The 70022-nt window shown below is 41.7% G+C and overlaps 6 protein-coding genes across 10 annotated transcripts in view; 3 read left to right on the top strand and 3 right to left on the bottom strand.

Moving 5' to 3' along the window:
• The first annotated feature begins 22814 nt into the window (after positions 1–22814).
• Positions 22815–25618, top strand: hmox2a (heme oxygenase 2a). Of its 3 annotated transcripts, none has more exons than XM_034687595.1 (7): positions 22815–22909; positions 23437–23554; positions 23693–23810; positions 23898–24065; positions 24154–24477; positions 24572–24704; positions 25378–25618. In XM_034687595.1, exons 2-7 carry the CDS (start codon positions 23463–23465, stop codon positions 25503–25505), a joined length of 963 nt encoding a protein of 320 aa, XP_034543486.1. In that variant the 5' UTR covers positions 22815–22909; positions 23437–23462; the 3' UTR covers positions 25506–25618. The 3 variants fall into 3 exon arrangements, with proteins under 3 accessions (XP_034543486.1, XP_034543487.1, XP_034543484.1); XM_034687596.1 differs by lacking the exon at positions 22815–22909 and adding an exon at positions 22998–23115; XM_034687593.1 differs by lacking the exon at positions 22815–22909 and adding an exon at positions 23127–23246.
• Positions 25619–26545: 927 nt separating this feature from the next.
• On the bottom strand, positions 26546–28206 carry tmem186 (transmembrane protein 186). 2 transcript variants are annotated; one of them, XM_034687598.1, is made up of 3 exons: positions 28031–28206; positions 27339–27511; positions 26546–27213 (listed from the first exon to the last, which is right to left on the bottom strand). In XM_034687598.1, exons 2-3 carry the CDS (start codon positions 27424–27426, stop codon positions 26843–26845), a joined length of 459 nt encoding a protein of 152 aa, XP_034543489.1. In that variant the 5' UTR covers positions 27427–27511; positions 28031–28206; the 3' UTR covers positions 26546–26842. The 2 variants fall into 2 exon arrangements, with proteins under 2 accessions (XP_034543489.1, XP_034543488.1); XM_034687597.1 differs by having other exon boundaries at positions 26546–27511; positions 28031–28201.
• Positions 28207–28212: 6 nt separating this feature from the next.
• gde1 (glycerophosphodiester phosphodiesterase 1) lies at positions 28213–35417 on the top strand. The gene is made up of 7 exons (XM_034687592.1): positions 28213–28440; positions 28603–28896; positions 29744–29919; positions 31697–31802; positions 32535–32627; positions 33222–33433; positions 34001–35417. Exons 1-7 carry the CDS (start codon positions 28432–28434, stop codon positions 34146–34148), a joined length of 1038 nt encoding a protein of 345 aa, XP_034543483.1. The 5' UTR covers positions 28213–28431; the 3' UTR covers positions 34149–35417.
• Positions 35418–37994: 2577 nt separating this feature from the next.
• mcrip2 (MAPK regulated corepressor interacting protein 2) lies at positions 37995–45558 on the top strand. Its single transcript, XM_034689000.1, has 5 exons — positions 37995–38603; positions 38781–38850; positions 40663–40796; positions 42197–42304; positions 45073–45558. Exons 1-5 carry the CDS (start codon positions 38549–38551, stop codon positions 45141–45143), a joined length of 438 nt encoding a protein of 145 aa, XP_034544891.1. The 5' UTR covers positions 37995–38548; the 3' UTR covers positions 45144–45558.
• A 79-nt stretch (positions 45559–45637) lies between these two features.
• Positions 45638–58003, bottom strand: slx4 (SLX4 structure-specific endonuclease subunit homolog (S. cerevisiae)). 2 transcript variants are annotated; one of them, XM_034688998.1, is made up of 14 exons: positions 57705–58003; positions 57046–57588; positions 56477–56684; positions 56011–56262; positions 55595–55818; positions 54955–55250; positions 54153–54405; positions 52840–53021; positions 52595–52741; positions 51885–52054; positions 49374–51721; positions 48240–48342; positions 47714–48010; positions 45638–46317 (listed from the first exon to the last, which is right to left on the bottom strand). In XM_034688998.1, the coding sequence occupies exons 2-14, from the start codon at positions 57488–57490 to the stop codon at positions 45945–45947; spliced, it is 5298 nt and encodes a 1765-aa protein (XP_034544889.1). In that variant the 5' UTR covers positions 57491–57588; positions 57705–58003; the 3' UTR covers positions 45638–45944. The 2 variants fall into 2 exon arrangements, with proteins under 2 accessions (XP_034544889.1, XP_034544890.1); XM_034688999.1 differs by having other exon boundaries at positions 48240–48339.
• Positions 58004–60144: 2141 nt separating this feature from the next.
• LOC117816141 (MORC family CW-type zinc finger protein 3-like) overlaps positions 60145–70022 on the bottom strand; it is a 12915-nt gene continuing 3037 nt past the window's right edge. The window contains exons 3-18 of the mRNA XM_034688286.1: positions 69010–69142; positions 68502–68725; positions 68216–68372; positions 67779–67926; positions 66376–66504; positions 66103–66222; positions 65912–66012; positions 65354–65461; positions 65139–65264; positions 64163–64237; positions 62510–62552; positions 62250–62315; positions 61990–62107; positions 61843–61898; positions 61235–61757; positions 60145–60802 (exon numbers count right to left, since the gene is read on the bottom strand). Of these exons, the coding sequence (XP_034544177.1) occupies positions 61752–61757; positions 61843–61898; positions 61990–62107; positions 62250–62315; positions 62510–62552; positions 64163–64237; positions 65139–65264; positions 65354–65461; positions 65912–66012; positions 66103–66222; positions 66376–66504; positions 67779–67926; positions 68216–68372; positions 68502–68725; positions 69010–69142 (1610 nt within the window). The 3' untranslated portion in view covers positions 60145–60802; positions 61235–61751. The remainder of the gene's footprint in view (positions 60803–61234; positions 61758–61842; positions 61899–61989; positions 62108–62249; positions 62316–62509; positions 62553–64162; positions 64238–65138; positions 65265–65353; positions 65462–65911; positions 66013–66102; positions 66223–66375; positions 66505–67778; positions 67927–68215; positions 68373–68501; positions 68726–69009; positions 69143–70022) is intronic.

Below are 70022 nucleotides of genomic sequence, written 5' to 3'. Positions count from 1 at the left end.
GTGCACATCAAAAAAGCAGTTTCTCATTTCTTTGATCAAGTTTCAGATGCTTTGGTACATCCATGTGAATGATTCTGTACAATTCTCTGCTGTTTCCTACATTACCAAGTGCTTATGTCATGTTGATCAAAATGTATTAGAATGGGTCTCTGTTGAATAGTCTCACTCTCCACAACATTTAGGCATTAGTTCATCGCATAAGTCTTCACATGAAGAATGGTTGAACATGTTTACAGAGCATGTCAGTCATATTTCTGTACATTTCCATCAGACTTGTTTTCTAAATCTACTTTTGTTTTTTTGCTTTTTTTTTGTGCTATGCACATTGTGTCTTTTTCTTTCTGTATTGCAATGACATGGTCTGTCAACAAATTAAAGTAAAAACAGTAAAAGCGTAAATGTGAATCTTGTCCAGTCTCTTGCAATCAATCTCCCACATACACTAAGGTGTAACTTACAGTTTACAATAAATGGAGCGACGCCTGCGAGCTAGTTCAGGCAGACAACTCGAGCTGCAATGCCATACACGTCACATGTCCCACTCTCATAACCATCATCCAATCCTGCCCTCTGCCTCTCAAATTGATGGTCTATTTAAACTGGGGAAAAATCTCCCATCTCTCCCTCTGCCTGTCAACGCATCTGCTGCTGCATGCCATTGCTGATATTTTCTTCTTCCCCGCCGCCTCCCCAGCTTCCACCTGCAGGCTCCAGGGGTGTTTAGTATGTTTTGCTCATCACTCCTCAAAGTCTGCATGAAAACTTATCTGCAGGGAGTGATGAGGCCGGAGCCTGGGCGCCAAACATGAATATGTATTTGCTGCTAAAATAAACAATTTAAACGTGAGTTGTCTGACTGAACTGTCATCAAAACCTTAGCCATAGTTTACATCAGAACGTCCCTCCAGAGTGCACTGTTATATTGACAACATGACTCAGCAGTTTGACTGTCTTATCCGTACACGATGACACAAGGACTTGTAATTCTGATGGCACTGACATGTTCATTGACACAGATATTTACTTTGGAGAGATGAACTAAGGATTTTGAGCAAGATACTGGCTTCTGCAGGTAATCCATGATGTTTTTTTTCTATTTGTACGCATTGTTTTGAGAAATGCACTTACTGTTTTGCAAATGTCGAGGATGATTCGAGAAATGTACCAAAGCCACTGAGAAAAACTGTAAAGGAAGTTTGTCCTTGCCACTGTAAGTTGGCAGACTGAGTCCTGTCTGTAAGAGGGGACTGGATCTGATCTTAAAAGCATCTTGAGATAACATTTGTTTTGATTTGGCAGTTAGCATCGGTAGATAGATAGATAGATAGATAGATAGATAGATAGATAGATAGATAGATAGATAGATAGATAGAGAGATAGAGAGATAGAGAGATAGATAGATAGATAGATAGATAGAGAGATAGTGGACTCAAATGTTTAGACCAATTTGCAAATGCATACTTGGTTGGTTTGAATACCTTGAAATCAGGCTCACACCCTGAGTTTGGGGCATTAAAACAGCAGAACTGTAGCAAAAGTCACATGTAAACAGACGAGATGAGAGGCCTGCCTCAGTTGTAAGCGATGACATTTGTGTATTTTTAGGGCTTGGAGCAAAAAGAAAAAAAGACTTTTAAGCCATTTCTAAGTAAGTATGCAGGAGTTAAGATGCAGAGCAAACAAATAAAGAAGCAGGGAACTCAGGAGAGGATGCAAAGCAGCAACCAAATGATGATCAAAGTTTTTCCAATGCTATACAATCTGTGAGTTATCACAATATGTTAATTGCTTGCATAAATTTGTGCTGTTAATGGAAAGCCACGTTATATTTTGGCTCCTTGCTTTTTGTAAAGAGCAGCGACTGCCTTTGGTGCAGCACCATCAGTCATTTTGGATTCTGGAAACAACAAAGCAGATTTATGAGACCTTTGAGAGTGGGATTTATTAACTCAGGAGCATGAATGTGCTCAGATGAAATGTAGAGTTTGAAAAGTGCTGCACACATGAATGTGTTTTTGTTTGTTTGTGATAGTTGCTCTAACCTGAGGTTTTATTGACAGCACTTAATGGTCTTTTCTTGTCTCTGAACTTTGTGCAGTGCTGCTTCCCAGGACAAGCAAATCCTGGTGTCTGATCCAAGATGAGTCTGCAGGCAGTGAGTCAGTGAAGTGAAGTGTGGGGGAGGTCGTGTGTGTGTCCATGTATTCAATAATGAGTGTGTTAAGCATATCACCACCAGCACAACGGGGCATTCAGCCATATGTCGGGTGTCTACTCAGGCTTTAGCGTCTCTGTCGACAGCTCTGTCAACAAAGCACGACCGTTCACGCCGCATTTTATCTGCAGGCTGAGTGAGGCAGTGATCCCATCTGAGGAGAAGCCCCGGTGTTAAAGAGTCATTAGTCTTGATTAGCTCACTCTGTAATTATTCATCTTTAAAAGGGGCAGGAACAAATCAAGCCATCTGGTCGAGTAACCGCTGACCACACAGGTTCAGAGAGAGTGAAATAAAGGCTGAGTTTAAATAGACAAATGTGTTGAGATTACAATGAGAGCCTTATTTTAAAAGGCGTGATCTCTGTCACTTCTAAATATTCAGATATAAGATTTATAAGTGTGTATTTATTTTATCGACCCACTAACTGACCCTTTTTTCTGACTTAATTTCTGTTGCCATGCCGCCTCGCTAGAATCATGACTTGTGTGTCTGCCGAAACTAATTACTCATGAAAACAAACGTTCAGCAGCACACAGATCAAACCCACGCAGACACCACAGTCTCCACAGAGAGGACCGAGGAAAATAAAGGACTAGTCTTCTTCTCCTTTTCATGATATCAAGATGAATTCATGATAGATAAAATAAATCATTTGACTACTAAACGGCTCCAGTCTTGTTTTTGTTGGTATAACCTCTAGCTTAGAGGACAGATAATTCTTTGCACACTGACACAAGAATATAGTATGAATCAATTACTATGCAGACTTAGAAACAGCATCACACAGTATCATGTTGTGATGAAGTTGAATTTTCAACTTGAACAGACGTATGGAAACAACGCACAAAGGTAAAGGTTCAAGGTGACAGGAGAGGACAGATTCTTCCCTCATTTCTCATATGTCCATTATCAATATGCAGCAAATTAACCACACTAAGAGATACCAAATAGCACTATCAGACCTCCATATTCAAAACATACACTACCATACACACCTTCTCATTCAAGGGTTTGTATTTATTGTAATGATTGTAAACACTGTAGATTAATACTGAAGACATCAAAACTATGAAAGAACATATATGGAATTATTGAATGAACAAAAAGTGTTAAACAAAGCAGAATCTGTTTTAGATTTTAGATTCTGTAAAGTAGCCCCCTTTTTCCTTCATGACAGCTTTGCATACTCTTGGTATTCTCTCAGTCTGCTTCATGAAGTGGTCTCCTGGAATGGTTTCTAATGAACATGAGCCTTGTCAAGAGTTCATTTGTAGAATGACTTGCCTTCTTCATGTGTTTGAGACCATCAGTTGTGTTGTTCAGAGGTAGGGTTAGTACACAATGGATAGTCCTATTTGACTACTGTTGTAATCCAGATTATGACAAAACCAGATTATTTCATAGTTTTGATGTCTTCAGTATTAATCTACAATGTTGAAAATAATTACAATAAATAAAAAACATTGACTGAGAAGGTGTGAACAAACTTTAGACTGGTAGTGCAGTTGCAGAAAATGTTGAAAGTGGAGATTCACTTGTAGCCTTTTAATCCAGAATCATATTGATCTCAAGATCAAATCATGCATGCAGAAGCTCTTCAACTCATGGTGAATATTTCTATCAACACGTCCCAACAACATGTAGAATTGTGAGATTGCACTTTTAAAATAAGCCTAAAGCCTTATTTAGACCAGAATGGATGCATTAAAAACAGAAAATGTTTTTTAAAAATGTGCTTTCATATGCCAATGATTTGAAAACGGTCTGCATGCACATGAAGTATGGACACCATGCCAGTAGTTGGCATTGAAGCTCTGTAATGACACACCGCATACCTGCACATAAAGGTTTTCTTCATCAGAGCTGTGAGTACAAACTGCTATACTGAGGACTTAATATGCATCTTCAAAGGAGGCTTTGAATTCACAGTTTTATCAGCATTGCGTGTTGCAAGCTAACACTGCAGCAGAAGGAGTGGTGTTTTCAAAAGTTTCCTCTGGAACCTGGTTCCAAAAGTTTTTCGTTTTCAACCGCCAGAAACTCTTTCCGTGCGAAGGAACGGCCAAACCGGACAATAGTTTATCGTTTTCTATTGAATATGTTTCCATGTAAACAGCCTCTAAAACATCCTGAGTAGCACTTACAGTTTTCTCTTGGTGATCAGGTTCACAAAAACAGTCTGCCTACACACCATCCTTTGTTTCTACGTCTCCCAGGAGTGCTGCACCCCGCTGTTAGTGCAAAACCACTTTATTCACACAAAGGCTGAAATCCGGAGACGGCTGATGCATCATGTTCAGGTCCCTGTCAGAGAATCCTCCACACTGAAGCAGAGAGCTCAGGAGCTCAGGACCGTGGAGGGTCAAGCTGTTACAAATTAAATTACAACACAATTTCCGAAGAACTCTTAAGAGGAAGCTGTGACCAGAGATGTATATTTGTCTTCATGTGTAATGAGCGGACACATAAGTGATCCATCATCCTACATTCCTGTCAGTTGTGTTTTTTCCTGATGTCAGGTCACCTGAGGCTCAGTGCTGGGGAAGGTGAGGCATGGAAGAAGTCCTGTTCACTGTCACCCTCAAAGAGACAGCCAAGTGCAAACTCTGGCCTTCCTTTAGCATCATTAGCGGGTTGGCACTCCACGTTTGGTTGAATTCCCATGACACACAGACATTCACATCCCCCTCAGTGTGTCTTACTTTCATGACCTCAGCCTCATCTGTTTTTGTGTTCAGTGTTAACTACAAAATGTTCACATTCTAACCTGCAAAACTAAATAATGACAATGTGCAGTGAGACACTGCAACTTTTTTCCAACAAAAACTTGTGTAAGCTACAACTATAGCTGTTGATGTTCCACCAGTTGGGATTCTCATAATCAGTGTGTGTTTGTCGAGACATTACGGCCCTGTCACACCTTGACGATTTAGCCAGCGTATGCCGGCGTGTAAAAAAAATTGGCGAGTAGGCTGGCGTACGTCTCATAAGTTAAAGTTAAGTTTTGTATAAGTTAAGGGCACGCTGAAGCACGCTGGTATACGTCGTAGTATGGCGAGCGTATGGATCGTACGCCTGCCATAAGTTGTAGGTGCGTTCTGCGATGGTTGACACACGTTGACACATGTATAGCTGTGTGTCTGCGTGTGTGTGAGAAGCCTTGGAGCCCTCACTCAGTGTCAAACAGCAGAGCCTCTGAAACAGAAGCTGAAGCCAGCATGTCAGAGTCTGCTGGTGTTCAATGATAAAGCTGCTGTTGTTGAATTCAATGAAGTTCAAGATGTGATGTTTTTGAAAGCACTGCAGTCAATAAGTGTTACTTCTTGTAAAGATCAGAGGCTGTGTTCCTGCTGGTTTTATACACTTCGTCTGTGTTATTACACTGCCACACACTTTTCACAAGTGGACTACAGTCATGGCCAAAAGTTTTGAGAATAACTATTAATTTTCACAAAGTCTGCTGCTTCAGTTTTTATAATGGTAATTTGCATATACTCCAGAATGTTATGAGGAGTGATCAGCTCAACTGCAATTAATTGCAAAGTCCCTCTTTGCCTTGAAAATGAACTTTATCACCAAAAACACATTTCCACTGCATTTCAGCCCTGCCACAAAAGGACCAGCTAACATCATTTCAATGACACACAGGTGTCACACACATTAACACAGGTGTGGGTGTTGATGAGGACAAGGCTGGCAATCAATCTGTCATGATTGAGTGACTGGACACTTTAAAAGGAAGATGGTGCATGACACCATTGTTCCTCATCTGTTAGCCATGGTTACCTGCAAGGAAACACGTGCAGCCATCATTGCATTGCACAAAAAGGGCCTAACAGGGAAGTTTATAGCAGCGAGTAAGATTGCACCTCAGTCAACCGTCTATCCAATTATCAAGAACTTCAAGGAGAGAGGTTCAATTGTTGCCAAACAGGCTCCAGGGCGCCCAAGAAAGTCCAGCAAGCGCCAGGACCGTCTCCTGAAGGTGTTACAGCTGCGGGATCGGGCCACCACCAGTGCAGAGCTTGCTCAGGAATGGCAGCAGGCAGGTGTGAGTGCATCTGCACGCACAGTGAGGCGAAGACTTTTGGAGGAAGGCCTGGTGTCAAGGAGGGCAGCAAAGAAGCCACTTCTCTCCAGTAAAAACATCAGGGACAGACTGATATTCTGCAGAAGGTACAGGGACTGGACTGCTGAGGACTGGGGTAAAGTCATTTTCTCTGATGAATCCCCTTTCCCATTGTTTGGGGCATCTGGAGGAAGGCTTGTTCGGAGAAGACGAGGTGAGCGCTACCATCAGTCCTGTCTCTTGCCAACAGTGAAGCATCCTGAGACCATTCATGTGTGGGGTTGCTTTTCGGTCAAGGGAGTGGGCTCTCTCACAATCTTGCCTAAAAACACAGCCATGAATAAAGAATGGTACCAGAACGTCCTCCGAGAGCAACTTCTCCCAACCATCCAAGGGCAGTTTGGTGATGAAGAATGCCTTTTCCAGCATGATGGAGCACCTTGCCATAAAGCAAAAGTCATAACAAAATGGCTCGGGGAACAAAACATTAAGATTTTGGGCCCTTGGCCAGGAAACTCCCCAGATCTTAATCCCATTGAGAACTTGTGGTCAATCCTCAAGAGGCGGGTGGACAATCAAAAACCCACAAATTCTGACAAACTCCAAGCATTGATTATGCAAGAATGGACTGCCATCAGTCAGGATTTGGTCCAGAAGTTGATTGACAGCATGCCAGGGAGAATTGCAGAGGTCTTGAAAAAGAAGGGTCAACACTGCAAATATTGACTTATTGCATGAATTCTGTGTAATTCTCAATAAAAGCTTTTGATACTTATGAAATGCTTCTAATTGTATTTCATTATACCATAGAAACATCTGACAAAAACACCTAAAAACCCTGAAGCAGCAGACTTTGGGAAAATGTAATATTTGTGTCATTCTCAAAACTTTTGGCCATGACTGTATAGTTGGACATAATTTATGAATACACCCAAATTGAAAAAAACATTGATAATTCAGCGTATGTCAGCGTTCAAGAGGCATTCTGATACATCGGGGAAAATGCTGGCTAAATCGTCAAGGTGTGACAGGGCCATTATACTGACCATAACATCCACCACATGCCCTCCAGAAAGATGACATATTGGTGTTCACGTCTGCTCTGAGATCAACAGGAGATTGCTAATGTCAGAGTGAAAACAAACGTCCTTATCGTCACTGGGATCTCTCACTAACACTTTGCCTCTGTTTGGACAAAGTCATACCCCATGAATGGTGGAATAACAGGCCTCTACATACAGCCCACGGAGTGTTTCCCTTCCTCATCAGGACCAGATGCTATCAGCCATTAGTTAAGAACTTGATCTCAGCAGGAAAATGGCGGATTTCACAGTCCGAGCCGAGGCCTTATGTGACTGAGCTACCTGCAGTTGATGACAATGCAACACAGATGCTTTTTAAAGCGTAGCAGTCGTCTCTTAAAGAAAGTGGAGAAAATCATGCCCTACAGTGTTTATCATAGAGTTATTAATCACTTTTGGAGTTTGGAGTGGTTTTCCTTGAAGCTTTCCATCTGACCTGTTTATTTAGACACGCTGACTGAAAACACTGCCATTAGCAGAGAGGGGAATACACCTAATGTGGGTTGAAGGTGTAAAAGAAAATATGAAAGGCACAAAGGTAGAGGTCTAACCCAGCCTCTTAGATGTAGATCAGCCCACCATGGGAAACCAGCAGGGACTTGTGAAGGTCTACGTAGCCCAGAGTGCAGATGTCTGCTGCCAGCTGAGCAAATATCACCACAGGAGGAAAGAAGAGCGTCACAGGACGAAGAGTGGAGGAGATGTGGAGGGAGATAAAGGACATTTATACCCGTGTTTGCATTAGAAAGGATGTAAAGGAGGGATGGAGCATGGGGGTGGGAAGAACTGCTGCAGGATAGCTAAATGCACAATGTTAGTTACATGGAAAGCAGAGCATTGCAACCACATGACTGTTAAACATCTCACACCTGAGGCCTCCAGCTTCAATTGTTCCAGGCAAAGATTTCTACCAGATTTTGGAGCCTGGCTGAACCTGACCCTGAATCTTAGCCACAAAAACATTTGTGAAGTTAACGCCTGTAAGGCGCTGATGTTGGGGATAAGGTCTGGCATGCTGTCTGGGTTCCAGCTCATCCCAAAGGTGTTCAGTTGGGCTTGGATGAAGGGTTTGTGCAAGCTAGTTCACACAATGACCGTAAAATTCCTTTCAGCCCACATATGCACGGCCCTCCAAACTTAATAAAGATGCACGTTCTTACGTGTCTTTCTGACATTGCAAATAGAGTGAGTAAAATAAAAGGATTCTGTACTGGGAGCATAACGTGATAAAGATTTCATATTAGAGTATTAAAACACTTACTTGCTTTGTTCTTACTGAACTTTGACCTGTTTGTGAACAAAGCGCTAATTAAAAGCGCAAACTTACAGCCTCTGCAATTGATTCATGCTGCGTTAATAAAACTTAAGAGAACACTGGCTGCATGATATAAACATTATCAATTCCACCTGCTGGGGTACAGTAACTTTATATCAAATATTTCCTGCTGCTTTCCACATCTACAAAAGAGTATTAGGGGCAGCGATGAGGAAAAAAACAGAGGTAGAAGATTATCTTTATGAAAAAGTTGAAATGTTGAGAATGATGTGGAATTGATCGCATTTTTCAAAATGCTGTAGTGCTTTTTTCATCACTTTATATTGTTTTTAACAGTACATAGTCTTGTAACTATGTTGTTAAAAACACTGGTGATGGGAAAGAGAAGAAGAGATGGCTGACGTTGCTCATTTCAGTTATATCTGAAAATGACAGAAAAATACACTTCTATAAAATCCCTGAAGTTAAAAAAATCTTCTTCTAATTATTTTTGTCTCATCTCTAGCCCTGATACTCTTCTGAGCACATCCACTCACTCTGGATTCTCGTGGACATTTTGGGAGCTGGCGAAAATTTCAGGGTGAAGTTGAGGTGAAGATTTTGCCTTTTTTTTTGCATTCACAAATGCATAAAAAGTTCAGGAAACATAATCTCAATTTACTTAAAATATTATGCATACTTCTTTTGGTTAATTTTGGTCTATGTGAGTAGACTCATTCATTGAGAAGTATGTGAAAGGTTAACAAATGCTTGTGTGTCTATGGACAGATATATCTGATGCCCACTTTGAAGAAGCAATCTACTTTTCAATAGTCTCCTCTTTATGTGATTGAAAATGTTTCCATGAATTATTTACTTTTTTATTTTATATGTTTGCCGAAGTGTAAATAATTCTTGTAAATTTTGACCATGTTTTAACAACTGAGATGTGTATATATAAATGTGTAAGTTTTTTAAAAAAAAGAAAAAGTTCAGGAAGTTTTAAGGAGCTTTCTGGGACAACAGCTTTTGAGGCATTGTCATATTTTGGGGTTGTGTTCTTTTAAGTTCTGTTTTGGGGCATTTTCTCTTTTCTAATAGACAGGACAGCTGACAGACAGGAGAGGGGAGGAGCAGAGTGCAGAGAGGGGGGAGACATGCAGCAAATGGTCGAGGCCAGGAGTGGAACCTTCGACCGCTGCAATGCATGCGGTTAGACCGCTTGGCTAACGGTGCCAAAAACGTTGTAATGTTTAGATTTTAACATTTAACTGGAATATTTCTGTTCTGACATTGTTATTTTACTCTATGAACTGTCTGCATACTTTTGTCCATGTGTTGTAACCAAGCATTCATTTTAGCAGCAATTCTTTCAAACCTGACGCAGGCAGAGCTGATCAATATCAATGTTCTTAATGGAATATTTTTTAAAGGGCCATACGTCAGTCAGGCAGCTTTTGTTGACGATCTGAACATAAATCTTAAAATCACTAAAGATCTGTCTAAGGAAACATGACCATGCAGAGAAGAGATTGATGTTCTCTCATAAGAACTCTTGTTCATTACTACAAATCCAGCTGCTCGGTGACACTTCCTGCTCCGCGGCCACCCATGCACTTGTCCGCTGTGAGAGCATGTGCAGATCTGACAGCCAGAATTGAGTCTAAACTAAAGCAAGACTATGATGAAAACCAAACATGCTCCTGATAACAACTGCTGTATGGAGTAAAATGTGTGCGGTCAGACATTTTGACCACGGCTTGGAAAGTTCCTGCTGACAGGACGACACAGAGCAGGGATACTTTCAGCTGTAATGATCGGCCCTTAACACTCAATTAACAACGTTTTGTGTTCGTTTCTCTAAAAACAATAACTCTTGACCCATCACACTACCGCCCCGGAGTTTATTCTTGCAGTAGTGGATAGCAGAGTGCGTACGCCAGAACAAATATCACAGTAATTTGACGTATAAATTGCCTCAATTTACGCTCTCTGTGAGGTGAGAAGACTGTATAAACAAACTGAGTCTTACTGAACCGCAGAGACGCAGCAGCTCAGTGAAATCTATATTTATTGAAAAGTTGGTGTTGGAATTCATCCTTATACAATTCATCACATGTATGTATGATTATGAAACCAGAGACTTGTCCTGAGTAACATCTGTGCAGATGAGAAAGATGACGTAGCTCAAATCTGCCCACACAGCCACAGTCCACATGGCCAAGGAAGTGTCACCAGAACAGCTGGATTCTCTGTTCTGAGGGAGGAACATGAATCTCTTCTCTGCAGATAGATTTCAAACAAAACCTGCCTCGCTTAATGATAACAAAGTTTCAACAAGACATGCCTCAAAAGACAAAACTAAGACCATAAAGGACCCAGGTCAGTGTGAACTGTCTTGACTAGCCTGCACGGAGCCCTGTTTTTCTGTCTGGGGTTCAGTTTCAGGTTTAGCCAGGTTCTTTTATCAGCAGATTCATGCCCAAGGTTTTTAAGTAAGAAGTACAAATATTATTTGTGGATGTGAGATTCTTTAGATGCATATTTCCATGTATGCAACATATTATTTAATTGGACACAGTCAACAATTTGACGACATGGCATTGTAAATAAGTTATTGAAACCAAGGTAGACTAATTTAAAGTGATGCAGGCCTTAAAACAGGGTAATAAAGTCACCTGCAGCTATTTCCAATGTGCCAGACTGTCTGTCTGTGTGTACCTGCACAGTGTTTACCAGCAATCAGGAATCCCCCTGCTCTACAACAAAAGGTGGACGTGTGTGTGTGTGTGTGTGTGTGTGTGTGTGTGTGTGTGTGTGTGTGTGTGTGTGTGTGTGTTAGTGAGTGTAAGTGATTGTTTGTGTGTGTGTGTTAGTGAGTGTGTTCATGCACAGCAGCCTGCAGTCTGTATCTGTATCTGTGATTGGTGAAGGTGTGTCCAGCCCTGTGTGGAGCCTGGCCTCCTGATCTCTCCCAGCTCCCCTCCCTCAGCTGGGCAGCGAGGTCTAAAGAGAGAGAGAGAGAGAGAGAGAGAGAGAGAGAGAGAGAGAGAGAGAGAATGGGCGAGTGAGGGAGTAGCCCTGACCTCCGGCGCTCGCTGCGGAAACAATGGCGACGCGCCTCAGGGTGACAGCGGGAGACAGGAACAGGCACAAACACAGGAACTGTCCGCTCTGCCACTGAGACAGACCTGCAGAGGCCTGAGAATCAGGAGGAACTGTCTCTCTCTCTCTCACTCCATCGCTCGCTCTAACTTTTTTTAATATTCCCTTATATGACAAAAAGTGATACACTGCCGATTGTCCGCTGTTATTAGCCAAAGGTCCCAAAGGGAGAAGATAGGAGCGCCACAGAGTCGTGGGGAATGAGACAGAGGTATTTTAGGACACAATGATGGTCCCTCTTAGCTCATGTACCTAACGCAAGAAATCTGCAGCTTCATTCAGAAACAGACAAGAGTAGGAGGCTGCAGTATGACCAGCAGCTCTGTGTTAAACGCTAACCAACATGCATGCTCACAATGACCATGCTAACATCCTCTTATGCCATATTCATTCTTTTAATACTCATGTGCTAGCATATAAACAATTATGTTTAAAATTTCGGCTCTTATAAGCCAAGTGTAAGCTGTGAAAGTTGCACCTTAAGGGCCTGTCTCTATTAACAGCGTTGTTTTTCGCTGACAGCACCAACTTTCTATCCAAAATATATGCACCTCAGAGTAATCAGCACTCAGCATCCAGAACCAGCATCAGGTTCTTTTGTATTGTTGCACTTACAGTGCTCGAATGCAACAACATGATTTCTATCAACTGTTTTTCGGATGTCTTTGTGAAATTTAAATAAACTAAAGCAAATATGATGCATAAAGATCATTTGAGAACAGACGGAACAGCCACTACTGAGGGAAGCAACAGGAACACTTTCATGATCTAGCAACAGTAAGTTCTGTTGAGAAGCACTCTGAAACAAAGGTTGTGTGTGCATTCAGTGCAAAGATGCTGTTAGTGGACACAGGCCCTTGTGTAAAAATCTGATCAGGAATAGCCTGGGATGTCAACAGTCTTGGAGCTAGCAAAGGTAGTTACAGAGTAAAATTCTTGGAAAGGACAGAGCAGGTGAGTGACGGTTTAAGAACATGCTCTGTATGAAACCTACAAGCAGTTTGCAGCTAATTCAAGAAGGAGGAAGAAGCTGTCTTTCATCAATGAAATACAGGGACAGTAATGGGACCATGCAGGACCATCATTATTCTTTAGGAAGCAATGACTCTCCCCAACTAGTATGCTAAATGTCTCACAAGATACAGGTGCTGTAACATCATTTATTTTGCCTTTAAAAGGCCGACACATTGTCTGAAATATAAGGTTAGCTGTGATGTTAGGAGTTTTAAAGGTATCTGGCCAGAAGCCAAACTAATAAGTTTAAGTTTTGACCTGATGGTGACACATGTGGGGTGCTTTAACAAAGCTGGTTGCAGCTTTTAAGTCTCAAACCCTGTAAGTAGTTGAAGTTTAGGCTTTGACATTGGTGATTATCATCTGCACTGTGATATTAAATACTGCACTGTAGCAAAACTGCATGATGTAAGCAGCTTGGATAAACCATGGCTTGTGTTGTGGGTGTTTCTATAAATAGGGGACATGTTCTTAAGCACAAATAGAGCAAGCACCTAGATTATATCTTTCATGAGGAACATGTTGTATATAAGAGGGAGGAGCCACTTTGCTGCTACAGATAAGACGAGAGATGAAGTCTGGAGACGAATGACTGATCCACACGGCCCTGTTTGGTGTCATAACTTTTGTCTAATGTATGTGAGACTCTGTTGCTCGTGAGAAACATCGTCAGAATATAAATATCTTTGCAGATGTGCATCTATTTCTTAATCTGTTGGTTCATCGTTAAACTTTGTAAACTTCTGTAGGACACGTTTTGTAGAAAAATAAGATCTTGCAAAATAGAGTTACTTCTTTGCACATTAAACTGAGACATCAGGCTCAATATACTCTTCTTACCACCAGCTCTTGCTTAGCAGAACTCTAACGAACACTGCAGAGATAATAAGAGCTGCTGTAGAACATCATGAAGGAAAACTTGAAGGTGACGCATTCATTGCAGTTCTTCTGGTGGTTTTTGAATCATCTTACCCAGAGCTCAGTCTCTAAAGTCATTTTGATTCATCTCTCTCAGACCCTGATTGTCTTTACAAAACTCCAAAAGTTAAAGAGTGTTCTCTCTGACTCTGATACTGACTGTGTTTTATGCATGACATACATTTCAAAGAGGGGCTTCAGATAAACAGAAATAAAAGATTCATCTCATGGTTATATTTGCAAACCTTTAAAACAGGTTTGTCTGTCAGAGCTCCTTAAAGATAACAAGGGACAGACAGCACGAAACACACACAGCAGAGTGTGTGTGTGCCCTATACTCGCCGTTTGTATGAGTTTGGATGGAAATACCAGCCGATACCTTGTCAGCTTATAGCAGAAATAATGAAGGACAGACTCCAGCTGATTGTTAAATAGGGCGTAGTCGAGTTTGGACTGAAAAATATGATTGTATCTGATTCCATGGAAATCTATCAGTGTGTGGAAACGAGCGCAGCTCTTACTGGACTCAGACAAAGAAAATGAGAAGTACTAAATAGAGAATTATAGGTCACTTTTACTTTTGTGTCTCATTGTATTCAGAATGTATCTGCTCATTGTTTTAAGGATGATGAATGTGGTGATCATATTTGGGTTATTTTCTGATCTTTTCCCAAATAAAAACACCAAACTTAAATGAGCTGTGGCCAATCTCCACCGTATTAAAGAGTTTGCTGTGAATTCTCTCTGTTACCTTGATATTCCTCTTCCCTAAGGCCATGATGATTGAGCGGAAATTAAGCTGAAAAATGAATGTACCCCAAACTCATTTGTCAACATGTTTCACTCAGTACAATGAGAACAGGAATGAAAAAGTGTCTGTGCTTTATATGCTGTGTTTCAGAAATAACGAGGTATTAATTTACACAAGAAGCATTTGATTTTTCCATGTGTTCCTTTCAGCAATCAGCCACGCTGTCTCATTAGCGCTGGGATCTGGGAAAGCCGACGTGCTTTTGAGGAATTACCTTCTGGCAGAGATTTATGTTTCCCTCTGAGGTTGCCAGATCACTAAAGTAAGCAAAATAATGCCTGTGTTGAAATTTGACCTCATCACGGTGAGGTCTGTGTAACCGAACGAGAGCTTCAGAAACGTTTTGCTAAAATATCTCAACTGAAAAAATTAGATTAACTCTGTAAGACAATGAGAAATCCAGAGGGCAGAGCAACAGCATTGACTCTGCATGTTACTGTAGGATGACAGATATCTGTCTCACAGTCCTGAAACTGTCCTTAATGCGTTAAATCAGTTGCCATCAATTCATGCCACAGAGTCATGCTTTAGTCTCTTTTAGCTCTGTTTTTGGTCTCAACCACTCCTGCCTAATATTGCATAGCCCCCCCTCTCAGCAGGCCAGGATGAAACAGCCCTGACCTGACAAGGCATGGGCTCCAGTAGACCTCTAAAGGTGTGCTGAGGTATGTGTCATTGCAGCAGATTCTTTAAATCCTGTAAGTTGTGAGGTGGGACCTTCATGGACAACACCACAGATGCTGGATTTGATGGAAACTCAGGAACTTGGAGGCCAAGTCCCCACCTTACACTTGGCACATTCCCCCAGGCCGCCTTCTTCCATTGCTCCCATTGCTTCCAGCTCTGATGCTTATGTGGGCATTGTAGATGCTTGCTGTGATGGGTAGAAGCCAGCATGGGCATCCTGAACTGCAACAAACTGTGATGCAATGTGTGTTCTCACACCTTTCTATCAGAACCAATGTTCAATGTTTCAGGTATTGAAGCACATAACTCTTCAGTTGGAGGAGACCACATGGGCCGGCCTTCGCTCCTTACGCTTGTCACCAGTTCACCAGTTTTCCTTCCTGACCTCTGCAGACCAGGACACCCCACAAGATCTGAAGTGTTGATGCCCTTGACTCAGTCTTCTCGCTATCACAATTTAACCCTCATCAAAGCTGCACACATCCCCATGCCTTCCAATTTTTCCTGCTTCCAGCACATCAACTTCAAGAACACAATCTTCCCTTGCTGTCCAACATATCTCAACTCTACTGGCCCACTGTAAAGAGACAACCAATGATATTTACTTCACCTATCATGTGATGAGAATAAACAGTCTTACATAGCTGTAATGACTGCCTTACAATGAGATATTATATTGAAATGTGTTTATTAAGTTGGAGATAAGTTAGTTTGTTAAATTAACTTATGGTACTCAGAGTCATGCAGGGGCATCAGCTTGATCTAATAAGCTCACCTGTCTCTGATGGACAAGAAGAATAAAGACAAAAGAGACTATTCTGTGCATACAAAAAAACATGCAACTTGGCAGAAGGGAAAGGGTGTGCAAAAGTTATTACAAGATTTCTTGCAGTCCCAGCCCAGATGAAGAACTATGGTGCCACAGTGGAGCTGTAGTCCCACCCCTCTGCCTGTACGAGAGCTCCAAAGTAAATGTTGTCTGGAGCGTATCATCCGCTTGAATGCAGCAGGAGTGATACGTGTTAAAACACAAAAACACAGGAACACTTCAAGTACCAGAGGCCTTATGCTAACAATGTATGCTGCCGTGGTATCGCATGCATTGTTTGCATTCTCGCTGTAATTGATCACCATTAAGCTCACAATCTATACTCACGGTATTATACACAAACTGTATACTGCATCTCATAAAGTGTACACAATGGAGCTGCTGCTAATGGAACGACTGAGCCATAAACCTGCCAAGCATTGATTTACACCAGAACACTGACTTCCTGTCTCGTTGTATTCAAGGTAAGTTCTCAAAGCCTCGAGGGGCAGCGCCACAATAACTGACCAGATTACATCAGTCAGCACCCAGAGGGCACTTACTGCTCCACCTTACACCTCCCTCACACTCCTGCTACCTCACCAAGCAATGCAGCATTGTTCAATAGTGATGAGATTGACCTTGAGGAAATCCCCTGTAGTGGAGACTGTCAGTCTGACGAGTGACGCCAAGGTAAACACTGTTAATAAGCCAATCAGTCTCCTCCGTGTCCGTGTCACACCTGTCTAATGAGGAAGCAGCTTTTCTCACCTGGAATGTTAAACCGGGAACGACGGGGACATAAAGCTGGGAGAGAAATCCTCTTCCTCCCTCTGTTCTGCATGAAGCCGGGGCTGAGCTGCGTTCCTCTTTTCAGCAGGAACCCCCTGCTGGGTGAGGCTTCGCTTTCAAAGGATTCAAATGTGCAGCGTGGCCCAAAAGGCTTCTCTCTGTAGGACGGGTGTGAGAACCGGACCTGCATGCTGGCTGCGATGTGTCTGTGAAAGAGGGAAATTGTTCAACATAGATTCAGTGCTACTGAGGGGATAACAGGCCAAAGTGTCACATGGGTGCAAATGTTGTACATGTTAACCTGTGAACTGTGCTGGAGTCTCTCTCTTTGAGGGTGTCAGCTCAACTTGTTGCATACAGGTCCTTTACCGCTGCAGATCTAAAGCTTTTAGTGACCTTATAAGGACCGCATGAATCCAATCCTGCATTTAGGATTTCGGGAATCCAAGTAGGATTCCTTACTTGTAGCTGTGCTCAATTTCACTCAGAATAATTACATTTAAATGTCCCTGCAGTGCTGCTAAAATACACAGATACGTATAAATAGAGCGCTCTTGTTGTGGATTCCCTGGTGAAGAATGCCGAGCTGCTGAGAAAAAAAGGGGTCTGGTTCAAAGGAGGGAATATTTGGGCTCCGTGAACCAAACTTCGAGACATTACACCCGAGAACACAATGGATGTTGTGATGCAGATTATCCATTGTCCATTGTCAGATTCCCCCAGCTTCACCCTGTGTTACCCCACAACACATCCCCTGCACTATTACTGGAAAAAACACAGAGTGAACCATGAATCCCTAACTCCGTTTGTTTTCAAAAACATCCCACTACTGAGGTTTTTGTGTGACCTTGGCCTGCGCTGCGACTCGCTGCTCTGTGCAAACAACTGATGAAACAGAAGATAGAGAGAAGGCTGTTCAAGAACATGTCTGCCTGAAGTAGGGAGCCACAAGTCTGCATCTCTGTCCTTATTTCTCACTTTTCAGTAGCTCTGCACACCCCTTGGTGTGTCACAAAAAAAAGCAACATCAACCACCTCCTCAGCAGCCTCCCTAAGAGTTAGAGAGGAGCTGATGTCTGCCTTTTTATTTCCTGCAGAGAAGCAGTTTTAGATTGAGGGGTCTTTTTATTTTAAATTATTAGTCCTTCAAAAATAGGCATTTTTATAGACTTATTTTAAGAGAACTCTTGAATCCATCCTGCAAATCAATGCTTGTGTTTATCTTCTTCTCTCGGTGTAACAGTGACGAGACAGTGTTTCAGCTCTGCACAACACTCAGAAATATTAGACAGAAGCACTTATCAAAGAGCAGGGTCAGACAAAATGAGCAGTGTAATTGGTGTTAGAAGACATCAGCTGGATTTCCTGTCTTTGTGGCTTTCAACCAAATGTTTTCACTTATAAAGTAAAGCAGGATTCTCCGTCCCTGATCCCTGATACATAAGGCTCCTAATCAGACTTAGAGTTTGTCCTGATTCCATGTGTTTCAGATTTACTTGGAGACACAGTGAAGAATAGATATAAAGGGGAAGAGTCAAGGCTGTATTGCAGAGCTCAATCAAGTTTCCTCCCCAAAACAGAGATAGAAAAAGACTTTATGGGTCTTCAATTGTCTCATTAAAAATGTCAGTTTCCAGTTCCAGAGGGAGACGGTTCCCAAGTTTGGGAGCAACAACCTCACACTCAGTCACCTTTCACTTTTTAGTCTGGTGCGAGGAACAACTAGCAAACATTGGACCTGTTGGAGTTCAGCAGCACTCTGATTTGGTTGGTGCTTGACCATGCGATGCTCCGTGCACAAACATGAATCTTACACTAGACTCTGAAATTCATATGAAGTCAGTGCAGAAACATGAGGATGGAAGCTGTTATGTGAGACCTTTCAGATGATTTTCCAATGATCAGACCAGAAGCATTTGGACAACTTGTAGGGGATGCATTGCTCAGACTGAAAAGAGTGACAGTAATGCAACCAAGATGAAATAAAGCATTAACAGTTGTCTCTAAAGACAGCAGGTCTGAGTTTAGCAATGTTTCTTAAAAGGCAAAAAGAAGCAAGAGAAAAGTGTATGCAGGTCAAGGCTGGAAAACCAAGACTTCACCTTCCACCTCTGGAAACACATGCACAGGAGGAGCACAATGAAGTATGACGGACAACTTAGAGTCATTTTGAGGTTTAAGAGATGTACAATGTAATATGTATTATTGCACATTCAAACCCAGGCTCACAGGTTTATTTAAGCTTCAGCTGTGTGACTGAGTCAACCTGCAGATCTCAGTCTGTAAAATAACTCCATACTTCAGTGATGTCTAATCGAACATACAGTAAAATGTGACTCTTTGTTCCTCTGTCTCATGAGTTCTCCGCCCGACCATCCACCTGCACATTCTAACGAGGTGATCGCAGCCCTCGAACACCCGATCGTGATCACATCGCATGCCTGCCTCATGTGTACACTTTCCTCTCTTTGTTAACCCACGGCCTCATACTCTCATGGAGGCCTGGGCCGTTTCCTGCAGCCGAACACAGGGAGGTGTGTTTCTAATTATAAACCTGATGCAGGGTTAAGCACTCTCTCTGCATGCTACCACAGCCACCAGGATTTATGGTACCGAGGTCCACGCTCCATACCTCCAATCCCACCAGAGACGCAAAGCTGTTCAGTCCTGCAGCTATAAATCAGACAAGTATTGCCGGTAGCTGCCACTCTACAGCAAACTGTGAGTGTTCCGTGCTGCAGGGGGTCAGAAAACAAATTTACTCTTTGCACTTCTATTAGATAAATGTGCCTCTTTATTGCCTTTATCCCTGTGGGTTCCTCAAATATAGCACTTTATCCTCAGTAATCCATCTTCTATAGTATTACTTTTAGCCATTCCTGTCCATGTCATGCAAAAGTCAAGCCTAGACTGAGAGAGAAAAACGAGTATCTCCATGAGCAGGCGTAGAGCACAGAAATATTCTTTAGTGCCATCATATTTTGTGGGATATGTGCGCTCAGTAAGTAAATAAAGGAGGCTTTATATAACTGAGCCTCATATGAGGCAAGCATTAGAGAAAAGTCAGCCTGGTTCTCTGTAGTAGTAGTATCTACATTTTTAATTAATATATATTTTATCTTCTTAGTTTAACCGCATGAAAATATAAGTTTTAAAAGTAGCATATACTGAGGATACTAGAAATATATTTTTGATAAATAGATGCACAGTGCAAAGACTTGTCGAGCCATAAAATGCTAATTTTTCCCTTTCTGTTGCAGCACAAATAATGAAACAGATCTTAACAGGTTATTGATGAATGTTTGTTGACATATTTTTAGACTTTGGACTTCTTTCAAAGCGTCTTATTCCCTAGTCAAAAATTAAAAAACCCAACAACTGACTTACAAAGGTTAGCAGAAATCTGTCAAAATCAAGCATAATTTATTTATTGCACACGTCTAAACACGGGATCACAAAGTCTGCCGGTAAGCTACATGTGAGTAAGTGCAGCTACCTTTGCAGAGCTAGCACCATCTCCTTGCAGGTTAAGGTCCTCATGCCTGTGCTGGTTCCTCATGTCTCTGGTGGAGTTGTTATATGACAGTTTAACCAGACACAGCCTACATACAACTTTATCTCCATTTACTAGATCAAAAATACTGACAAACTATGGCATGCTGCAAGATGTCATCTGTCACCTGTTATCTATGCTTGTTTACATCCAGGTAGTAGAGCGTGTTAGCGTCATGGCAGCAGAGCAGAGCAACAGCCCAGCTAGTGGCGGATTAGTAAAGTGGGACTAGTAAGGGTTAATTCATGAGTTCACTACATGTTCATATCCTTACTTTGGACTGAGCCATGGTTGGTTTATCTAACTCTCAGCAATCAAGCTATTGTAAGAATTCTCCAAGTTGTTGTCATTTTTTTTTTTAGCTCCAACTTTTAGTTAGTTTTAGCATGTTTTTTATACGTCACAAAGATGTTTTTATTGTAGCATGGATGAAGTTGAGATGAGTCTATAAGACTAAACATGTGCAATAAAACCAACACATCCCTGTTGTCCATATTAATCAATGAAGGAGTGAGCCACATGCTTTCACAATGAATGGGAAAAAAAAGACTTGTTTTTTCTACTTTTTGTAACATATAATGTGTAAAGGTCAAATTCCACTGAGCTAAAACATAAAGTCACAATACATCAAAGGGAGGCCGCCACTCTGTCGCTACTATGCCGGGTAGTCCTTAAGAAAACACTTAAACACACACGCTGATCCAAAATATGAACGAAGTCAAAGTGAATCCAGCTCTGGATTATTTTAGCCCGAGCCGTTTGATTATTGAAAACAAGAGGAAATCCTTCTCAGACAGGAAGGTTTCCCTTTTGTGAAATAAAGATGTAAATTATTGTGCCAAAAACAATCAGGAATGTTGTAAACAACACAAGGGAACAAAGTACCCACATGACAAATGTGTTATTACCAGGACCTGGCATAGCTGGACGGTTGATCATAGCAGCGTCATGTAAACCCCGGGGAGCCATGGCCTCAGTTTAGCTCTGATACAGAGTGATACACGCATGTTGTTATCACAGCAGCACCGTGATAAAAGCCTCTAGGGAGGATACGAGTGGTCAGGCATACTTCAGAGTATTACACATCAGTTTTTAAAAGCCACATGCACCTTCCTATATATTGTTAAAGGCTAATGATTCAGAGAAAAGCAGCCAAAATCCTAATAAACACAGGAAATTGTATTGAATATAAAAGCAAAATCCCTCCGGAAATAATGGAGTCGAGGTCAATTCAATATTGTTGATCATAGGAAGCTCGTCTCGGTTATTAACAATGACAAAAATAAACAGAGGTGGGTCTGTGTGGTTGGACGTTTTGTAGCAGGACAGCAACAAGTAGAAGTGGGGTTTTCCTACAGCAGAGCTGGGCTCTCCAGGGCCCTTCAATACATGAAAGAGGCCCTCAAAGCTGCCAGGATCCCTTTCAATACACGGAGGTTTAGCAAAGGAAAAATATCCAATCTGGGACCTTTGTTCCTTTGTTCGTGTTCTCAAGTGTTCTTTAGAAAAGGTGAACCCAGGGTGTTTTTCACCTAGGGTGTGACTGCTGTTACACAATCATATTTGGTTTAATCTCTTCTGCTTAGAAATGCAGGATGAGTGTGTCTATCAATAAATAAATAAACACTGTAATGCAAACAGCACACCACAGGGAGACACTATGCAGCATGACAGCAGGACATGCTCATGTCTTTGCATCCATGACATCAAACTGGAGGAGCAATGGAAGCAAAACGTGTCGATATGAGTCAAATAAAAGAGAATGATGAGTTTATATGGTTGTAGTTATTACTGCAAGGTGTAGGGGGTAATTACTATTTAGTGTTATTTAAAGCACATATTTGTTTGTTAGTCAAGGAACCAAAGCCAGCAGGAAGTGACTGAAAAATAATGATTCATCATTAAAATGAGACATCAACCTGCAGTTCCATGCCATAAAGCACTCCTTGCAGCTTCTGGATTAAGCCGTCTAGTCATGTGGTACACATGGTACTCATTATATGGAGTCCAGTGACCCCTGGTGTACTGAAAGAGAACTGCAACACAGTGTGGCACTGACTTGGAGAAATTAAGCTCCATGCTACTTTGTTGGTGGGTCTTACTTTTATCAAGACACTATATTTATCCCCAGTGTAATAAATCCATAACATGTGTGACAATCCGACTTTTTGAATGGGAAAAAAATGAAATAAAACATAGAAAAAGAGTGTAATTTCGTGCTACCATGGTCTACCGTATTTTTTAATATTCTCCATGATAATCGAAGTGTTAAAAAAGTGCTTTCCCTCTCATTAAGTCCTCAAATTGTGAATATTTAATTTCCCTAAACGCTAAAAACTTCACACAAAAGGTCAAATACAAGACCCGCCTCTTTTCTGCCATGAGAACTCTGATTGGTTTAAAAACTGAGTTTAACCAGTCAGCGTTTCTGTTTTCTGTGAACAGAACTCTGATTGGCTCATTATCGTGGTGACTACGCCCCCTTGTACAATTTGTCCTGCTGCCCTGCAGAGCACCGAAGGCAGAGTTTTAAGAAGGTAAAGCAGGGTTTTATATGATTTAAACTCTCTGTGATGACATGAAGTAAGTGTTTATGTTTAACAGAGGCAGAGAGAGGAAGTGTGAAGTCTGAGTGGTGTCAGGGATTCTGCACGTAGCTGTGGTTACTTGCATAAGACGTGCAGTGTCAGTTTTATAACTGTCCACGGGGGTGACTTCTCTGTGCCTCTTTGTTTCTGTCAAGGTGTGATATGTTGACATATACAACTACTAGTTGCTAAGAATGTAAAGGAGCTACTTTAATTCTTGCCATTTGATGTTCTTAGCCTACTTTCATTAAATCTGATGACATTATGATGCATGTTGTTGACTCAGGTAAGAGTTATGAGGATCAGAAATATAAACGTAAACAGACAGTGAGATTTCTGAGTGAAAGTAAATGAGATTCATCCTCAGTCTGCTGCTATTCAATTACTAACAATGACAAAAACATGTGTTTTAAGGTTGCTGTCTTGATGTTTATTTACCAGATTGTCTTCTCTATTCAACAATGTCTTATATTCAGGTGAATACACTGACACAACCAGCAGGATGGAAACCATGGAGAGTGAAAAACCAAAATCAAACGGTGTATCAAACGGAGGTGCAAGGATCGTCCTGGAGGATGATGATGAAATCCTCAAGTATGGAGAACAGTCTTTATTTTTCAGCTGGTTGTTCTGTCACTGGTGCATTGTAGAGATAATGAAATGTATGGAGTACTAATGTCTCTCTCTCTCTGTCTGTCTCTGTCTCTTTCTTTTTCATTTTCTTCCACCAAGGCCAAGCGACCTGTCCGAGCTGTTAGCTGAGGGGACCAAAGAGTCCCACGACAAAGCAGAGAATTGCCAGTTTGTTAAAGACTTCCTCAGAGGTCGCATCAAGAAGGAGCTGTTTAAGGTTGTTATCAAAGGGGTCTCTTGCTGTTGTTGCACAAAGATTCCAAAAACTAGATCTACATCTGTGTCTGTCTCTGTCTGTTTCCAGAGGGGCACAGCAGCTCTGTACTTCGTCTACACTGCCATGGAGGAGGAGATCGAGAAGAACCAGGACCATCCTCTCATTGCGCCAATCTACTTCCCCACAGAGCTGCACCGGCGTGAAGCCCTGGCCCGGGACCTGGAGTACTTCTATGGCGAGGATTGGGAAAGCCAGGTCAGGACTTGACTCAAGGATTAATCACATTTAACATTAATTTGACTGTGAGCTCTGTCAGGCTTTAAAACCGTCTCCTCACTCACAGGTCAGCCTCTCTGCCGGCACCAAGCCTTACGTGGACCGAATCCATGAGGTGGGAGCGCAGGACCCCATGCTGCTGGTTGCCCACTCCTACACCCGCTACATGGGTGACCTCTCAGGTGGACAGATCCTAAAGAAAGTGGCTCAGAGGGCACTGAAGCTCCCCTCCACAGGCGAGGGTCTCAACTTCTATCAGTTCGAGGGGATCCACAGTCACAAAGGCTTCAAGCAGCTTTACAGAAGCAGGATGAACGAGCTGGAAATGGACGCTGAGAACAAACAGAAGATTGTAGACGAGTCAAACCGGGCCTTCGGATTCAACATGATGGTAAGAGTGAAGGGTAGAGCTTCTGAAAAGTGTAGGAAACGGTTGGAGGGGGAAATAAAGTCATGACAAAAATCTGCTGTTATTCTTACAACAGGTCTTCACGGAGCTTGAAGAGGTTGGAGAGAATATCAAAGAAGAAGTCCAAGATGCAGGTTTTGGACACGGTCATGCAGAGCTCATGGAGGGAGGGGATATCAACACGTGTCCCTTCTATGCAGCAAAAATGGGTAAGACTGTGGGTCCGAAGGAGGCATTAATATCTGATTATTCTAAAAAAAGATAAAGTGAGAAAACAAGAACAAAGAGAGCGCTTCTATAGACACAACTCGCAGTTTAATGTGTGATCTGCTCCAGGACTCCTGAGAACGAGTGTATAAAACACTGTGCGTTACAACCCTTTAACCAAGAGTTGATTTATTAGGGTTTAATTGAGTTCATTTTAGTGACATAATAGAGTTTACAGCTTGAGTAAGAACCTCAAATGCAGCCTGTCATCCCCTTACTCTGAAAACCTTGTCATTTTAATGCTTTTATTTAGGTATCCATTTTATTTATCCTTAAAAAACCTCTTAAACAATGATTTATTGGTCTTTTGTCACACCACTTCATTCTGTTTAGTTTATGTGTATTATTTTTAACCTCACGTTGTATTCTGTTCTGCGGTGTTAAAATTCCTCCTCCCTGTCTGTCCAAAGGTTTACTTTGTTATTTGAACCATGCTTTGTTTGTCAAAGCACTTTGTAAACATTTGTTTTTAAAGGTACTATATAAATAAAGTTATTTTTATTATTACTAAGTGGTCATAAATTGTAACATATTGTAGCCACACAAGAGGCTAAATCTGTGACTAATTGTGAGTGCTCATTGTCCCTCTGCTCCTCCATCTCCTTCTCTCTACAGCTGCCAGTGGAAACCCCTCCCAACTGTGCCAGTTAGCCACAATGCTCCTCAAACACCCGCCCTGTCAGGTGGCTCTGGCGGCCTGGGTGGCCGTCCTTGCTGGTTTTGCCGCCTGGTACCTTTTTTAACTCTGCACTCCCGCTGCAGAGGACTTTGATGCATCCTGCCAAAGTTTATCCTTTCACCTTGACTCTCTCTGTGGGGACGTAACTTCTACAAAAACAAAACATTTTTAAAATAATGATTTATGCATTTCTTTATCTACATACCTCAGATGCACAATTTATTTCTCTCCACTGTCCCTTTATTTATGAAGCTCTGTTGAGTGTTAAACTTGATGCCCTCCAGACTGCTTCGAGCAGTGAACTAGATATTGTACATCACTATCATCGCTCCCTCTCTCTCTTATTCTCCTCTATCCCTCTTTCCAGACCCAACTGGGTCGAGGCAGATGTCTGTTTAACATGAGTCTGGGTCTGCTCGAGGTTTCTGCCTGTTAAAGGAAGTTTTTCCTCTCCACTGTAACTAGCTAAATACTGTGAGGTGCAATGCTCATGGTGGATTAAGGTGGGGTCAGACTGAGTCTTATCCTGTCTTGGTGTTGGGTCTCTGTTCATAATTTGACAGAGTGGTCTAGACCTGCTCTGTTTGTAAAGGGTCTTGAGATAACGTGTGTTTTGATTTTGCGCTATACAAATAAAGGTTGATTGACTGTGACATAATGAGTCACTGGAGACTTACAGTAGATTTCCTTTGTTTGCAAATAAGGTTAAAAAATAATATCATCTCCAAACATTACATGCATTCTTATTGCATGTCTGACGTTGTAAGTTGAATGCATTCATGATGATAGAAACACTGATGCACAGATTTGTGTACATGTGTTTCTGACTCAAATAAATGCGATGAATGTAAAAGTCAAGAAATCTCAAACTGTTTTGTGTTTTTGTCTGTAAGAGGAGCCACTGTATGGGTTTCCCTATCTGATTAATGTTAAGGGGACTGTATTACAATAAATGTACTGCATGATAATCACAAACAAATGTCACAAACAACTATATTACTTTGTTTATGATGCATTCAAAGCCTGATTGTTGTATGCTCCCTGGTGCATTTTCAGTCATTGTTTGAGATATAACACAACCATTTCTAGTTCTCATCACACAGCTGAATTATAAGAATTAGACTTTTATTATTTTTAATTCTTGCCTGCCCCACACATCAAACTACAGATTATAGGAAGTCTGAGCACTCAGACGTATTAAATGTTTCACAAGGGGGACCACAGTCCAGCTGAGGCCGGCAAACATCAGAAACATCACCAGAGAAGACATTAGCCATGACTTTGTGGTGTGACAGTTTATGACAGTTATGTAATAATACCAGTCCTCTGCCTTATTTGAAAACAGTGACTATAAGGACTCACTGATGATTAATATTATCTCACTCTGTATTGTTTCATATCTTAATATTTCAAAGTTCCAAACACTTTCTCAAAACCTTCTCTGTCCACGACTCGTCCATAATAAGTGGAGAAGTAAAACGCCTGTGGACTGCTGTATCTTTGCAGTTTCAATATCGTCTCGTTTCGTGCATCCCCCGTGTCTGCGATGGTCATAACATCCGACACAGGCAGGAAGATGTCACTGCGCCTGCCCCAGAAGGTGAGGTGTGACACTTTGAGAGTAGTCTGAGGCATGTCCAGGTACATCATCCCAACCACCCTCCTGAAAAAGTGACTGGCAGCGTACAGCATGGCACCAGCGAAGAGCGCTATCCCGGTTGTGTAGCTGACAAGAAACAGGGGCACGTCTCCGTGGAGGTAGAAGATGTATACTGGAGGCAGAATGACCAGCGTGAGTGCAGTTTGGAGCAGTTTGAGCCTGGACACCGCTCTGAGGAGCTTTATGTGTGGCAGCGTGTAGATCATTGTGAACTTCTGAGTGGACAAGTCTGAATACCTGACGGAGGCTGTGATTTTAGGTATGAGGGGTCCATGGGAGTTCTGCAGGACAGGTGTGTGGCCTGCTGAGCGGAGCTGAAGGCCATTCGGTATCCGGCCTGTGAGCGGACATGATCCTCTGGTACAGGACAGGGTGTGGGATGTTAACCTGCGTAGAACCGCTGTTCTGATCTGTAAAAAAAAGGCATAAAACACACATCTCACTTCATCAAACACAGTTCAGGTATCTGGTAATTGGTAATTGGTAATAATAAAAAAAAGTTCAACTATTGACTGTTACTGTTTTGATTTTTAGGAGCTGACCAGCCTAAACAAATCAAAAACAAAAATATGAGGGCAATGGATGTGACTGTACCTTATTAAACACATGTTATATGTGTATTTCTGTCATTCCCAAGCCAAGGACAAAACCTTACAGCTTGTAGCTACTTTGAGGAATATCAGCTTATTAACTTGTGCAACAAATCTATTTTTCCCCCCATTAAACATGACATAAACATCCAACTTCAAACATGTGATAACTATTGTGTCAGTTTAGAGTAAGCTAGCTTTTAGGTATGTTATTGGTTTATACATGCAGGCACAGCAGCAGTTAGCTTAGCCAGCTTATAATGAATCTATAACTCTTGTTTCTAATCTCTTACAGTAAAGTTAAAGTAATACTGAACATTGAGAAAGAAAAGCACTCACCATGGCAGGTAACGCACTAAATAGAAGACGAAACACAGAGAAATATGAAGCTTATTCTTGGAGATTGGAGAATGCTCTACTTCAATGCAAGTTCACACTATGACCCGGATGTAGTCGTCAACTTCTTCGTGGTATGGAATTCTGGCAGGCTACACACTGGGAAGTGTAATGCTGCCCTCTACAGGCTCACCCCATGCGGAAACATTATACATTAAATATGTATTTAATTAAGATTTTAATTCAATGTCACCTTAACTTTAACTTAAAAAAAATGCAGTGAAAAAAGGAGATTAAATATGTAGTATGAAGCAGTGGTGTCACATCCGCCTCTCAGAGAAGTGAAACCAGACGGTAGTCCTCCTCAGTAGGGGTCGGGGTTCAGGACTAACCTGACCGGTTTCATGTTTTATGTAATGCCCTTGTTATCTGTTCTTATCTAAACGTTGGGTAAAGTATGATAACATCCCAGACAGCTTCAGGGTGTTTTAGTGAAGTGAACTTAGCAGGAGAGAGACTAACAGTATCTAGCTGCTGCTAACAGCTGTCACTTTCTTCTTCTCTGGTTTTTTGAGACTTCAAGTCAAACAGGGAGGACCATGCTGCAGCTCGGAGATGAAGTCAGCCTCTACTCGGTGGTCTTCGTCCTGGTCCTGCTGGGGACACGAAGCCCGCTATGGACCACCGCCCTCACCGCCTCCCTCTACCTCTTCGTGGCCATGTTCCGGTTCCCCCAGGTACCGACGAGCCGAGCCCGGCAGGTGCTGCACCCCACCCAGGGCACGGCGGGCTCCGGGCAGGTGTCGGTGGTCGCACACCGGGGAGGAGGGCACGACGCGCCGGAGAACACGATAGCATCCATCCGGGAGGTGAGAGGGTTGTTTATGAGTGTCGGTTATGTCTCTGAGTCCTTCAAGGGTTAAAGGGCCATGAGAGCAGGAACATACCACATCTGCAGGTTTGATGAAATGTAGATATACTGCAAGATATCTGAAAGCTGCCATGGTATTTGTACCCACACACTTCATCACAACATCATGGTAATACCTGTATTCACTGGTGACATTCAGCCCCACAGATTCACACATTAACCACACCTTCATTCAATATCAGTATCCACACCTGGCCAGCAATGTGCATAAACTGAATGCTTTAACAGGCAAACATTATAAAAACATGCACCACATTTAAACCAAGCTTGCATACAGGAAATACAATAATATCAACAGTTATTATATCAATGCATGTTTCTGTATCCAGCCCCCAATCACAACAAAAGTAATACCCCTGGAGCGCTGGTGGTCTAAGTGCCCCTCATACAGAGGCTACAGTCCTTGTCGCAGGGGTCGCCGGTTTGATTCCTGGCCGGCACCATTTCTTCCCACACTCTCTCCCCGCATTTCCTGTCTCTCTTCATCTGTCCTATCATATAAAGGCAAAAAGCCCCAAATCTAACTTAAAAAATTAAAGTAATACCCCAACACTGAACACTTACTCGTCCTCACACACAAAATGAGCAAACACTGGGTGACAGCAAGGAAACAAACGTACAAACACAAGGCAGAAACCACAAACACAACCAGACTCATTGGTGGACAGATATCTACTGCAACAGAGTTCAACCTTTTGATCCAAGTCTTTACAGACGTCTTCCTGTAAAAGGATCAAATCCTTCTGAAACGCATTAAACCTTTTGGTCTGTCTCACATTCTGCAGGCCAGTAAGAATGGAGCGACAGGCGTAGAACTGGACCTGGAGTTCTCAGCAGACGGCGTCCCGATACTGATGCATGATGACACCGTGGACCGGACCACCAACGGGTCGGGACCTCTCAGACAGATGAAGCTGTCCGAGCTGAGAAAACTGGACGCAGCTGCTAAACATCGACTGAGGTATGAAAGGAGGTGGATACACAAGAAATGGAACGCTGCAAAGACAATGCAAGACCCTTTTTGTAGTAGCTTATATTTGAGAATCAGAAGAACTGTGATTTAGAGTTTTGAAGCAGTTTGTTATAATTTGTGATTCATAATAAAACACATCTGAGCAGCAGTATCACAGTGCACTGACAATGGAAACCAAGACACATGACTCTGATTCATAACTATTTTTTTTTTCAGATAGATAAACAAATGTAGGCCTAATAAAAGCATCATAGTAACGTCCTTTGCGACTTATGCTATGTTGCAGCTTGATGCTGTAGCTTTTATTTAACAGGTCAGAATACCCGATTTCCAGTGATGGACTTGGGGATGCAGTACATGCCTGGATTTATGGACATGTGGAGTTTTTTGATGATGCTGATATTTTACCACTAAATGTAAGAAAACCTCAAGAGGAGACATTAAGATAACTTCAACAAACACTGCGATCATCAACCCAGACATGAGGTGGGCCAGTTTCTATTAATACTAAGGCAGGCTGTTCAAGCATGAGATCAATAAGCCAGGGCATTTCTAAAAACAGCTTAGTGAGTAAGAAAAAAAGTGACATGCAAAAGAATCTCTCAAAGAACGTCAGGATGTAGCTGCTACTGATGCAACACAACCTAGGACTAGACACAAGACTTAAACATAGGTGAGCATCATATTTAAAACCTTTCACAGGCATCATGATATATCATTTAAATATAAAGAACGGTCATTTTTTAAAAATGCACAAATTTAAAACGCCAAAAGACATCTGTGGCATTCATAAGCAATACACATGACGAGAGAGGTTTGCCATTTCTCCAGGAAGAACCAAAAGACCAGGAACCACAAGTCATTTGTAGCATCCACGCTTTTGATAATTTGACAATGAATCTATGAGAATAATAAAAAAAAACATTTCTGTGAGCTTCATGGATTCAAGCAGCACACATCAAAATCAAAAGTACATCATTTCTGGACTGGACCTTTAATAGAAATTGAACAACATCAGTGATTTGTTAATAGCAAGAGGAACATGAAATCTGCATAAAGGTCTTTCATATGACTGTGAACACATAAAGGCCCTTATAGTTTAACTCAGGGGTCCCCAAACTTTTCAGCCTGTGACCCCTAAAATATGGGTGCCAAAGACTTGCGACCCCCACTGTCCCTCATTTAATGTGGGTTCATTTAGCTGGTCTGCAGAAAACTACCCTACCTATATGAGCATGTGTCTGTGTTTCCTGTGCTGTTATGAATGAACCTGCTGCTACTGATGCTTTTGATAATTAACTGTTCACTAACTCTAAACTTAGGAGTCATCTGGAAACAAAGAAAGGCAGAAAACTCATTACATTTTTTATTTTCAAGGTTTTATTTCAAGGTTAGCTTCTATTTTTGTCAACTTTTTTACTATAACGGGTAAAATGTACTATTTTAGACTTAGAAAAAAACATTCAGGAAGACATCTCACGACCCCCCATTTGTGTCTCACAACCCCCCAGAACCCCCCACACTTTGGGAACCCCTGGTTTAACTACCCTGCCCAATGAGGGAACAAGTGTCCTGTCTGAATTTAGTATCAAGCAGATGCTACAAGCTTTTATAATTAAGACTGCTGAGAATATGAAGTGTGTTTAATCATTTGACACAGACGTGTGTCTCTGATCACAGTAGAGTTTGATGTTTTCAGGGTGAACAGTATATTTGTTTGAAAGTCATGTGAGTGAGTCTCTGTAACGTTTGCATCCCTCATCAGGGATAAGTTTGCCGGAGAGAAGATCCCGACTCTGGAGGAGGCAGTGGAGGAATGCATCAAGCTGCAGCTCACCATTTACTTTGACGTCAAAGGTCATCCAGACGAGGTGCGGCCTGCAAATCTAACAAACATTACAACACTTGTTTATGTTCTACTTGTTGGTTTAATTGATCTGAAACCAAGTCAACATTGCATAGTGAGGAGAACATGATGTTGTGATTATAACAATCCAAAGCTTTTACTGTGTGCAGCGTGAGTCTGCAGGGGCCTGATTGTTTAAGTGTTTGATTAAACTGCAGCTCCAGAACACTGTGCCGAGATTGTGCTCAACAGACCAAACCCCCAAACACACACAGAAAAGAACACACATCTTCAGCTGCTGTCACACTGAGGACTCTGCCACATGCATGTTTTCTTTGCTCTGTCACGTACGTTGTGACAATTCTTTTGTGTATTTGTGCTCCAACATGTTTGAAAACTGAAGCAGAGACAACACTCAGAGCAGCTTGAGTTACACAATACCACTCCAGCTGTAATTGTGGTCCCTGTTGACTCTACAGAGTGAAAGGTGACAATCAAATCTTCATCAGAGTCCTTCAGACCGTCTGAGTCACTCCTTACTCAGCACATTTTTAGATGAGTGAGGAATGCAGAGCTGTGGTGGTGCTTGTTATTTCAGGCAGGAACATTCTTGAATTTAGTACCCACTGCTGAGAGTCTACATGTACACAGCTGCTATTCAGCCACACATACACACTGTACACAAACACACACACACACACACTACCAAACAGTTGACTGCCCGATAGTAACCATGTGTTTTCTGCTCCCCTCCCAGGCAGCCGCAGCTCTTAAAGAGCTGTATAAAAAACATCCAGTCCTCTACAACAGCAGCATCGTGTGCTCCTTCGAGCCTAAAGTCATCTACAGGGTGAGAGCCCTCTGTCGAGCTGTCAGCGCGTTGTATACCTGAGGAGAGTGAGAGGAGATTCAGGATGATGTGCAAAACATAAGAGACAGTTATTGGTTGGTTTTTGGTGCATATCTGGTGCAATAAACACATTATAACAGGGATGTAGCACTTTGACATAACCTAAATTCTCTTTTGTCTATGCTCTTATAAATAGATCTTCAAGTTAACCATAATTAAAGATATACTTTACCTGCTTTTGACTGGGTAATGCCAGTACTCATAAAGCTGGGATATCCTGACTACTTCAGATTCCCTAACAGACATGAATCAACCAGCTCTGAACACTCTTGGATTTGCTTTCTAAACATAAAAAATTGTGAGCTACAGTTATTTGGTTTTGAGGCAAAACCCTGAGACTGAAATGTCTGGTATAAATAAATGTTAGAGCCTGAGGGAGGAAAGAGACGACCTTATATGGCAAGCCTTTTTCTCCCTTTATTTCTCCCACTGTCTTAAAGTTAGCCGAGTCATGCTGATGTTACACATTTGCTACCGTTCCTGCACTCACAGTCAGCTGCACTAAACCTCCGTCTCTGCTCCTCTCTGTCCCAGATGAGACAGAGCGACCCTGAAGTGGTCACAGCGCTGACCCACCGGCCCTGGAGCCAGAGCCGGTTTGGGGACGGTACCCCGCATTTCTCATCACTCTGGAAGCACCACTGGATGACATTCATGGACATTGTGTTGGACTGGGCGCACCATCACATACTGTGGAAGCTCTGCGGCATCTCGGCCTTCCTCATACAGAAGAACTTTGTCTCTCCGTGAGTCTATTTCTGCAGCTACAGCAGACCGTTGCATGAAAAACCTTGGTGTAGCGACTACAAAGAGCCAGAAGCCGCTGAGAGGCTGAGGTAGGGTCTAGTTTAGTGTCTGACGCGCTAAAAGCAAAAATCACTGATGTACAAAAAAGTAAGTTTAACCTTTTATTAACGAAAAGGATAATCAACTCATGATAAAGTGCACAAACAGATGATTAAAGTAACAAAAAGAAAATAGCAATCAACAAAAAAGTATGGAGACCAGCCCACCCCCTCTCTTCCACTCCAAACCAAAGAAAACAGGTGGCCTAAATGAACTGAATATCTCCACCCCTAACACATGACCTGTAAATAACCTAATTAACTGACCCCACAATAAACCATATCTGAAACAAACAACAAAAATATACAAACAATAAACAACCTTAAACCTCAAAATAATCTATCATAAACACTCCAATCCTTCATGGCTCCTACACTTGGTAACAACAGGACACAGTCGCCTTCAAAGGTTTAAATCATGAGTGTCACAGAATGTAATCCTGTCTCTCTGTGCCGTCTCCTCTGCAGGGACTATGTCCAGTACTGGGCCCAGAGGGGGGTGGAGGTGGTCGCCTGGACGGTCAACACTCAGGTGGAGAAGGAGTACTACCAGGAGCTGCTGAAGGTTAACTACATCACTGACAGCCTGGTGGAAGACTGTGAGCCTCATTACTGAGGAGCACAGAAACACAGCACAGTGTGTTCACAATGATCTAAAGAGTGAACTCATGACAGACTGTGTCGTCGAATTCTCCCCCATGATGTGGCATCAGGTAAGAGGACATGATGCTCCTCCTTTATCCACATGCACACTACTACAAGGGGGATTCAAACATCCGACTGATTGCTGTACTCTCAAACAAGAGGCCAAGATGCACATGAATCATGTTCCTCACAGATGTTACGACATCTACAAACATTAATTTGCATATTTGTAATAAGGGGGTGTAATAATAATCCTTTATCAGACGTACTGTATTCACCAACTCAGGACTGTCATCTGCTTTTTTTGTTTGTTTCATTATAAAGTCGTCCATTTCTAATTTCAAGACCTGTATTGTCATCCACTGCAATCAGAAAGCCTGAACACAACTACCTAGAGTTAGATTTGTACATCATATCGCATGAAACTGATATCTAGAATCACCATATGTTAATGTTTTATATCTTTGAGAAAGACAAAATGACATTTAGAGTTTAAAAAAATCAGCATATAAATGTTATATGAGATTAAGTGCAATCCACAGAAGGTTTATATATTAAATTCACTATAAATTATCACTATTGTACATGTAAAAACATCCCATGATCCATTGCTGTCGACACATACACCTCTATAACTCACTGTGTCTGTAAATCGGACATCAGTGATGCGCTCCTGTGTGGCTACAGGATGAACAGTTTGATATATTCCACTGTATCATTTAGAAACAGTGCAGAGGAACATAAAGGGATGAGCTTAGGAGTCAAGGAGTCAAAATAGGAAGCGTGAGACTGAGTTTTTGTCACTGACTGACGACTTCAAAGACAGGAGGCAGCACCTTGTATACGGTGAAAAGGTGTGAAACACAGCAATGACAGGAAGGAGTAAAAAGACAATTCACACTGCTGACATGTAACAGCAGGAAGAGCACTGATGTGACTAACAACACTTGTGAGGTCTCTGATGAGTGAGGTGTGTGGGTCTGCTGTGGGAGGGAGGGAGGGAGGGAGGATCTGTGACGTGCTGGTCTTTAAACTGAAATGAAGCACGTTTGACTCGCTCTGAAGATGCTTCACAGACTGACTGAAGAAGAGGAGACTGCCGGACGACCTCTGTTCTTGTTCTCTGAGGTGCAAATATCAACCCTATGCGCTGGTTTCAATTTTAATATGAAAGTTTCTTGATCAATACAAACTGTATGTCTTAAAAGATGATTAAATAAATGATGGATATTTGATTTGTTCTGATTGTGTTTGGGTGGTTAATCCCAGCGAGCTGTAGAGTAAACACATGAATCATAAGACAGAGAAATGGCGTGCTCACTCAAAACTACTCAAAAAAATCACTCGGTGCTGACCCAAATAAGACGACAAGTGTAAAAATGTCAGCACTCGCAATACAGTTCAAAAATTGTATGTCAAAAATTGACAGCAGCTCAAAGAAACGAACACGTTTCAGCCCTCTGCTTTCATCAGCGTCTCAGAGAGTTTCGATTTTTGACATAAAAAGTTTTGGACACATAAATCAAACATCACATCCTTAAGTGACAGATCATTTCTCAGAGATGGTTCTGCACACTTTAGGACGGCTTAGACTCCAGATATTCAACCCTAAAGGCTCGGGTCAGATTATGTTAAAGCATTGAAGGACTTAAAGATCATTTTTTACAGAGATCAGAAAAACGTTTCAAAGCAACATTTTGCAGAAACCACTTTTTTTATTTTTAAACTTGGGTCACACAACCAGAGAAAGGTGCACACTCCTTTTTTGAAATGTGAAATATGCTGTTAACATATTACAAAATGAACTCCTTATTGTTAAAGTAATTCCTAAATGAAAACATAAACATTATTCCACGCTGATCCACCCATCTTTTCGGTCTAGAGAATTAAAAAATATCTGCTCGTGTTGTTTACCGCTGATGATGTGCCTCTCTGGGTCTCAGCTGATTGACCCAGATAGTAGAGATGAATCGGGGGTGAGTGCTGGATATCAATGAGGATAAGCCTGTCTGATCTGCTGCTTGCCCTGGCTGATCTTCAGTCACCGAACACCTGCTGTCAGTTCATGCTGTGCAGAGACGCTCAGGTGGTTTTCATAGTGATGGTTACCTGTGATGATTCTGTAGTGGATGTTTGAGCTCCTAGGATATGCAGCAGAATGACTGAGTCAGTGGTCTTCACGTGGAGGTTCAAGAAGTTTTAAATAAATAAATAAAATGTGTGTTACAAGCTGTGACACCTGGCATCCTTTAAGAGTGATGAGACTTTCCTCAAAGACTTTATTTACTATCAAAGATATCTTCACAGTTCCCCTTCACTTTCCTTCATCACTGTCTACACTCTTATCTATCTGTAGTGTAGTTTAATAGGTGAAAGGTGAGTCCTCCTGCTCCTCCCTCTCAGCACAGTCTGAGGGGCGTGTCGTGACGTCACTGGGGGGGGGTTGCCCTGCTCCGTAAAGTCGTCCCATCAGAGGTAAACACAAAAACAACGACAGTGGAAACCAAGAGGCTGTACTTTCAGAATAAAAGTCGTACAGTAACTAAAACTTGTGCATTGATTCCCAACACACACAACAGGAAATGACTGTTTTTATCTTACAATATCCAACTATTTATATATATCTGGATGTTTTAATCATACTATCATAAAGGTGCAATTTCCACTGACACAAAAGTAGAAAGGGGAAAATAAAACGTGCAATTAAAAAACCTATTAAAGATTTATAAACATCCAAATTAAGGAAAAATAATTTTTAGGAGCTATTTGTTTATTTGTTGTACTTAGTTGTTCATTTAATTTACAATTAATAAGTAGCTTTATTTGTTAGATTTTTCTAAACTTTTCTTTTTGGAATAAATTTAAGTTAAATTTTGGGCTTATATTTTTGGTAATCGTTTGTTTGTATATATATATATTTAGTATTTCTTTTGTTTGTTTGGTGATTAGGTAACACTGTGGACACCTGAGGTTATATCAAGCGGCAACCTCTGGTCTAAAAATATGAGTCCAATGCGGAAGTGCTAAAAATTGCAGTTCGTCAAGGATCCACTTGAGGCTGGCTCTTGAAGTACCGGAAACCACATACACACCAATTCAAAGAAGACGATCTTTACAGCAGAAATAAACATGTTTACAGCCTGGTACATAAACAAGTGTAGTCTGGATAGATCATTTCTTGATCGGCACACACAGTACGGTAGTGAACTTTTTGCCAACGCGAAATTTTGAAGATATTGAGATTATGAGTCTTCCAATGAGAGGCACAGCTGACTTGACTGACAGACGGGAACACCGTAGCTGTTGGCTAGGAGGCTCAAAGCCGGCCTCTTTACATCACACTGGCTCGACAGCAGCAATATGGTTCCTGCCGCCGATTGGCCTCAATACTGCCCTTTAGAAACAGATGGGTGACGTCACGTATACTACCTCCATTATTTATACAGTATTTATTCTCTTATAAACAGTATGTAAGAAAGAAAAAAATATATAAAGAAGTGATAGTATAAGATATAAATATTAATAAATTGAAATACAATTTTAAAAATAAAATAAAAATAAAGTATAGGCTATACAGAAGCAAAATGGTCACCACATCTACTGTCAAGCAATGTATTATTTGCGTTCACTGTTTTAAAGCACATTTCAGAAATTCTGCCGTTCACCATGTGGTCTGAAGCCAAAAATAAAACGCCCTCATATAACTTGACCTTTAAAAGGGATGTTGACTTCAGTCTGACCTTTTTTAGAAATGCTTCAAAACTGGGTCACGTTTTCAGAGTTTTATTTTGAAAATCATGACCGGAAATGCCTCTATGCGAACTGCGTGCCTTGACATTTGCCCAGCATGGTAGCTTTCCGTCCTGATGAACATACCAAAGTGTGCAGTGTCCTTGTAGTGTGTCAAACAGTGGAGGTGCTGCAGTCAGTCCCGGAGCAACAGCGGAACACAGAGGAGAGAGAGTCCGGCCTGAAGTGTCACTGTCCCCCGCTGTCACGAGTCTCATCCTCCCCCCTCTGACTGGACGGTCCCCGGCATGCAGAGCCGCTGTCTCCTTGGATGACCTCCACACCTCCTCCTGCAGGAGCAGCGGACGTCGGTGCATTACAGCTCAACGCCTGCTGGTTTGGAGGAGAAGCAGGGCAGCTTTTCAGAAACACCAGGCAGTAAGTCAGAGGCGAGTCTGCAGGCTTCAGGCCGACTCTGGAGCACCTGACACGGACCAGAAATTACGACGTGTGCCAGATTGTGTTTGTCCAACGTGGCTGCGTCAGGAGGAGCGGACTGAGGACTGAGGGTTGCAGACTTGTACCTGCTCATTAAACTGACACACGGCTCTTTAAAGCAGTGTCGAGGTTCCCGTTGTTCACATGATGTACACAATCACCAGAGGTCCCAGCAAACTTGTTACACAACGGAGGACAGGTGGGTGACTGTGTGTTATCTAAAGCATGATGCAATGTCACATCACATTGATTATTCCACTTTGAAGGGACAGTTTATTATTGATCATGGTCCACATGGTTCACATGGTTCAGTGTTTGCATGCACAGGTGAGCTGCAGACTCTGGAAAGTATTTAACCCAGATCTTTGTCTGAAAGGTCCCACACAACAAATCGAGAGCAAATTCAGCGACCTGAAGCTTAAGCCGACATCTTGGCTCTCTGCAAAGTAAGTAAGCTCCTCAAAGTGTTGCTTTTGATGCATTTATTGTTGAAGTATGTGTGCGCACTGTGAGAGCAGCATGGGCTCAGAATACTCTGCATGTGCACCCTGATCACATAACACACCGATGTGACGTTACTGCTTCCATTATCGGACAAAACTTTCTCTGACAGACCCAGCCTCCCCGGTGACCTTGTGAGAGCCAGTAGATATTATATCTAAGGTGACACTATGTACTGTTAACGGTCTGAAACGTCCGTTTGTTACCTGCGACCAGGGGGCATGTGCTCCGTTCAGGCGCTGCTCGGAAAAATCAACACTGCGTAGAATAGCGCTGAGTTTGCTTCTTTTTTTTTTTTTTTTATGAAATCCTTTTATTTATTTATTTATTTTTTAGAATAATGACAAACAGTATACATTAAAATAAAATAAAACACATAAAATAAAATAAAAAAATACATAAATAAATGAAATAAAATAACAAAATTGAAATAAATGAAAACCCACCCCAGAACAAACTGAGACCACCAGCTGCACCAGACCACAACACAGAGCTTAAGAGAGGCTAGATCCGTTCTTATGAGCCCACATTTGAACATCACACTTTTTAACCATGATAATCTGAGCGGTGGAAAGCTCTAAGAAAACTATATCTAGGAAAGTGAGGATCCAGATCTTGACCGTCAGCCTATCTGGGTGTTTCCACCTCAGCAACCAACTTCTTGGCAGCAGTGAGGCTGGGGAAAAAAGGTCTTTTCTGCTGCCCAACAACAGGGAGCGAGGATAGATCGCTGAGTTTGCATTTTTTTTTAAGGTAAAACCTGAACTGTTCAACTATTCTGAATACTTGGTTTGATGTGGAGGGGAAATAAATAGAGACAAACCTTAACAAAAACTTAAAGTTACATGAAGGTCCATTTAAAACAGTTTCTAATCCTCAATTTACCAAATTAACTGGAGTATAAAGAAGAAAGAAACATACTTAGTTAATCTCCATAGGGGAAGTTACATTTTTCCCTCTTGTTATTTTTGATCATGCTACACACATAGTTTGATATATACATACAATTTATGCACAAACATGCAGTGGACGTGCACTTAGGGAGAGATGTCAGAGTGAGGATGCTGCCATCAACCAGTGCACCCCGAGCAGTTGGGGGTTCAGTGCCTTGTTCAAGGACACCTCGGCAGTGCTCAGGCAAGTGAACCAGCACCTATCCAGCCACCAGTCCACTTGCCAAACGTTGTCCATACTGGGACTTGAACCGGCGACCCTCCGGTTCCCAAGCCAAGTCCCTATGGATTGCCGTCCCATGAGCATTTTACACAAAGCTTCACAATTTAAAATCACGTTGTGGAGTGATTGAGTCTCTAAGAGATCACTAACTATTAAGATGATTTATTTTAGAAAATATATTTTTATACAGTCTGTTGCTCCACAGAGTGGTGCACACATTTAGGATCCAACACCAGGCCTCATTAGACCAGAATGATTCTCAAAGCAACATGTTGAAGTTGCATTTCCTCTTTTTTCATTATTCCACTGTATCTTTTAAAATACATCATTATCTGTCTAAGTATCTGGGTTTGTTGAAAGCTGGTCACCATCCTGCTCATGAAATGATTTGGCCGATGATGTGTCCCTCTCTCTTGAAGTAGTCTAAGGCTGCAAGCATCCCCACATGTTTTTAAACATTCCAACAAAGAAAATGTGTATGCTGGTCAGTCTGTCTACTGTAGATTTAACCGTTTGTGATCCAGGCTGTCTCAGCCCATGAGCAGACTCTCTTAATTAATAACTCTGTTTGATCCCCGCAGCTCTCCGCCCCCAAAGATCGTCTTCAACCGTCTGAACGGGAAGCGTTACCACAGCGCAGCCACACAGAAGCCTGCCAGCTCAGCGGAGGGATTCACTCCCGCACATGAGGAGAATGTCAGATTCGTGTTTGAAGGTGAGGGTCAAAGGTCACAGGAGGAAGGGTGTGAGGATAGAAGCTGGGATATAGAGGTGTGACAGTCTCTCATTTCCCCTCCAGTGCCGTCTTATTGTACTACTTTGGGACACATTTCTCTTCCTGAGCTGATGGTTGCTGAGGGTTCAAAATGAAACTCCTTCCCAGAACAAAAACAATTCAATTAGAGCTGAAAACATAATTGATTGATAGTTTATCAGAAGAGAGGTACTGGGCAGCTATTTTAAACTAACCTGAGACAGATTTTCAACTTATTGTTGAGCATTCAAATGTGTTCGCTCACAGCGGTCCTCCTATACTCATTTAAACTTCATATTGTGGAGCTGCTGACAAAATAAGCTACTTAAGATGTCATCCTGTGTTCCTCCAGCATTTTATTGACAATATGAATCTCTTCAACGAGCAAGATACATTGATGATGAAAATATTCAGTCTCTGCAGCTTGCCTGGTGTCACTGAACACTACTGCACACAGACATATTTTCTTTTATTCTTTGATTACTGCATCCTCTTGTTAGCTAATCACTGATTTCTAGTTAGTCTCAGACCGCTCCAGGTGTGACAGAAACTCAGAGAGCAGAGCGCTTTCCTTAACTGCACTTTTTGATGCACAGCCAACATGTTGTGTTTAAAGCTGCAACCACATATTAACTCAAGAAGGAGCATCTAAGTTTAACTTTTAACAGCTGCCTGGCCTCAAAGATGTGATGTGAAATACAGGGTGAACAGGGAGTGTGTTTTTAAAGTCAGTAAAACCCAACAATGTCTTAGCCTTACATCCTTGCCTTGAGGTTTACCCAGCATGCTTTAATTCCCTTAATGGCCTGTTGGAGATGAGTGCCATGTAGACCTTATTTAGAAAATATCATCCTTTCTTTTCTGCCCTTGGATGATCTGTCAGCCACGGCCGGTCTGAGGCGAGATTTAGTGAGCATTAACTTCAATCCGGGGAAAGAGTACTGCACTTTTCTTCACTGTCTGAAACCTGCAGAACATGTTAGCAGAAAAAGGGAAATGACAAAAAAATTCTCTCTTTTCTTATTTGACATCCACACTTTTTACTTCCTCCAGGCTGTGAGTAAATAACATGTAGCTGACAGTTCGTACATGAGGCGAGCCAAAACCTTGAGGCTTATCAGTGAGTGAAGCTGGAAAACTTTCACCCACAGCAGATAAAACACACCCCACAGACCAGCTTGGCTCTCTCTCAAGGGTGCTGGGATGTTTGAGTGTGAGGGAGCAAGGCCAGAATTAAAGAAATAAAAGACTTCCCACAAGCATGTTTTATAAAAATTGACATCCAGAAGTATGATCCTTGTTGACTAAGTTCGTGTTTAGCTTGTTTAGCATTCAGGATGTGTGTGTTTGTGTGATTGCAGCGTGGCAGGAGGTGGAGCAGAAGCTGGGGGATGGGGACAGCGTGGGGTCAACTGAAAGCCAAGGGCCCATTCAGTACGCTGAGAAGACTCCCAGTGCTGCGATGAAGAGTGAGTACCTGTGACCCTCCTCCTAACAGAGCGAATTTAGGACGGCTTGAGCAGTCCCCATTCATAAACTGATTAAAATAATCTGAGATTACAAACATTGTAAACCGGAGCTCAATCAGTCTATTCTCACTCCTCCAGTTTTACAGCGTCTCAGCAGATAAACCTCTTTGTAGTTTGTTCCTCCGTGAACTTTGAGTCTCTTTGTTTTTATTATTCCTGCTTGTTTAAATGTCACCAGAAAGCTGAATGGCTGCTCTCTGTGGGAATCTCATTCTGGCTGCTGATTGGCTCGGCTTTATCTGCAGCCAGAGGGCAACTGTTGTAATATTTTTGCTTTAATCTTTAACTTTTCTTTGGGCTACGTAAACCTGGCTGTTCCAGATAAACCAGCTCTGACTGCTTGTTGCAGCGTGTCTGGACTCGTCTCACACACACCTGTCTGCTCCGGTTTCCTTCTCTGAAACTGATCTGAGAGGTTAACTCACCCGGGAGTAATAGGTTACTTTTAGATAATGGAGAAACTGGGGAACGTCTTTGCGTTACAATGTTACATTCAAGTCAATATGCCCGTCTGTTGTTGCTCGTTGGGCTTGAGTTTTGCTATTTGTATATTTTTTGAGCATGCATTTTGAGCATTGTTTTGAAATGTTGCAATAACAATTAACATACATTTGCATAAAGCAAGCTCATTTGTCCAGTCACATGTTGATAAGGGAATTAAAAACTTGAAAAAAATCCCTCTAAGGTGTATTTACGACTGATGAAAAATGTGAGATTAATTGTTATTAAATATTTGAACAGCTTGACAGCCCTTGAACGCCTTTTTTCAGCTGCGTTAGTGCTAAGATTCTGGGGACGGCTGCAACAAGCTTCAACTATTTTTTCTTTTGACCTGAATATCTTCACTTTCTCCAAATGTTGCGTAATTTCACTCAAACACTCAAAGTCCACAAAAGTTCCTCCTGCTAACTAGTACAAGCTAATCTACGAGAGGGATAAGGAGATAAAGCTCACAGTCAGTGAAATCTTTTAAAGACCCTTTTTTTAAAGACTTGTTTTTATGTGACTTCACCTTTTAACCGCTTTTTATGTTCACTTATTATTATTTGTAGTTTTTATCTAATTGTTTGTTAATTGTTAATTCAACTAATTGTTTTATTTATATTTGACACATTTATTTGATTATAAATTGTTTTTTATTTATTTATTATTATTTTACTTTCTCCAATGTGTTGTCGTCGTCTTCTTCTTAAAACCTTTTTATTGTCCTTTAATGCTTTTATTTACTTTTACATTTTTATTTATGTTTAATTATTGATGTATTTTTTTTAAAAAACTCTAAGAATGATTTATTGGATTACTGTCTCTCCATGTTATTCTGTTTAATTTGCGTTTATTCTTTACATTGTATTTTGTTTTTGCATTGTTAGAATTCCTCCTCTCCTCTCGGTCTGTTAAAGGTTTATTTTGTCCTCCGAGTCTTGTCACGTTCTGTTTGTCAAAGCACTTTGTAAACATTTGTTTTTAAAGGTGCTATACAAATATAGTTATTATTATATTATTACTAATGTTTCCTTTGGATGCCCATGAGGTTAAAAACTGAAATATCTTAACATCTTTTATCATTTAGTGCAGACTTTTATATCCATTCAGAGTGATTGTTCAAATGAATGATGACCTGACTTTTCAAAGTGCCATCACCAACTCTGATTCATGAAAGTCTGATACTCCTATTTATAACCAAATAACTTTAAAATGACAACAATCCCGTCAGTCTCAGTACTTTGTTTTAAGTGGTTGTTAATATTGTGACAATAACGCCTGAAACATCAGTAATATCTTGATTTTGAGAGTTAGCATGATGTCCTTAGCGTTCAGTTGTTCAATGCCACACAGTTTATGATTCATTAGTTACCACAGTAATTAACAGGGTTCCCACTCTTTTCCAGAGATCATTTTCCAGGACATTTTAAGGACATTTTCAGTGATGATCAAGCTGGTATGACAGTCTAAATTTAGTTCTTAAATAGTCTAATATGTTCCTCTCAGTGGAAGTCTACATTGAAAGACGTGTAGTGTATGGTTATATATGAAATCATCTCTTACATGCTTATGGCAAATAGATTATAGAATAATGCAACCACAGATGTAAAGCACTTTATTAGTGCAACCAAGTAATAATGATGGCCAACTCTTATCTCATCTCTTTTCTCAATAAATATAAAATGAGCTAAGTAAAAAAACAAAAGAGCCAGCAAAGGACTCTGGAAGCTGCATTACTGAAATAAATAAATACTAATAATAATCAGAGGATCAGTGCATACATTGACCTAAATAGAACTGAATGACAAAAATGGCCACAAATGTTGAATAGGGATGTGTTTTTTTAACCTCGTCAGGTTGCACGCAGTCATGTTGGAACCTTTTTCAAGGACAATCTGTGATTTTCCTGGACTGGAAACTGGTAAAAACTGTTTTCCAGGACGCGTGGGAACCCTGAATTATAGTTTGAAATTCTAAGATTTACACAAGTAAAAAAAACTATCTTCTTTTATTGTTTGTTTTTTCTTAAGATGAGATGACCGCTTGAATATTCATCTTCAGCATATTGTCACATCTCCTGTTTGAGTCCCTCATCTCATCTGTTGTTGAAATATATGCAACTTTGGTTTTCATGAGATAAATCAATAATTAATGAACAAAATGGATCAGTTCTTGAACTCAGATTTGACTTTAACTCTGTCTCCTCTGCTTCGGTTTCCGTGCAGACTTTGTGCCCATCGACCTGGAGGAGTGGTGGGCTCAGCGCTTCCTTGCCAACATTGCCAACCTGTCATGACTGCGTGACGCCTCGAGCCGGGTCAGGAAGCACCGCGTCGATGCTCCGTCAGTGAACGCGTCACGAAGGTGGAGAGGAGGCGAGTGCGTCTTCGGGATGTGCGGTCCAGGAGGCCTGTGTGTAATTTAGGATGTGATTGGATGTCCCGTGCTTCACGCTGCTGTAGAGAGAACTGGGTGAACAGATAACGGCCTGCTGAAGCACCAACAGCGATGTAACGGTGAACTCTGACAGCGCTGACCAGAAGGACTCGTCTCTCTACACGAAGGACGAATCAGATTGAAGCTGTGAGATTTTTTTCTTGTTCCAGAGCCCGCCTCCTTTCTGAAGTGTGCTCAGCTGAATGTACACCACTGTTGATCTTTCAATATGAATCTGATGAAAAGCAAAAAAGTAAATTGTTTTTCAAAAATGCGGCGTGATGAGTAAGTCTTTGGGTTTTCAATCTGTGTCTGAACACACACTATAAATATATAATATATAAATATATAATAATCAGTGTGTAAAATCTTTAATACATCACATTTATTACTGCTCAGGCTGAGGAACCATTTTTCATGTTCACTGTGGGTCTTTTTTTAAAATTAACATCTGAAACAACATAACTTAAAATACAATACAAATACAATTTGTGTGCACAAAGAAACACGGTCAGTGTTTGTAGTTCTTAACAGATGTGCGACCTCTGAGTCCTTTTAAAAACATTTCATTTCCTCACATCCGTCAGCTGAAGTTATTTCAAATAGAAGCTGAAAGAACTTTTTGCGTCATTTCAAAGTTTCTGCAGACGTTCTCTCGGCTTCAGAGCAGAGCTGTAACCGCTTTCTTCCTCCCCGCTCTGCCATCACCGGCTGCCTTCGGCTTCTTCCCCCGCCTGCGGCTCGGTGCCGAGTGACCCGGCTTGGCAGTGGTGAAGGTGATGCACTGAGAGTCCAGGAAATCCACCAGTTTGGCAGCCCCCAACCGGATCCCTGACGCTTTGAGTCTCTCCTGGAGCTGAGACAGCACCAGAGGCTGGTACTGGAGGACCTGAGAGTATAAAGAAGGGTCGGACAGGATGAAGGAGCGCACCGCCTGGAGCCGATCCTGATGGCGGGACGCCACCTGGGAGGCAGAGATGCCGCCATCGCTGTCTGAGTCGCCATCAGAGGAGGCGCACAGCTCCGGGTTGGACCTGTGGAAGAAAGGGGGGGATGAGTTAGAAGTTAAAGGTCCTTCAAAACCACAAGAAGTAAAACGCACGTCCTGTAACATGAATTACAAACAAGGCTGAGAAGAGAGTCACGTGTTCTCATGAAAACTAATTTACTCTTAAAACACTTTCATATCCTGAAAGCAGCTCCTCACCAGAACATGAACCTCGTACATATTTAAACATCACATCCACAAACTCAATGAGTCATCACCATATTCCTTATTTTGTCTTTTCAACAGTCCCAATCCTTGAAGTATTTCAAATGTAGTTGTTTTTTTGACATGGCAATAGAAGAGGAAGTTGTCAAAAGTTGGCAGTGTACCAGCTGATCAATAAACAACACTCAACAGTCAACGTGTCAACAACTGTGCAAGATGGGCTTGTCATAAAGAGTAAAAAAATAAATTAAAATAGACTAATGTCACTTTTTTTTTTTAAACACAGTAGCAAGGACTAAATACTTAAAACCACCCTATAAATACAGAAATACACAACTTCACAACTTCACATGGACAATCTGTTAAAAACTGTTAAAAACGTATCAGCATTTAGAAGTCTGATGGCAGAAGGAATAAAATAATTGGAGTATCTGTTTGTTTTTCTCAGAGGAGCAAGATAGCGCTGCCGGTTAAAGAGAACAGTTAAAGAGAACTCCTTGGCGAGGATGTGTCCAGGTTGACCTATTATCCCTCAGGCTTTATTGGGGACGCGGTTCCTCCAAAGGGAGACCAGACCCTGCTGCTGTACAACAATCATTTTGGAGGAGTCTTTAACAATACAGTTCAGACTGTTCTTGTCTTTCAAAGAGAGACTATGAAACCAGCAGATAACATAGCTGTTGTCAGGACGAGCCGGCATGATATCATTTTAAAAAATTGCCCTCTCTTTAGTTGAGCTCTCTTTAACTCAAGCAGCTGCTCTGACGCTGAGCTGCAGGTGGAGGTCTGCAGGGTTGTTGTTCAGAGCTGCAGGGTTGTTGTTCAGAGCTGCAGGTGGAGGTCTGCAGGGTTGTTGTTCAGAAAAATGGCGAGGAGTCCAAATGAAGAGGTGAAAACATTCAAACATTTTACACACACTCAAAGCTGACGTGTTTTTGAAGTGGGTAAAGCTCATGGTGTTTGTGACCTTGTCTGCAGTGGTACATAGATTAGGAACTCCAGCTGGACTCTCTGAACGTGAGAGAGTCTGGACTTCTAACTCTTTGTTATTTAAGGTATGAGAAAATAAATCTGCAGCCTGAGAAGATATGAGCTGTGTGTGAGTGTAGCATCATGTCTCTATGATGTGGTACTTTGAGCCGTTGTCCTTTAAAAGCTCTCACAGAACAGACTGAGGTGTGCAGTAACTAACACCTGAGCTGACCCACACACTGTACCTCTCAGACTCCTCCGCAGTGGACGAGGTGTTGGAGCCCTGCGAGGCGGACAGCAGCTCCTCCTCTCTGTTGTGTTTCAGAGGGGAGGTCACGGCCGGCGCTCTGGGTTCTTTAAACCTCACGGTCTGGGTGCGGGGGGCCGGCCTGCTGCCTGTGGCCCCTGAGCTGGAGGCCGGGGGCTTCACCTGAGCCGGGCCCTCACCGTCAGAGTCTGAGCTGACCAGCTGGTGGGTGTACTGGTGGATTTCCTTCAGTTTGAGGATCATCTGGCGCTTCGGTAATGGTCGGACGCCAAACCTGCGAGGGGAGACGAGGAGAGTGAGGGGAAATTAAAAAAAACAGATGGATGGAGGAAAACAACAAGAGATAGAAAGCAGATCCGGACTAAGATGGCTCAGAGAACAGGGGAGGTAATTGGATAGTCTTCTCAGATAGAGGCCTTGATTAGAAGGAAAACAAACGTGAGGCTCTTCTTCATCTTCGGCCTTCTTTCACCTCAGGTAGGATTGAGGGAGAACCCACTGACCTGTTGAGCTTGTTCTTGAGATCAGGTGTGTCCATGTCAGAGTAGTGCGGCATGGGGGTGATGGGAACCATGGTGCGACGTCTTTTGTTGTGCGATGCTGCTGCTGAGATACAAACAGGAGAACAATGATTACAACAACCGTCTGATTTCTGCTCAGGAAGACATTTCTTACAACGAAAATAAAACCTGAACTAATATTCATCAAATGAAATAAATCAAACAGACATCATCATTTACCCTTACTCGTTTTCCAAACGGTTGGTAAATTGGTGATTTGGCCAAACTGGCTGCTGGGGCAGGGGGAGAGTGGACTCCACAGGATCAAATAACATGTTCGAGATCCAGACAGAAATATTGTTTTCTTGTGTTTGCCTGACTTACAGTGAATGATAATTGGCATCCTGTGTTTCTTGCATCATGTCCTGCTATATTCTGTTCACCTTCCTGTGCTCTTCCTGCCTATCTTACCGGCTCACATATGTCAATATCAATCAATCAATCTTTAATTATAAAGCACCAAATCCCAACATATGTTCTCCTCAGACTCTTTCCAAACAGAGCAAGTCTAGACCGTACTCTATGTTCTATTACTAACAAAGACCCAACATCAAGACCGGATCAGATCCAGTCCCATCTTACAGACAGGACTCAGTCTGATCTCTTCTAAATCCACCATGAGCAGAGCACTTTGCAGCATTTAGCAAGTTACAGTGGCAAGGACAAACTTCCTTTAACAGGCAGAAACCTCCAGCAGGACCAGACTCATGTTAGACACACATCTGCTGAGACCGTGCTGGAGAGAGGGAGATGAAGAGAGAGAGAGATGATAGTGGTGAGACCACAGGTCTTCATCAGGGCTTGTCCTGCTTTGATGAAGACTGTGAGGGGCGAACCCGGTCTGTTTTTTTCCGGATTGTTGTAGATTTCAAGAGACATGCCCCGAGTGAATGAAGGCTTTTAACTTAATCCTTGACTCAAGTGAGTGTGCCCCCATTCACCCCTGTTGATGGCCAAACTGAGAGTCCTGCTGCAGGTTTAGTTTCACAGATCATCAGACCGTGCTCTCGGGTACAAAATGGAAGATCTGCCGTTGTGCCAAATCACAAGTTCTGCCTTAAGAGTGTGATAACTCACCTGGCGTTTTGTGCTGTGCAGGAGGGTTCAGCCTCTGAGATAGAGGAAGGGCCTCCTCCTCTTCCTCATCCTCCTTCCAGCTGTCCCATATGTTGGAGTCAAGGAGGCTGTTCATCTGTGGTGTGGAGGGTTTAGGTGGAGACAATGTTCTAACGCCACTACGACCCTTTGAAGGCCCGACGCTGAGGCCCGTCGGTGGGGGTCCTGAGTCTGTGGGTGAAGATGAACTGACTCTTTCTCTTAGTCCCGGGCTTTGGTCCTGCTGGCTGGACCCTCGGCTGTCCTCCAGCCTCAGACTGAAGCAGCCCGGGTTTTCCTCCATGCAGGGGTCAAGGCCCCACGAGTCGTTGAAGGCTATGGGGGGCTCGTCCATGACCACGAAGCTCTGCTGGACGCTCAACTCTGCCTCTTTAGATTCTGTTTCCATTTCTTCTCTGTTTTCACCTTCATCATCTTTCTCCTTACTCCCACACCTCATGTCTCCTTCCTCGTTTCTCATTCCACTGCTCGTCAGCTCAGGCTCTGTGTTGCTGAGCCTGCTCGACTCGACAGAACGTTGACTTTGACGAGACGACTCACTGTGTCTATGTGAGCTTTGAAGACCTCTACAGGAGGAAGAGGAGGGCGGGTCTGTGGGGTCAGACAGAGGGGAGAGATGAAAGCTTCCTAACTCTGTCTTCTCTTGGCTTTCTGAAGGTGCTCCCTCACTCTCTGGACTGGCTGACTTCTGCATGTGGTGGTTGTTACGGAGTGGGGATGTGGCAGAATATTGAGGAGGCAGGTGGAGCTGTGTGTGCAGGGGAGTGCTGCTGTAGGGCTGCAGGTGAGGGTGGAGGGGCGTGCTGCTGTGGGGCTGCAGGTGAGGGTGGAGGGGCGTGTCCTGCTTTGAGGATGAGTTTAGAGGGTGTGAGACTTTAACTTGACTGCTTGGAACTGCAAAAACTTCTCGTTCCTTATTCACATCACAACCACTCTCTCTCTCCAGGCCAAAATCCAGATCCAAGCTGGCGCTGAAGGGATCCATCTCCTCCTGTTTTATTTGGAGAATGCTGCCCTCTAGTGGTCCAACAAGAGCAGACTCTCTGGAGGGACTGTCAGAGGTTTGGAGTCTGTTACTTGAGGGTAAAGCAGGAGAAGAGAAAACAGAAGAAGAGGAAGCGTCATGTTTAGGGAACAGCGTCCTGCACATGCTGCTTCTGGTCTGCGTGGAGCTGCTTGAGGTGCTCCGTTCACGTTGGACGGGCGTAGACGGGATCAACCAGGACACTTCAGGGGAGCAGTCTCCTGCACAGCTTTGAGCTGGTGCTGAGAATAAATCACCAGGGCTATGATCCAAACTACTGGACTTCTTCCTCTCCAGAGTGGATTCATTAGCTCTCAGGTCTGGCTGAGGTTTGATCTGGGTGTGGGAGCTCTGCAGGGTCTGGACTGTGGGGGGCGAGCATGGTGATAGACTATGGCAACTAAGAACTTCCTCCATCTCCTCGCTCGAGTCGGACAAAACTATGAGCTCTGGTTCTCTCTTTTTCTGGCTCAATCGAGGAGAAAGAGGGACACAAATACTTTTAGGGCCTTGGCTTTCTCGCTTCAAACGAGGACTGTTTGTTTCCAGGTCCCCAACTAGACCAGGAGACCAACCGGGGACAGGCAGGAGGGTAGATCTAGGTGGACTGAGGGAGTTTTCTTCTACCACGCTCCCTGAAGACTGGAGCAAAGTTCTACAAGACATGTTTGGTGTTGCTTTATGGGGGGTTTGGTGTCGTTGGAGTCCAGAGGTGGATGTCTTAGCAGAACAGGACGTGGAGGGCGGAGTGGAGAGCTCACCTTCCTCGTAGACGCCGCAGGACTCTGAAAAGAGGCGGCTGTAGCTCCGGTCCAGGCTGAGGTCTGGTTTATTTTGAGAGTTCTGCAGAAGGTTTTTTGTGCTGCAGTCTTCTGAAAGTTTTGTAAACACTACACCTTCCTCATCTACCTTCTCTTCTTCCTCCTCCTCCTCTACACTGTCTTCCTCGTCCCTCTTCCTCTGTGTGGCTGCAAACTCATAGATCTCCTCCAGCTCGTCCTCGTTGACTTTCTCCTCATGGCTCTCTATGTCCGCTGCTGTGAGGTCACCGGCTTGATCTTCTAGTCCTCTCTTATCGTCTCCTTCTCTGCCTGTGTCTGCACCCTCTTCTTCTTCTTCTTCATCATCCTCTTCGTTCCACATGGAGCGGAGCAGCTCCACCAGCGCCTGATCTGTTTGGTTGTTGAGGTTCTCTCCCTCGTTCATATAATCTTCTTCATCTTGCTGAGTCGCTGCATCCTCTCTGTGGAGCTCACAGAGCTCCTGCAGCTCTTTCAGGTCGAACCTGCACAAACAGAAAAACAGAGATTAGATTATTGTTGAAATGATGGATGCATAGTGTCCCCAAACATACAACACATATCCAACTTAGCTCCGACACTGTGTGCATGGTTTCAAATCACTGCTCTGCTTGTTATATTAAAAGAAGTCTTGCACAGGACACCAACCTGGACGCCAGCTCCAGTACATGAGGTCGCACAGAGGCGGGGATGGAGCAGTGAGCTGCATAGAGGTAACGCAGCAACACAATCACTGCCTGTCCCGGGACATCATTTATCAACACCCTCTGAGCTGCAGGCATGCCCTCCTCCTGCACCCCGAACCCGCTTTCATGCATCTGTGAGAGCAGCAGAGGAATAAAGAGAGGGTTACTATAAAGAGAGTGAAATGTGAAAACGTACACATTTAAAACCATTGAAGGGGAAGTCTAGTGACTATGAACATTTGGGTCAGGGTCAATTTTTGGCACAAATGTGTTGCAGATCAGATTTGTAATGCAGCTACATTCAATGACTGCAAGGAAGTACCTGCAACAGAGAGCTACGATCAAAGTATGTCCACTGAAAGAGTGATTTTGACATTTGCAGGATTAGATTGTTACTCTTAATGTCTGGAAACAAACCAGAGAGGATCCTCATGGTTAGATGCTTAGATCCTTCTTATCAAACTATAAACAGATGTTTAAAATCTCTCTGAAGGCCAACCAAACTCTTGATTATCGTCCTGCTATTTCCACCCCTACTGTTGTGTTTTCAGTATTGAGACTCATTTAATTTTTGTTTGCTGTATAAGCTGTTCAAAAGTTAGGCACAGATCGTACAGAATAGTGTGGTCATTGTTTTTGTAACTGCAGACTGTGCTGTGCAGAACACATTACCATTTCTGCCAGCAGGGGGCAGCGAGCATACACCATGAAGGAATGAGCAAAGTAGACTTCTCCACTGTCCACCTGTAGCTGCACGTCACTGAGCTGAGGGTTGTTCACCATGCTGCTCAGGTCTGAGGCCAGCCTGGACAGCGCCACCTACAGAGGAAACAGCAGAGGAAGCATTGGACAGACATGCTTTATACTCATCCATGTGATAAGAACGAGGAGAACCAGGTTGACGTTATTGTTCTTACAGATCGCTCTCTGTCTGCTCCTGACTGATCAGTCGTCTGCCTTGCTCGACTGTGCATGTCCTCAGAGCGGGTGTGTGTTGTTTCTGGTAGGAAGCCGCTCACACAGAGGTCAGCCTGCTCCTCTGACTCCTCCAGGACGAAGCCGCTCAGACGAAGGTTTGTGATCTGACAGGAACCATTAGCTGTGGGAACAAAGACAATCAGGATCTGATGAGTAGTGAGGTCGCTCCTAGTGAGGCCAAAAATACGAAGGATGCATTTAAAAAGGAATATTTTAAAATGTTTCTTTTTTACACAAAGAACTACACCCATTTTTAACATTTTTCAAGTTGCATGTTTCACTTCAAAGGGATTTTATCACAGATTTAATCTCTCCAACTAGGGATGTACATTTTAATTATTTTCCGTGATCGATTTTTGGAAATGTAAACGATCAATTATCGATTAATTGATTAAAAAAACCCATTATTATTCTTACGTCAAAAACAATGCCAAATAGGTTGTTTTCCCCCTAAATTTTATTTTCTACAGCAACAAAATGCAAATAACTGACGGGATTGAATACGGGTATATGTTTGACACAGAATATCAACGATCAGGCTTATTAAAATATTCTCCAGAGACATAGTCTTATAAAGTGAAGGCTCATAATACTAACAGAAAAGTACTTCAGACTCACAGAGTCCAGTTTTCTGTCTACTCGTTCTTATTGAGAAAAATAAACATGTGTATTCAGTCAGGTGTCAGGCAGGAGCGCAACCGGGTCAGAATCAGTCCCGCTGGAGAAAAGCCCAGACGGCTCTGATGTTGCTGGTCTGTAAACGTAGCGCACCAGAATTTCCCACCTGTCTGTTGCCTTTGTATCTAAAGGTGGGAAATATCCTGTTTAAAGTTGTGAACCTTTGTGTCCGTGTCGTTGTTGGCAGCAGGTTTGTATTGATCCTCTTTTAAAAAGCGCACGTGGAGACCTGACGCACAGGCGCAGCCGCCAGCTGAGCGTCTCCGCTGTGCGCAACACCTTTAACAGCTGATTCACATCCAAACATGCTTTAAACTTAAAACACCTCCCTGATAGATGAGTGTAATATGAGACCACATGATGTTTGTTCCACGTGACGGAAAATTGATAAGAAAAATGTGTGTTTCGAGTAATTTCTTAACAATCAATTAATCGATAATCGATTAATTGTGGTCATCCCTATCTCCAACACTTACAAAAGTTGCTTCTTACAGCATCTGAAACTAGCACATTCACTTTTTAAAGGACTAAAACAAGAAGAAACAATGATGAAAACTGTGCGTGCGTATCTGACCTTTGTTTGGACCTGAAGCATTGTAGCCACACTGTGTGAGCGTCATGCCGTCTTCAGCCAGCTCCATCAGGTCTCGGAGAGCCTGGCTGCCCACTGCGAGCTGTCCTGTCCCTGGGGTGGAGGGAGCCGGAGAGGAGGAGGCCATCTGCGAGGAGGAAGGAAGGATGGAGGCCCTGCTCGCTGTTAGAGGAGTTCCTTCAGCTCTTACCAAAGACTCTGGCTTTCTCGTGGTGCTGGAGGAAGCTGCATCAGTCTGCAAGAGGAGATCAGTTTCACTCTTACTCAGCTGTGATTGGACGATCAGCTGCTTGGTCATTCAATGCATTGATCACAAGTCACAAACTGTTCAGTGGATTTAAACATTAGCCACTAATCTAGAAATGTAAAAAACAGTCAAAGCCTTTTCTTGTAATTGGTAGCACACTTCTAAAAAAGACTTAACCTGTACTAAAGCACATCAGCAGTCAGTGTTTTCATTGTTTGACATGCAGGAAGTCAATGAGGGGTATAGACACTTCTCCTGTGTGCTGAGGGTCTGTAAATATCAGCAGGAGATTTGTGTGTTTGAATCAGACTTGCAGAGTGATTCTGTCACGGGTGTAGGCTGTAGACGTGTGTGTTTAATGAATATTTGCAATTCAAGTTTTAGTAAGAGAGGGGGACAAGTTGAAGCATAAATAAACATTCCTGATTCATTTATGTAAGGAAGTTCAAAGGAAGAAAACACGCTCACACTTTAGCTGCCAGATCAGACAAAACAGGAACAACTCAAAGTGTTCAGCATGACTCTGGTCTCTCTTACTGCTGCTGGTTCCCACGGTGTGATGAACTCTCTGAGCTCTGAGGTGTAGAAATCAGACAGACAGGTGGAGCTTCCATCCAGAAGTGTGCTCCTCTGCCAGAGGGGGGCGGCACCACTCACGCCAGGCAAGGTGCTGGGACAGCGTGTCGGGGTGGGAGGAGAGGGGGGCCGGCTGCGCAGGAGAAGAGCAGAGACGCGTTCCTGCAGCTTTGTCAGAGCCGTGTTAGCGTCCTGAACGAGGAGGAGCGAAGGAGGGGGAGGCACTGCACCCCTTTTCTTCTTCCCACGCCCCTTACCTGGAAAAGAGAGGGAGAAGGATGGGCGAGGTAATACATTATTTATAATTTCAATTTTAATTTGTCTGCTCAATAATGTGACTTATTAAAAATAAAAGCACTGCAACTTTTAACCAAGTATTTCTTCAACCATGTATGTGTTATTAAATGTGTTGTATACACTGCCTCAGGATTTACAAAGCTAACACACCTACAGACAAATAACACACCAAAGAAGACAAGAATACATGAAACCTGCCCCTTGTGATAACAGAGTATCCTACATTGAAACAACACTTTATACAGCGGTACAGCCCTGAGATGTTACACAGACAATCAGGACAGACCGGGTGGAGTTACTGCACCTATGTTGTCTGGCCTCCACTTAAGCCTTGAAGTCACGGATGTATGTGAGGCAGCAGTCTCTGTGTGTCTCTCTGACTCCCTCTGCTGCTCCAGCAGGGAGGATGACAGAGCCATGGCCACCATGGTGTCTTCATCCAGAGGTTGAATCTTCTTCCTCGGCTTCTTCCTTGCTGGCAGACTGGGTTTGGAGGGACCTTTTCTTTTGGTGCCTCCAGTCTGTAAGCTGCAGAGAAAAACAAGGAGACAGTTCCTTCATTAAAGGCTCTCAGATGTTCAAGCATGTGTTGATGGCAACCAAAAACAGCTGAATTATAAATGTCTGAAACTTCTTTCAGAGAAGGTGCATCAGTTGTAGCACCTGTCAGTAAGCCGACAGACAAACAGAGGTGCTCTCCTGGGACTCAGGCTGACTCACAGTGTGTTAGCAGCGGGGGCGATGATCTGTGTCTCCTCAGCCTGTCTCTGCACAGCCTGCATCAGCAGAGCCGGAGAGACACCCAAGTCCGTGGAGCAGCGCTTCAGGTGGGCCAAGCGACTCTTCTGGGACTTGAACTTCTTGCCACAGATGGGACAGTCAGGCACACCAGGAGGAGGAGGAGGAGGGGGAGGAAGAAGAGGAGGAGGGGGTGGAGGTGCTTGGGCACTCTGTTCACTCTCATCTAAACACCTGCAAAGAGAGATCATTCTCAAACTCACAGTCAGGAAGTCAAAGTTGGTTTGAGCTCTGCAGATCGACATGTAGGCAACGGCAAGGCAAGTTTATTAATAAAGCACCATTCATACAAAGAGCAATTCAAAGTGCTTTACAGAGTTAAAAACAAAACAACAACAAACAACAACCAGAACAGTAACAGTCAACAAAAAAACCCAAACATCCAGACCTGTTGAGGTGCTGCGTGCGACCCTCTGGAGTCATATGCGACAGGTCTTTGTGGCAGATCTGACAGAAGAAAAGGCCTCCTTCTTCAAGGTCCACCGGCTGAGCTTCTGCTGCCTCCTGGTCCAGCTCCTGCTGCAGGCGCAGAGCCAGAGCCTCATCACTGTCCTGGGGTACAGGGTGGAGGTCTGAGCTGAAGGGTTCTGGGGCATCTGGATATGAAGGGGAGGTGATATGTACAGGAGAAGTACTGGTAAAAGAAGGACTTAAGCTACATGTGTTGAAAAACAGTTATAAACCTTTAAAAGAAGAATCTTTTACTTTATATCAGTGACTCTACTCGACTCTGTGCCACCAAGGAGAACAAACCACTCCACAAAGTTCCTATGAAACATTACAGTTTGGAGCACCGTCTAATGTTCTGCACATGAAATCAAAATGTACAAAACATGCAAATCATTTTTAAAAACACTTTAAAAAGAGTATAAAGAAAAGGACGTGTTATCTCAGTAAAAAATCCCATGCATATTCCCTCTGCTCACCATCCCTCCCAGGAGCATCCTGCAGTCTTACCCTGACTTGGTGCCGGGGGATGAGGCGGATCACAGACGTCTTCATGCTCTGTTGTTTGGCTCTTGTGGACTATCCTTTGTGGATCAACTCTCTTGAACTTCTGCATCTTGAGGAGAACTTTATCTTTTGCAGACAAACCACTCTCCTCTCTCAGCCCAGCTGCTGCAGCCTCAGGTACCCCGGATGCCCCAGCATCCCCTGAATCCAGTCCTCCACAGACCTCAACAGGCGGATCTGCCTCTGCTCCGTTACACATAGGCTGGGTCCCTGCACACTTAGACCCAGAGTCTCCATGTCTTTTGTTGGTCCTCTTGCACTTGTCTCCATCGCCTGCCTGGCTGGGGGGCTCGGCTTTCCTTGCCTGTCTGGACTCATTTGGTTTCTTGCGCACTCGTTTTAGCAGCTTTGAGCAGAGGTCTACAAAGTCCTGGTCCGAGTCATCCATGATGAGGGACTCTTTCAGCCTTTAAAGAAGCCATGCCAGCATGTCTCCAGCCTTTGAGAGAGACACTTTGGCTAGCAGCACCCCGAAAGAGGGATCACCTGTGACAGGAGAAGAGTCAGACTCAGACACGTAAGTTAGTCAGAAGAGGAAGCAGCCAAACTCTCTATTGATGCACACACTCAGACACAAATCAACATTCTGTCAGAGTTAATACCTTCAAGGATGAAAACATCAGATACTTAGACACAGCTAGCCTACTGAGCTAACACTGTTTCTGCAGGTTTTAAATCAGAGCTTCAGTCTCCAGCAGTCTGTCGGTTTAACTTCTCTCGTGTGTTTAAACCTGCAGAGACAGATTTGAGTTAAACTGTGGGAGACAAGGTCCGAAACGACCCAGCTACACACTGTATCAATCAGGACCATAGATCAGGACCCGGACCAGCTTGTTGTTACTTTAAAACTGCTCACAGACAACCCGCCTCAACTCCAACTTCCGGTCACATGACGATCTGTGCAGCGCACATCACGTGACGAAGGTGACGAATGGTTTCCTTTCGTTTTTACAAACAGAACTGAGGATGAATCTGGTCCATAGATCTGGTCCATAGATGTGGTCGTGATCTGGTCCTGATCTGGTCCCAGGATCTGGTCTCGCTGTCTGTGCTATTTCTTTGACAAATAAAAAAGTTGGTGTTTTTTTTTCGTTTATTTTCTCCGATAAATTTCTTTCTAAAGAAGTACAGAAATGATCTCAATCTGTGAGATCCTTAACCACTGACTGTTTCATAATTATAATCATAGTTTATGTTTGTTATTGCTAAGTCTGTATCGCTTTACGAATTTGCATATTATCTAAATATTTAGCATAACAGAGCAACATTTAACATTTATATCTAACATTTATATTTAACATGTATATTTAACAATTTTAGATTTAATAATAAACATTTAAATTTAACATTTAGAATTATATTTGACACCAATATTTAACATTTATATTTAACATCTGGATTTGACATTTATATTTAATATTCATATTTAATATTTAAATCTATATCTAACATCTTGATTTAACATTTATACTTAATTATATTTTACATTTAACATTTATATTTAATACCTATATAACATTTATATTTAACATTTTTATTTATATTTAACATTTATATTTGTTTTTAACATTCATATTTAACATTTATATTTAACAATTTTACATTTAACAATAAACATTTAAATTTAACATTTAGAATTATATTTGATACCAATATTTAACATTTATATTTAACATCTGGATTTGACATTTATATTTAATATTCATATTTAATATTTAAATCTATATCTAACATCTTGATTTAACATTTATACTTAATTATATTTTACATTTAACATTATATTTAATACCTATATAACATTTATATTTAACATTTTTATTTATATTTAACATTTATATTTAACATTTATATTTAACAATTTTAGATTTAACAATTAGAATTATATTTGACACCAATATTTAACATTTATATTTAACATCTGGATTAACATTTTTATTTATATTTAACATTTATATTTATATTTAACATTTATATTTATATTTAACATTTATATTTAACATTTAATATTTAGATTTAACATTTAGATTTAACAATTACATTTTACATTTAAAATGCATTTAAAATGTATATATAACATTTATATTAAATATTTAGAATCATATTAAACATTTATATTTAAAAGTTATATTTATATTTAGCATTTTGACTTAACAGTGATTGTTACTTATGTATATTTTTCACTACAAAAATAAATGTGAAGATCACAAATATTGCGCTAAATGGGAAAAAAGTGACATTTAAAAAATTCACACTGTTTTTATGACATTTTGGAGCTAAATGTGGAGAATTATTTTCAGCGTGCACAACTTTTCCACCGCCGCCCCATATGTAACACTGGCCCAGAGACTCTTCTGCATTTAATTTATGACTGGGACAAAAAATAAGTTACAGTAAAGAAGTTCTGACTAATGAAGTAAACATATAATACATTATTACTGTAGTGAAGCACATGTTCTGAGCATCTGTACTTTACTTGAGCATTATTTTGGAGGAAAACTTTGGTTGGTTGTTCGTTATTATTTATAATCTTTTGGGGCTGGAAATCTGGAAATCTTGAAATCTTGAAATCTGTAGCATATGAGTTTAAAAATGTTAATATTTCATAAATAAGCTTAATGTTGCAGAATTTACACCCATGTTATCTTGACTCACTCATGCAATGTTAAAATATAAGAAAGTTAAAGATTATTTTTGAAATGATAGTTTGAATACCAAAGTCTAGAAGCTTGTTCTCCAGTACTTCAACTCCAATCCTAATCTGAGGGAGAAACTTTGACTTGTATTGGAGTAATGTGACGAGGAGGATTTATACTTGACTCAAGTAATGAAGTTGTGTGCTTTGTCCAACACTGGTAAACACTAATTTGATTATGGTGTGTGTACAGAGATGGAAATCTATCCCTTCAGCCAGGAATTTTGCATGTCAGTTTACCTGCAGGGAAATATTTCCCTGCAGGTAAACTGACATGCAAAATTCCCTCCTCTAGACCTAAAGGGTTTCTCATTAAACATTAAACAAGGACTCATGAACTCAGAGAGAGGTTCTTGTTCACTATTTCAGACAAGTTTTATTTTGTATCACCCAGAAACATACAATAAGCAAGCAGTCAGCTGTATCTTACAGGTTTGTCTGATCAAAGGTGCATTAGGATATCAACGACAACACACCACCAAGGTTTTAATCACATATTTGGCAGGATCCATAAAAACATTCAAACCCAAGAGGAAAAGATCTAAAGACATCTGAAAAACAGAGCAGATTTACTGACTGACTGAATATTAAACAGCTGACAGATACATTAGAATGATGGATTTATGATTCATGATTCTATCTAGAAACTTTACATGCAGACATGTTTTCATGTAAATAATGAGATTCAATCAGAAACAGTGAAGTTGTATATCAATAAAAAATGTAAACCAGCACCCATAGTTAGATAAGTATAAACCATTAACCCTGACTGTTTGTATTTTAATATATGAGGCACATAAACTCAGCTATATGCTCCATCAGCTTTATAACTCAGGGTTTATATATCTGCTGATTTCTCATTCAGCTCCACGTTCAGGTGCAAAGGACTCCACATCACACAGCACATGTTGTAGCATCTCAACATCACTCTCAGGATTCACTCAGACCAGGTTCAGAGCCGGCACAAAGGAGACCAGAAGGCACTCGATGAGCTGAAGCTAATCCAAACTGAGGAGAGGAGAGAAAACAAAGAAAGGACATTAGGTTTACTTCATTGCTCTGAAATGTGAGATCTTAAATGACATGGAGAGAAATAATTCATACAGCATGAAAGAGATTTTAAAACACTCGAACCTGGGTGGAATTTTACATGCTGCTGTTGCACTGGCTTACATGTGCTTCCATTACCATGAACAGGGGTGCGTAGGTACAGATGATACTACACACATCTTGCTGCTGCCAAAAATTCTCACTTTACATTAAAACTGCAGCAGAAAAAAGTCCCAACCTTTAACTCTTGTTTTATTAACATTTAAACAACTTTTTTATCAAATGTCTGGGAAGTAATAAAGACTACGTTTCAACAACAGACTGGAAAAGTACAAATATTGAAAGACTTTGCTTTGATCTTTTAATGAGATTTTCGGTTTGCACACTGACCTATGAGTGCAGTTAATCCCTTTCTTTCTTGAACGGATCATGCCCCTGGAGCAGACCTCCAACCTGCAGCGCTTTATCAACCATGTCCCTTTCTTCACCTGGGGCAGTATTGTGCTGGGTCGGAACAGTTTTCAGTAAAACAATCAGCTCATTGAATTTCTGAATGGCTCTCTCAAACTGGCTGTGGTTGCAGCCCCCCTCTGTTTCCACCAGCTCCTGCAGTCTGCTCTGCATGTGTTGAAGCTGTTGGGTAAATTTTTCAACCTCATCTGAGATTCTGTTTGACTGCATGGACTCTGGCATGTGAACCTGAGTGTGATCTTCATCACAGACACCTGCCCAAGAAGGTCCAGCAGCTTCTTCAGTATCTTGATGATGTGTCTCAGTGCAGGGGGCATGGACGTCCACATCTATACTCTGGTCCTCATCTCTCATATTCAATGCCTCAGAGGGATGCTGACTGGGGTTTTCAACTCTCAGTCTTTTGGTTGCTGTTGGTTTTTGAGGAAGCGTTCTTTTAGCCCTGCAATGCACAGTAAACACAGATAGTAAGCTTCATGTAGGCAGTTAAATGAATATAAGAACACAAAGTCCCTAACCCATCATACCTTGGGGGGGGGGCTAACATCGACTGACTCCCAGCTGCTTCTTGGGGAGCTGCAGTCTAGACAAAAAGGAAATGGACACATTTTAATTTCAAAACATGTCACCCTCAGTCTCTCTTTCTCACATTCACACCTGAGTACTTTTCTTACCAACTTGTGGGATGGAGGACCTCAACTGGTAGGGACTAGCTGTTGCAGCACCTTCCTGTGGTGACTCAGATCTATTTCTCCCTGTGTTAGTGTGGCTGGGTGAGGCTTTGGACGGGGTCTGATGACATCAGTACAGAGAAAAATATTAGTAATTGATGTCTTTATCAAAACTTTAGTGAGCAAGATGCTTATCTGTTGAAAATGGCAAAGGTTTAAGTTAACACTCTGAAACACTCCTCGGCAGACAATGAAAGATATACCATTTCTTCCAGCTGTAGTTTGGGGTCCTCCTTTTCTTTGGCCACAACAACCAAACGCACTTGTTCCTGAAATAAATAAAAATAGGATTCTTAAAAGCTTGGTTTATTCCATATAAACCTACAAAAACACAAAAAAAGAGAAAAAGAGGTCATCCAGGATTTTGCATTACTGGAGTGACTCGAGGAAACAGCCAGCAGACAGAAACACAGTGCATGGAGAAAAAAAAGCAGGTTCATTAAAACAAAAAACAATTCCTTACCTTTTGTTTTTGCTCCCTCTGCTTCTTTTGGTTGGGCTTTTTCCTGCGGACAAATTTAAGCAAGGTAGGGAAAGTCGTGAGTTATTTTATTATGCTCAGTGGAGATAATATTATGGCAGTGTGAAGGTTAAAAAACTGTGAAAATGCAGCTTCTCTTACGTTTACCTAAAAACCTGAGAATTCATTCTATCCAAAAGAAATATCCAAAAGATGCAACGTGTACGCCGGGTTCAGAGTGCCTCTCCTCAGCCCCATCACAGAGCCAACAGACACAGCTAATTAGGCACACTGAGCACGAGCTTAGAACTTACAAGGACATGGCATTCATCAGTTTAAGATCACAGGAGTGAAATATTCTGCTAGTGAAGAACTGTTCATGAATCTGACGTAGACTTCTCTGAGAAACCTTGTTGAGAGTGAATGTAAGAAAAAGGCCCATCGTTCCCTCTTTGAACTTTTTTAACAGCTACTGGTAACACACTTATTCTTTCAAATGATCCTGTAAATTTGGGGGAAAGTTTTGAAAGTGTGCTTTTTTTAAAAAAAAAAATATATTTATAGGTTTTTTAACAAACAAAACATATACACTTGGCTCACAAATATATCATGGTTAGCATTCAAGTTAAGTTAATACAGACGTCAGGCACAGGATTCACAATGTACATTGCAGAGGTGCAAAGATTGAAGAAAAGAGAATAAGGGAATAAATAGAATAACAAAAAAATTATAATAATAATAATGATGATAATAAAAAGTTGTGTCTATAGCACAAAGCCTCTTGTAAGAATAGTGGTAACATTTAGCCCAATATATATCAGGAAGGGTTCCCATGTTCTACGGAAAATGTTGTCTCTGGAATGTAGTTTACATGTTAAGTAGTCCAGCGGGACATATTCAAGTATAACTCTCTGCCATTGTACCTTGGAAGGGACCCTATCTGTAATCCAGTTTAAAAGAATACACTTTCTGGCACAGAAAGTTAACATCTTATAAAGTTTCCTCTTATATTTGTCAGTAACCGTAGCATTAGGTATACCAAGAAGTAATGACAATGGTCCACCTTCTGTATCAATATGTAGGATCTTGTTAATTTCTTGTTCTATGATCTGCCAGAACCGCTGGATTTTTCTACATGACCATAGGCAGTGTGTGAGACTTCCGGTTTCGGTTTTACACTTTTGACATTGTGGGGATGAGTTTGGGTTAAATTAATGGCGATGGGAAGGAGATATATGAGCTCTGTGCAATACCATTAATTGAACTGCCTTCACTCTATTACATACACTCAGTGTTTTTGCATTCTTCCAAGCATCCTTCCAGTTATCATCTGTGAAGTTAACATTAAGTTCTCTTTCCCATATGCTCTTTAAACATGACATGCTTTTAGTGTAATTTTCTTTAAGTATAGTATAAAAGGAGCTAGTAGAGCCAGTGTTTTTTAAGAACAGCTGCCTCTCACAGTTTGAAATATTTTGACACTCGAGTATTGAGGTGTACTTCCTGACAAAATTCCTCAACTGCAAATATCGGAAAAAATCTTGTTGTTGAATATTGTGCTTTTCCTGCAGCTAAGCAAAAGACATCAAAATGGAGCCCTCCAGTAACTTAGACAGATTAGTTAATCACAGTTGAAAGTGTGTTTTGACAACTCACGATTGTTTATACGTCTTTTTGTATCCAGACTGCTCATCCTCAGAGTCCTCAAGTTCCTCCTCCACGTCGCAGTCTCTGGGGGAGTAAATTAGACAGAAAGTTAAACACAAGCAAGTCTGTGTCCCAGTCTGCCCACCCCAGTGAAAAGAGTCTGGCTCCACCCCTGGTTTTATGACTATCTGTGCTTTACCCATACACAATTTATTTGTACAACAGTAGTCATCAGCATTATAGGCTGCTTCAGATGAATGCCATTACCTACTCAGTACTTTGTCACTCTTGAGTAATCGGCACTCTAAGTCTTAACAACAGACTCTGTTTGCAACTCCTCTGATAAGATTTATTGCACAAATTATGCATTTTGAAAGACATGACTCAAGACAATACTGAGCATTTTCAGATCCATCACAACTTGACCTTTACAGGTGCAGATCCTCAAAACACCATAATTTTTGGAAAACCTGCCATCTCACATGATGGACTGTGCCACAGTATAACAAAATTGTATTGAGAATGTCTTGAATATCACCTTTGAGGTGAAGATTCATTTTTGTCTCTCGTCTATTTTTGTAACTTTTTATTTTTAATTATTAATTATTATTTTGTTTTGTTTTTCTGTTTTTTAATCGTTATTTTAGAACTACCTACTGTCTGTTTATATTCTGTAATATTAACTCTTCTCATACAGCAGGGTTCCTTCTCTTCTTCTCTGTCCTTTGTGTAAGTTTATTTTCTGTTTGTGTTTAAATATGAAAAGCAAAATAAAATATTCAACAAAAAAAATAAACACCATCATTTTTAAATGATGTTAATTTATCTTAAAATAATTATTAGATGATAAAATATTATCTAATATATTTCAAAACACAGAGCAGACTTTTCCTGATAGAAAATAATTACTTAATTTTACTTTTTTCATTTTAATAAATTAGATCATGATTTTTTCGAACAGGTTTTTTAGGAGTTTGTCTTTTACCTGAATTCAGGATCAGGGTTCAAACTGCAGGTCCATTTATCTGATGCTTTGGTTTTAAATCCATCAGGTACTTTGCGCCATTTTAAACAGTCCTCACAGCGCACCCACGTTTGATCCGGCAGCTTACTGCGGACATTAAGAGAGAAGTTTGATAGCATAAAGGAAATCAACATGATAAGACTAATAAGATTACAATCACAGCAAAATGGACGGACACAGTATCTTCTACTGGTGTGGTGTCGCTTGGATGTTTTTCCTGTCTCCTGTGGGACATTTCCTTCCAGTAATCGTCCAGTTTTATCCCCAAATTGATCATGGTTCTCCTGTATCAAGACATGAAATTGTTAAACTTCTTCAAGTCTGGTCACCCCCCCATTACCAGACCATCTTTAAAATGCAAACTAGTCAGGAACCTCCCTGATTCACCTTTATGGCCTGAATCCGAAAGCCTTTCTGTGCTGCAACAAATGAATAACTGAAGTGTGTGGTGTGGCTGCTGGGCCCAAGGTTTCTGCCTGAGAAAAGGAGCTACTTTCTTGTCACTGTCTCTTACTCAGTGTTGCTCATGGTGGATTCATGTTGGGTCTCTGAGAGTAACATATCAAAGAGTACTGTGTAGTACCTTCTCTTACGATGTAATGTAATGTTATGAATTGGTGCGGTACGAATAAAGATTGATTTCCAAGTTTAAAGATTATGTTGAGGAGAAATATAAATACGAGGAGAAATACAATCTGAAAGAAAAGTCCTGTATAGAATCACCTGTGTTTTACCTGTACTTATCTGTCTCATTGAAGCTCTGTTTGTTGTGGGTAGGCTCCAGAAATTCACCGCACTCTATGATCCCAATGACCCCAACGCCCTGGTAGTTGGTCTTTGGAAAGAAACAATTTATAGAGATTAACAACAAATGTAAAAAATGGTGGCTGTATTGAAACACTTTATCCAAACAAGAGAAGGTCACCTTCAGCTGGCAGCCCACACGCTCATAGGCTTTAATGAGCCGGTTCTTATGGTACATCATAAAACCATACTGGTGTTTACTCTCGGTGTTGTAACCAAAAGTGATGGAAATTTTTTTGTTCTCGTAAAATAATATTTTTAAGGAAAAGGCCAATAACAAACGTAAAAACACACACACAGTTAAAGATGTCCCAAATAAAACACATTTGAAAATCCAAAGAGACAACAGTCAAAAAGGGCTAAGTTAAAGGAAACTGCTGGGATGAAAGGATACCAGGAAAGCTGGCTTGTAGAAGTCTTTTTTGGTGTAGGCCAGACTCTTCGCGATGAGCCGAGAGTCCACCTTTGTTCCTCGTAAAAGGATCTGCATCCGAGGCTTCAGGTAGAGGAGACTGCAATATGCCTACATCCAATTAAAACACAAGTATGACTTTATTTCAATTAAAAATGACACCAAGTGTGAGCACACATAACCCGAAGGCGCTGGGCGCTGGGCTTCAAGTGTTAAAGAGTAGACGGAGTCCGCACAGCAGAAGCTGCTCCAATCTTTTTATAAATATATATTTTTGGGCATTTCGATGCCTTTAGGTAGGACAGCTGAAGAGAGACAGGACATGTGGGGAGCAGAGAGTAGGGGAACACATCCAGCAAATGGTTGAGGCTGGAAATCTCATCCGATGCAACAAGGACTATGAATCCTTTTCAACAGACTTCACAATTTTATTATCACTGTTTGTAACTGGTTTGAATCCTATCTCACTAACAGAGAATTCTATGTCAGCATGGGCGAACATAGATCAAAAACATACAAAGTTAATTATGGGTTTGACAGGGTTCAATTTTAGGTCCAACTCTTTTTAACTTTTATATGTTACCCCTCGGAAGCATCATCAGGAGGCACGGCATCAACTTTCATAGCTATGCAGATGATACACAGCTCTATATCACTGTGTCTCCTGATGTCCCAGGAACGTTGGACACTCTTTAACTGTGTTTTAGATATTAAGTCATGGATGGCAGAGAATTTTTACAGCTCAACAAGAACAAAACTCAGGTTTTAGTCATTGGTACTGGACCTCGGAGAGAGAAACTGAAACTGAAACTTTGTTTTTATTTTTATATCTTTCTTTTTTAAATTTATTCTATTTGAAGTTGTTTTGATGTACAGCACTTTAGGTTACAATGGCATGTATGAAAAGCGCTTTATAAATAAAGTCTGATTGATTGATTGACTGACTGAGTGACTGACTGAGTGACTGAGTGACTGGTTGGTTGATTGATTGATTGATTGATTGATTGATTGATTGACTGATATGACTTCTGTGTATGGGGTGCAGGCTTAAACCACAAGACCAGGCGTACCCCTCCCATGCACATTTAATTAAAAATATCACCACAAGTCACGTTTCAGGCTGTAGCCCTTCATCCAACATGAATGGAGTGCAAATGCCCGAAACGTTACTGGTGAAAATATTTGTCATTCAATTTGCATTGGAGCAGCTTCTGGGGTGCAGACTTTGTCTACTCTTTTTACTGCACAAAAAAGGTCAAACATCAAGGTGGTAACATATAATCAGGTAGAGAGTGAGTGTGCAAGAGCTTAAAAGAGGGGTAAGAAATGATGCCTTAAACATAACATTAAGAGTTATTAAGGACAGCCACAGGACGGTTCCTTACCCGCAGTGAGTAAGAACTCTTGGGGATGTGTGATGCCACTCTGCCTGCCTGTTGAATACTGTCGTCCGTAGACTCAGGAAAATCAGATGGAAACTGGATATCATAACGTTCTGTCTGAAAATCAAGCTCTGTTGATCCAACAGATGTCCTGTAAAAAAAAAAAAGCGGTGTGTAGCGTAAAATAAAGAGTTTGACACAAAATTTAATTTCTTCTAAAAAAATGTGACTTGAATTAATATCAGCCTTTCAACTCTGATGGTTCTGGTTTCAAAGATAAAGGCATTAAGAAGTAGTCTGAAGGTCTGTATAAGACATATTTCACGTATCACTTTGCAGCAGTAGGCTGGTGGGTCATTTCTATTTGATCATTCTGAAAGTCTCAGGAGCAACAGATCAAAGTGTGTGAAGTTCTGTGTGTTTCTGAGCTACACACAGACCTGCGGAGATTCCATATGATGATCCGTGTGCCAGTTTTAGTGTTGGTCCCAGGGGAAGTGATGGCTCTGATCTCTGTGAACAACTCTTCCTCTGTCCTGAAAGGGGAATACTTCAGGATCGCTTCCAGACTGACTCGTTGATCCTCTCTGATACTGAGTGAAGCTGAAGTTAAGGTCAACTTCTAACTGAAACGTAGAACTGGTTTATGATTAAGAGAAATTGTGCCTCACTAAAACCCTTTCTCTATCTGATGTATTGCCCCCTCAGACATTAGGTAAAGGATATGGTTTGGTTCACTCCCTTCAAAGCAGACAATAGGTACAGCAATATGCTCAGCTTGAGTGTCCTCCAGGTAAGTCTGAGAGAGCATACCAACACAGGAAGTGCTCTTTGACTTCGAGAAGACGATGGCGTCTCTTCCAAGACGCATAGCTCCAGACTTGAACCCATTGCCATACATACCAATTGGCTTTCTGCCCTTCACAGGACTCTTGTCACTGTAGCCAAAGCTTGAGGGAGAAAATGCATAAAACAATTACTGCTAAAGGAATCACTTTTTTGCATGTTCATCGCTTAAAGGCATGAAAAGTTAAAATAGTTTTTTTCATTTGTGGCTCCATTTTCTGCTTTTATTTCAAAGGGTTTGAAGCAGTTGCTAATATAATGTATAACAACACTGAGACTGAACTACAATGATGGCATCAGTTTACAGTGAAGAAATGCAAATTGCCAATTTTCAAATTCCAGAAGATGTTGATATGCTGATGCTCTCTACAAGTAGCGATGTCTCTACCTGAGCATCTTATGCATGGTTTTAAAGTCCAGCCCATTTCCATTATCCATAAAGCTGAGGATTTGTTGACCTCTGAGAAAAGGAACATCAATCCAGATCTGTCTGGCACAGACGTCCGGATCATAGGCATTGTCTGTCAAGAAAAGAGAAAAAGAGGGTCAACATAAAAAGATGGATGGAAGTGTCAGTCTCAGGTATTACAGTCCTCAGGTTATAGTTTTTATAGGATCATATTGACTCAGGACTGTGGACACAGAATGATGAATGTACACCCTGATGGTAACAGACAGGTCTATCAGGTTGGAGTGGTATTATGTGTGCCAACATGACACCTGATTGCAGCTGGCTGCTGTAAACAGATCATTCAGTACAAACTGACACTGAATGATTCTCTGCACTGAGCTATGCTCATATTATTTTTATTACACAGTGTACTACATTCAAAGCCATTTTCCTGTGCTGCAGATTATACAGGTTGGACAGGAGACATTCAGTGAGTCCTGACTCAGAGTCCATTAGCATTGAGACTTAAACTGGTGTCCAGAATAAGACTAAGAACTATAGGATTCAAGGATTCAAGGATTCTTGTTGTCATACCAATACAAGCTGTCGCATGATATGGAACAAAATTTCGTTTCTCAGGTCCCGTATTAAGCCACAAAGAACACACAATTAAAGGAAGACATTAGTAATAAATATAAATACAAATATAAATATTGTGCATGGACTGATTGAGTTATTTACGTCACAGTGCAATTGAATGTGAAAATGTACAGTGTGCAAATTTTGAGGTAGTCCGTTTTATTTTCTGTTCGTATAGGAGTCTCTATGGCTGGGAGCGGCCGAGACTACAGAGCACCAGCAGAGTTCAGCAGTCTTACAGCCTCAGGAAAGAAGCTGTTCCTCATTCTGGTGGTTCTGCTCTTGATGCTCCGCAGCCTCCTGCCTGAGGGGAGAGGAGCAAACAGTTTGTGTGCAGGGTGGGAGGTGTCCTTCATGATGCCAGAGGCCCT

This window comes from Notolabrus celidotus, chromosome 7, assembly GCF_009762535.1.
Source record: "Notolabrus celidotus isolate fNotCel1 chromosome 7, fNotCel1.pri, whole genome shotgun sequence".
NCBI classification, from domain to species: Eukaryota; Metazoa; Chordata; class Actinopteri; order Labriformes; family Labridae; genus Notolabrus; species Notolabrus celidotus.
Note: the sequence above shows the minus strand (reverse complement) of the source record. Positions and strands in the feature narration are given on the sequence as shown.

Coding starts and splice junctions, on each gene's coding strand:
- gde1 (XM_034687592.1), top strand. Junction 31,803..32,534: donor TCAAAGGTCATCCAGACGAG/GTGCGGCCTGCA, acceptor CTCCCCTCCCAG/GCAGCCGCAGCTCTTAAAGA. Junction 32,628..33,221: donor AGCCTAAAGTCATCTACAGG/GTGAGAGCCCTC, acceptor TCTCTGTCCCAG/ATGAGACAGAGCGACCCTGA.
- mcrip2 (XM_034689000.1), top strand. CDS start 38,549: ATGATGTACACAATCACCAGAGGTCCCAGCAAACTTGTTACACAACGG. Junction 38,604..38,780: donor TGTTACACAACGGAGGACAG/GTGGGTGACTGT, acceptor TTTGTCTGAAAG/GTCCCACACAACAAATCGAG. Junction 40,797..42,196: donor TGTCAGATTCGTGTTTGAAG/GTGAGGGTCAAA, acceptor GTGTGATTGCAG/CGTGGCAGGAGGTGGAGCAG.
- hmox2a (XM_034687593.1), top strand. CDS start 23,225: ATGATGCATGTTGTTGACTCAG. Junction 23,555..23,692: donor GATGATGATGAAATCCTCAA/GTATGGAGAACA, acceptor TCTTCCACCAAG/GCCAAGCGACCTGTCCGAGC. Junction 24,066..24,153: donor GCGAGGATTGGGAAAGCCAG/GTCAGGACTTGA, acceptor CCTCACTCACAG/GTCAGCCTCTCTGCCGGCAC.
- slx4 (XM_034688998.1), bottom strand. CDS start 57,490: ATGGATGACTCGGACCAGGACTTTGTAGACCTCTGCTCAAAGCTGCTA. Junction 56,685..57,045: donor TCCCCCGGCACCAAGTCAGG/GTAAGACTGCAG, acceptor CTTCATATCCAG/ATGCCCCAGAACCCTTCAGC. Junction 48,011..48,239: donor CTCAAGAACAAGCTCAACAG/GTCAGTGGGTTC, acceptor CTCCCCTCGCAG/GTTTGGCGTCCGACCATTAC.